At 43.5% G+C, this 72,089-nt stretch overlaps 1 protein-coding gene and 3 non-coding genes across 4 annotated transcripts; 2 read left to right on the top strand and 2 right to left on the bottom strand.

Annotated features, from left to right (window-relative positions):
- Nucleotides 1–37,182: 37,182 nt before the first annotated feature.
- Nucleotides 37,183–37,264, bottom strand: trnaf-aaa (transfer RNA phenylalanine (anticodon AAA)). The gene has a single exon. It is a non-coding gene; the product is annotated as a tRNA-Phe (tRNA).
- A 3,137-nt stretch (nucleotides 37,265–40,401) lies between these two features.
- On the top strand, nucleotides 40,402–40,473 carry trnae-cuc (transfer RNA glutamic acid (anticodon CUC)). The gene has a single exon. It is a non-coding gene; the product is annotated as a tRNA-Glu (tRNA).
- A 1,138-nt stretch (nucleotides 40,474–41,611) lies between these two features.
- Nucleotides 41,612–41,684, bottom strand: trnak-cuu (transfer RNA lysine (anticodon CUU)). The gene has a single exon. It is a non-coding gene; the product is annotated as a tRNA-Lys (tRNA).
- A 16,781-nt stretch (nucleotides 41,685–58,465) lies between these two features.
- Nucleotides 58,466–59,640, top strand: LOC144675047 (uncharacterized). The gene is made up of 2 exons (XM_078536109.1): nucleotides 58,466–58,820; nucleotides 58,905–59,640. The coding sequence occupies exons 1-2, from the start codon at nucleotides 58,466–58,468 to the stop codon at nucleotides 59,501–59,503; spliced, it is 954 nt and encodes a 317-aa protein (XP_078392235.1). The 3' UTR covers nucleotides 59,504–59,640.
- The last annotated feature ends 12,449 nt before the right edge of the window (nucleotides 59,641–72,089 follow it).

The following is a 72,089-nucleotide window of genomic DNA, read 5'->3' as shown; positions in this document are numbered from 1 at the left end:
GATTCTTAATCATTATGAATGTGAATCTGAACCTTCAAAATGTGAATCGAAATAATTCTAAATACGAATCCGAATCAATCTGAATCTGACTCTGAATCATTCTAAAAGTGTAACTGAATCATTCTGAATATGAATCTAAATCATTTTGAATGAGAATTCAAACTTGATTCAACCGGAATCCTAATATGAGCCTATTTCAATCTGAACCTGAATCATTCTGAAATTGAATCAGGATCATTCAGAATGTGAATATGAATCAAAATCTGCATCACTCCCTATGAGAACCTGAACCATCCTGAATGTGAATCTGAGTCATTGTGAATAGGAGTCTTAATCATTGTGAATTTGGGTCTGAATCTGAATATGAATCAACCTGAATATGAAATTGAATCATTTATATTGACAACCTGAATCAATCTGAATCCGAATCTGTATCATTCTGAAAGTGAACCTGTTTTTTTCTGAATGTGAATCTGCAATAATCTGAATGTGAAGCGGAGTCATTCTGAATATGAATCTAAATGTTTCTGATGAGAATCTAAATCGTTGTGCACCAGGACGTGAATCAAACCGAGTCTGAATATGAAACAATCTCAGTGTGAATCTATAACATTCCGAAGCTGAACCTGAATGAATCTGAACCCGAATCTTAATTCGTCTGAAGGTGAATTGGAATCATTCTGTAACTTCATCTCAATTAATCATAATCCGACTCTGAATCGTTCTGAATGTGAATCCGAACCATAAAAAATGTGAATCTGAGTTATTCTGAATCAGAATCTGGATCAAGATGAATCCTTCTGAATGTTATTCTGAATCATTATGAATATGAATCTAAGTCATTGTGGATGTGAATTCGAACCTGATTCAACCTGAATCATAATTTGAGTCAATCTCAGTCTGAGTCTGAATCATAATGTGAATCAGAATCATTCTGACTGTGAATCTGACGCGTTCTGTATGTTCACGTGAGTCACTCAAAATCCGTAACTCAATGGTGCAAATTTTAAGTCTGAATCATTATGAACGTGAATCTGAATGATTAGGAATGTGAATGAATCTGAATCCAAATCTGAATCAGTTCACATGGGTATCTGAATCATTCTGCATGTGCATCTGTATCGTTCTGAATGTGAAAGTGTGTCCTGCTGGATGTGAATCTTATATTCTGAATGTGAAAATGCATGTGAGTCTGGTTCATTCCGAATGTGAATCTGGTTTAATCCTAATCTGCATCTGAGCCACCCTGAACACTATACTAAGTCATTCTGATTGTGAACCGGAACCTGAATCAACCTGAGTCCTAATATGAATCTCGCATGTCCTGAATGTTCGCATGAATAAATCCCAATCCGTAACTCCATGGTGCTAATTGTAATTCTCTCGATGTGAATTTGAATCATTCAAAAAGTGAATTTGACCAAACCTGAATCAATCTCCATGGGATCCTGAATCTATCTTCATGTTAATCATTCTGAACGTGAATATTATTCATTCTGAATGTGAATATGCATAATTTTGAATGGGAACGTGTATAATTCTGAACGTGAATCTGAGTCAATATGAATGTGAATCTGAATCATTCTGAATGTGAGTCTCAATTAATCTGAATGTGAATATGAAACATTCTGAATATGAATCTAAATCTTTCTAAATGGGAATCTGAATCATTGTGCACCTGAATATATATCAATCTGTATCTGAATATGTAAGAATCTCAATGCAAATCTAAAACACGCCGAAGGTGATCCTGAATCATCCTGAATCATTCTGGATCTGGATCTGAATCGTAATTATTATGGGTATGAACCTCAATCATTCTGAATGTTAATTTGAATCATCCTGAACCCAAATATGGATCAATCTGCATTAACCACTCTGTAGGTTAATCTGAATCAATCAGAGTCCAATTCTGAACTGTTCTGAATGTGAATCTGTACCATTCAAAATGCGAATCAAAGTCATTCTGAACCCGAATCCGAATCAATCTGAATCTGACACTGAATCATTCTATAAGTGAATCTGAGTAATTCTGAATGTGAATCTGAATTATTATGAATATGAATCTAAAGCATTTTGAATGAGAACTCTAACCTGATTCAACCATAATCCTAAAATGAGTCTACCTCAATCTGAATTTGAGTCATTCAGGACTTGAATCAGAATCATTCAGAATGTGAATCTGAGTCAATCTGAATCAAAATCTGAATCAATCCCTAAGAGAACCTGAATTATCCTCCATGTGAATCCGAATTGTTACAATTATGAATCTGAATCATGGTGAATCCAGATCTGAATCTGAATATAAATCAATCTGAAAATGAAATTGAATCATTTAAAATGAGAACATGAATCAATCTGAATCCGAAACTGTATATTTCTGAATGTAAATCTGAATCATTTTGAATATAATTTTACATAATTGTGAATGTGAATCCAAACCTGCTTCAACCCAAATTCCTATATGAGTGAATCTCAAGGTGAATCTGAATAATTCAGAATTAGAATCTGAATCATTCTGGATGCGAAGCTGACACGTTCTGAATGTTCACATGATTCAATCGCAATCTGTAACTTAATTTTGCTCATTTTAAATCTGAATAATTCAGAATTTGAAACCTAATGATTCATAATGTGAATCTGAGTCAATCTGAAACCAAATCTGAATCAATCCCCATGAGATTCTGAATCAATCCCAATGTGAGTGTGTATGATTCTGAATGTGAATCTGAATAATTCTGAATGAGAGTCTGAGTCTATCTGAATCTGAATCATTCTGAATGTGAATCAGTATCATTTTAAATATGAATGTGACAGGTTCTGAATTTTCACATGACTCAACCACAATTTGTGTCTCAATGATGCTTATATTGAATCTGAATCAATCTCTATGGTAACCTGAATCATCCTGATTGTGAATCTGAATCAGCCTGAATTTGTATCAGAACCTTTATGAATATTTATCTAAATCATTATGAATGGGAATCTGAATTATTGTGTATCCGAATCTGTAACGATCCGAATTTGAATGTGAAACAATCTCAAAGTTAATCTGAAACATTCCAAACGTGAATTTGAATCAATCTGAAGCGTGATCTCAATCATTTTGGATGTAAATTGGAATCATTCCGAATGTGAATGTAAATCATTCTGAACACGAATCTGAATGAATCTGAATCCGCATATGAATGAACCTTGAAGTGAATCTCAATCAGAAACTGAATCAATCTGAATGTGAATCTGAATCAGCAGGAATGTGAACCTGGATCATTCAGAATTTGAAGCTGAATCTGTATCATTCTGAAATTGAATCTGAATAATTCTGAATTCGAATCCGAATCAATCTTAGATAATTTTAAATCATTCTGAAAGTGAATCTGAAACATTCTGAATGTGAATTTGAATGAATCTGAAGCCGATTCTGAATCGATCTTAATCCAACAATGAATCAATCTGAATGTGAATCGGTGACAGTTTGCATCTAAATTAGTCTGAATGTGAATCTGAATCAGTCCAAATGTGAATTTGTACGATTCTGAATATGAATATGAATCAGTCTCATTATGAAACTTAATCAACCTGAATATCAATCTGAATCTTTCGGAATGTGAATCTAAATGAAAATCTGACATATGCTGATTGTACGCATGATTGAATCACAACGAAAAGCTCAATAGCACTAGTTTTGAATCTGAATCACGCTGAATGTGAATCTGAATCAAGACGAATCCAAATCTGAATCATTCTCTTTGTCAGTCTGAATCTTTCGGACTCTGATTCTGATTCATTCTGAATGTTAATCTGAATTTTCCTGAATATGAATTGGAATCATTCTGAGTCTGAATCGTTCTGTGTGTGAGTCTGAAGACTTCTCAATGTGAATCTGAATTAATATGAATGTGAATTTTAGTCATTTAGAATGTGAATATGACCCAAACCTGAATCAATCTCCACGAGAAACCGAATCAATCTGCGTGTTAATCATTATCATTCTGAATGTGAATCTGGATCAATCTGAATGTGGATCTGAATCATTCTGAATGTGAACCTGAATTAACCTGAATCTGAACCTGACTTATTCTGAATATGAACCTAAATCTTTCTGAATGGGAAACTGAATCATTGTGTATCCAAACATGAATCTACCTGAATCTGAATATAGAACAATCTCAAAGTGAATTTGGAACATTCTGAAGGTGAATCTGAATCAATCTGAATCCAAATATGAATCCATCTGAATATGAATCAGTTATTTTGTACGTTAATCTCAATAAATCATGATCCAATTCTAAACACTCTGAATTTCCATATGAACCATTCAAAATGGGAATCGGAATCATTATGAATCCGAAGCTCAATTAATCAGAATCCGATTCTGAATCATTCTGAATTTGAATCTAAATTATTTTCAAAGTGAATAAGAATGGTTCTGAATCAGAATCTGAATGAATCCCACACCGAATATCACTCAATCAGAATATGAAACTGAATCGTTTTGAATGAGAATCTGAATCAATCTGACTGTGAACCTGAATTGTTGTGAATGTGAATTTGAATCATTGTGAATGTGAATCTGATTAATTCTGAATGTTAATTAGAACCTGATTCAACATGACTCCTAATATGGGTCAATCTCAATGTGAACTTGAACGATTCAGAATTTGAATCACAACCATTCCAAATGTGAACCAGAATCATTCAGAAAGCGAATTTGACACGTTCTGAACTTTCTCATGATTCATTCACAATCCGTAACTGAATGGTGCTAAGTTTGAATCTGGAGCATTCTGAATGTGAATCAGTATCATTCTGCATAAGAATCTGACATGTCCTGAAAATTCACATGATTTAATCACAATCTCTAACTCAATGTTGCTAATACTGAATCAGAATCAATCTCTATGATAATCTGAATCATTATGAATGAGAAACGAAATGAATCGGAATGTGAATCTGAGTCATTTGAAATGTGAATCTGAATCAATCTGAATGTAAATCAGAAACATTATGAATGCTAACCTAAATCATTCTGAATGGGAATCTGATTCATTGTATATCCGAATATGAAACCATCTAAATATGAAACAATCCCAAAGTCAATCTGAAACATTTCAAATGTGAATATGAAGCAATCTGAAGCATAACCTCAAGAATTTTAAATGTGAATTAGAATAATTTCGAATGTGAATCATTCTGAATATTAATCTGAATCATTCTGAGCTCGAATATGAATGAAACTCAATCCGAATATGTTTGAACCTGGAAGTGCATCTGAATCATTCAGAATTCGAATCTGAATCGATAGGAATGTGAATCTGAATCATCCAAAATGCGAATCTGCTCATTCTGAATCTGAATCTCAATCATTCTGAACTAGAATCTGAAACAATGTGTGACTGAATTTGAATCATTATGAAAGTGAATTTGAAGCATTCTGAATGTGAATGTGAATAGCTCTGAATCCCAGCCTGAATCAATCCGAATCTGAATATGAATCAACCTTAATTTGAATCAGCAACAATCTGAACCTAAATTATTCTGAATGTGAATATGAATCTTTCTGAATATGAATCTGTAGCATTCTGAATATGAATGTGAATCATTCTTAATGTGAAACGTAATCAACATGAATATCGACCTTAATCATTCTGAATGTGAATCAGAATCAATCTGAATGTGAATCTGACACGTTCTTAATGTTCACATCATTCAATCACAATCTGTAACACAATGGTTCTCATTTTGAATCTGAATCATTCTGATTGCGAATCTGAATCATTAAGAATGTGAATCTGAGTTATTCTAAAAGTAGATTTGATTCAATCTAAATCTGAATAGGAATCATTCAGAACGTAATTATAAACCATTATCTAAGGAAAGAAATATTAGCATTGGAGGCAGTCAAGAGAAGGTTCACTATCTTGACCCCGGGCATTGAGGGATTTTCTTATGAGGAGAGGTTGAGTAGGTTGAGGCTGTAGTCATTGGAGTTTAGATGCATAAGAGTTTTCCTGATTGAAATATGTAAGATTCTTAGAAGGTTTGGCAGGGTGGAAGCTGAGAGGTTGTTTCCCCTTGTGGGAGAGTCGAAGACTAGAAGGGATAATCTCAGAGTAAGGAGTTGCTCATTTATGCCAGAGATGAGGATTAATTTCTTCCCTCAGGGGGTAGTGAACCTATGGAATTCTTTCTCGCAAAGGGCTGTAGAGCCTGGATTGTTAAGTATATTTGAGGCTGAAATAGACAGACTTTTAAAGGGCTACGGGGAAAAGGCAGGAAAGTAGAATTGAGGCTTATCAGATCAGCCATGATCTCATTGAATGGCGGAGAAGGCTCGATAGGCTTATGGTCTTATGGAGAATCTGTCCACCTCTACCTTAAAAATATTCAAAGACTCTGCTTCCACCAGCTTTTCCGGAAGAGAGTTAAAAAGAACCACGACCCTCTGTGTGAAAAAAAAAATCTACTCATCTCTGTTTTAAATGGGTGACCTCTTATTTTCAACGGTGATTCTCACAAGAGGTAACATCGTCTTCACATCCACATCTCTCTCTCTCTTTCTCTCTGTCTCTCTCTCTCTCTCTCTCTTTTTCTCTCTCTCTCTCTCTGTCTCTCTGTCTCTCTCTCTGTCTGTCTGTCTCTCTCTCTCTCTGTTTCCCTGTCTTACATCCTAAGACTCTCTAGTCAAGAAATTAACTTGCTTGGTCTGGGAAATATGGCCCCAGTTTTTTTAAGTGTGATGACCTCCAAAGTAAACGGTAAATGTTTGAAATGCATTTACTTTGGGGCAGCTTTTACAAGCTTCTCAACCCGATCACCCCACTGTCTACAGTCAAATATTTCATTACTAAAAATAAAGATTATATTCTAAAACATATGAACTGTAGCATTAGGCATGCGTAACACAAGGTTATTGCTAGACCGAAGTGTCAGGTACATGGTCAATGTTATACTGGGATATCAGGTAGAAAGTCATTTTTGGACTCAAACATCAGTTACAAAGTGGCTGCTGGACCGGACTGTCAAGTACAAGGTCAATGGTAGCTCGGGTTATCAGTTACAGGGTCACTGTTGGACTGAAGTGTCGGGTACAAGACCAGTAGAACACCAGATGACAATCACATGGTCACTGTTTGACGATGGCATCCGTTGCCAGCTCATTGCTGAACCTATTTATCACTTTAAAAGATCACCCTGTTAGACAGGGTCCCAGTTCCATGGACAACAATATTCCATGGTTATCAATCACAGGGTGTTTGTTACCCCGGGGTATCACTTACAGTGTCAGCGTTAAATCTAAATAAACACTGTCAGTCCATGTTCTCAGTTATACGGTAGCTGTCAGAGCTGACAACAGTTTAAAATTACCAATCCCCTAGTTTCCGTTTTTTATCGTTAGATAATCAACGCCCTTTCGTGCTATCTGACTATTACTGATCCTGTCCATCCTTTCACACGCCTGCTAACTTCATTCCCTGAGAAATGAATTTAAATCCTCAATTTGCAGGTTCAATTTTATCTCAGAAATAATCAGAGAATTGAAATTGTCAATTTCTGATCAGTGCTGTAAGCCTGCAGGATTCCATCGGTCTGTTTATTTCGCAAAAGCGGTTGAAGTAACGTGCTTGCTTTTGGATGAATTATCTTGTCAGGAATGCCATGTTGATTTTATGGTATTGTTCCCATACAAGGTCATGGAATGGAAGCGTTAAGTCATCTTGTTTGTTCAGCGACTGTGACTAATGTAGCTCAGTGTATTGTTTATTTGAATCACTGGAGACGCTACTCCGCCTATATCTAGGCATTATTTTCACTGTGCATATCAATGTTTGCCAGATTGTTGCCTCCAGTGCAAACAGTGATCATTGGATCTCGCAGAAAATGAGATCATGTTCTGGTATATTCCCACTGAACTTCGGATTTTGTGGGTAATTTATGATTTACAAAGGATTTACTATCCGCTCCTTGCTGCTGTTTGTGTTCCTGGTGAGTCATTATTTTCGAAATTTATTTATAACACGCTTTTCACTGTGCTTGCTGTCCAAGTGCTTTCGGTGCGGTGATTAATTGTATTCTGTGTATATCTTATCTTCTGTGAATTGTAATGCTCTGTGTTTCTGTAATTTAACATTTCATCCGTTGCTGATTCCCCGTTCACGGTTGAATGTTTCTACATTTTATGAGTTGCTTCAACTCATTTCTTTGAAAAATAATTTGGGTGGTTGACTATTTTATACATTAAATATTATTGATAGATTATAGTTATTGAACATCTGCAATCTGCTTTCTGAGGTGAAGCCTAATATCTGATCAGAAATATGTTTTGTGGGTATCTGTGTTACGTTCTGATGGAGATTGTAAATGACGTTGTTCTGTAGAAACCGGAGCAGAATATAGATCACGAATAACTCTGAAATTAGTGACACCTCCAATAATGACTCATCTCTGGGCAACACTTTTCCCTTCCGCCATTTCCCGCTTTGTCTTAGAGTCACCAAATCCAGATTGTCAGGCAAGGATTGAAACTTTTACACTTGTTCAAGAAAAAAAATCTGTTGTATTTGGACGGCTTAATTGCATTTTTCCATTGTTCACTGACAGTTCCAGAGATTTCCATCATTCACATTAACTATCCAACAGCTCCTCTTAGTAGAAACAATTCGAGATGCTTAGAAATGTAGGACTGTGAAGACTGGAATCTTTAGATAATTCCAGGCTCATACTCGCTCTATCAGTTGTTCATCTGTTCAGTTCCCAGAAGCAGGAGAAAGGCTGCTCCAGAAGTGATCACACAGTTACTGTTGCCCCACTGTTCCGTCTTATATTTACTATTCAGATCATCACTCTGTTGAAAGTATGAGTCTGTTTGTTAAATCGGATTTTGCATTGTACGTACGAGGTTCTCCTTGAAACAGCTGGTCTGCAGTTTGCAGTGCATTGGTTGTAAAGGTTCAGGTGTCAACAAATAATTCAAACTATTTATGATAGTTTCAGAAATGTAATTAAATTCACCATTTTTGGCTTTGGCCACAACTTCCATACTCTTTTCACAAACTCTATTCACCTCCCTGACACCGGATTCTATTCCTTCCCTAGATAAATCAGCTCCCCCTCCCTACTTACAGACTCCATTTTCACCCCAGCCTTTTACTTCATTCCTGTTTCTGCCCACAGATATCAATTCCCTCCCTGCCTCTGCCTTAGTTTATTCATAATTGCAGCCCATAATTCCTCTTCCAATGAATTGTAATACTAAATGTGTCTTGAAGAAATGGTGATTGGTACAACATTCTATTTATTGTCTATCCAGAGGTGAGCTGAAAAGCTGGTGCTGGATCTTCTTGCTGAGATGCTGTAGCCCTTCTGCTTAAGATGCTCCCACCTGTTGTGATGGAATTCCAGAACTCTGACTGAACATTGATGAAGGGAGGGCTTATCTGTCCAAGTCGGGATTTTGCGTTAGAAATGGTGGATCTCACCATTTAGAACCATAGAACCATAGAACACTACAGCACAGAAAACAGGCCATTCGTCCCTTCTAGTCTGTGCCGAACTATTATTCCGCTAGTCCCATTGAACCTGCACCTAGTCCATAACCCTCCAGACCTCTCCCATCCACGTATCTATCTAATTTATTCTTAAAACTTAAGAGTGAGCCCGCATTTACCACGTCAGATGGTAGCTCGTTCCACACTCTCACCACTCTCTGAGTGAAGAAGTTCCCCCTAATGTTCCTCCTAAACCTTTCCCCTTTCAACCTAAAGCCATGTCCTCTCGTGTTTATTTCTCCTAATCTAAGTGGAAAGAACCTACTCGCATTTACTCTGTCTAAACCCCTCACCCCTTTGTGGTGGATGGTTGCGGTTGCTGGAGTTAACGGCATTGCAGCTCTTCACCTTATCGCTGTAAAGGTCACAGTGTGTGGAGGTATTGTCAAAGTAATCCCGAGGTTTTGGGAAGCTGTTTCTGTAGTCATGCTTCCTGCATCCACAGAGGAGGGGTGGTGAATATTGAGTCCAATATTGGACGGTCACTGATAAAGCATCTCTTCTGTACAGGAATGTGATTCTGCTTATTGTGTGATGTTGTGATACCCACCTAGGTGATTACTGAGCTTTGCAGCATATTTCAGATTTGAGACTTCCAGGTGTTTGATGGGTTTGCGGGTTGGGAGCTGGGTGGGGAGCGGGAGAATCAGCTCTTGAGTGTACTTTGACTCCCATTGAAATGATTTCTGCATTTGAACAATGATGTGTGTTTTCCATCGGGATGTTTCAGGTAGATCCCAAGCTGAGTATTGGTGATCAGGTTGTTGGTGAGTAGATGCGACTATATAGCACTACTTAAAGTTCCTCAATCAATTTACTGATAGCTTGTTGAGTTTTGCCGGTTGATAGGATGAGTTGAGGTAATCTCTCTCTCTGCCAGATAAATTGTCTGTTTCACCATCAGGGTAACTGGGGAGCGGGGGGAGGGGCTGCTCCCAGTTCTAAATTCCAAACCATCTGGATGTTAACCCTCCCCCTCACTGCTGCATTCCTGCAGCTCCCAATCCGTTCAGTCACCTTCTCAGCTCCATCTTTGGCACCCTTTGCGTTACATTTCTTTCTCATCCTTGGCAGTCTCCCTGGTACGACCATCACCTCAGGCTCTGTATTGTCCAATAACCGGCACTTGGAGCGGAATTTTCCAGCCCTTCACGTCAGCGGTATCTCCAGGTACCGCCGATGTGAATGGAGATGTCAACGGCTCGGCGGCCCCGCTGCGGGGAACACCACCGCGGGGGGTGAGATAGATGGGGGGCGGGGTTTCAAAATTCCGGCCCAAGTGTCAATGGAAAATGATTGGTTTAAACAGTCACCGCCGGATCCAGCTGGATCACAGAAAGCACTTTCGGTTCGGATTCACCTCAGGCAAAACTTTTCACTCTTCCACAGTCATTCTGAAATCCAAAATCAATCCCGACTTGTTCCAATGCTACAAATAATGTTTAAACATCTCCCTCAACCTTCACTCTAAAAGTAAGTGTGAGGGACTCTTGAAGAACTTTGCCACACAGGTTGAGGCTGTTTAGCTGCCGCTCCCACTGCCCCTTCTCTAAATGCATCAGGCAAAAGTCCCCTAAATTCGTCCCTGACTTTGTCCTGAATCCACATCTTCCTAGACTTTCTACCTCACATCCTCTCACCTTGTCCATAGGACCCTTCACCTGCTCGGTTCACCCTACTCCCCCCAAACTGCAGAACACCGAACTTCCTCACCATGTTCCTCAGTTGCTGATATAGTTAATAGTCCCATCCGCTTAGTCACTATTCTTCTGCTGTTCCAATCTGTAGACATCACCCCTCTTTCTTTGAAAAAAAAATCCTGACGCCTCAGTCCCTGTAAGCAGACACTCAGTCTCTAACTTCTCCTTCCTCTACAAAGACCTTGCAGCTGATGCCACCTCCAACATCTCTGCGCCACTTTACTTATGCAGTCATAGAGTAATAGAGGTCCACAGCACTGAAAAAGGCCCTTCGGCCCGTCGAGTCTGCACTGGTCAAACAAGTACCTAACTTTTCTAATCCCACTTTCCAGCACTAGGCCCATAGCCTTATATGCGATGACATCGCAAATGCACATCCAAATGCTTTTTAAATGTTGTGAGGGTTTCTGCCTCTACCACCCTTTCAGGAAGTGAGTACCAGATTCCCACCACCCTCTGGGTGAAAAAAATCCTACCTCGCACCCCCTCTAAGCCAGCTGCCCCTTACCTTTAATCCACGCCCCCTTGCTATTGATCGCTCCACCAAGGGGAAAAACTTCTTCCTGTCTACCCTGCCTATGCCCCTCATTACTTTATACACCTCAATCTCCTCTGCTCCCGAGAAAATAACTCCAGTCGATCCAATCTCTCCTTATAACTTAAACTCCCCAGCCCAGGCAACATCCTGGTAAATCTCCTCTACACTCTCTCTAGTGCAATCGCTTCCTTCCTATAATGCAGGTTCCAGAACTGCACGCAATACTCTAGCTGTGACCGAACCAGCGTTTCATACAGTTCCAGCATAACCTCCCTGTTCTTATATTCCATGCCTCAGCTAATAATGGCAAGTATCCCATATGCATTTTAAACACCTTATCTACCTGTGCCGCTAGATCAAGGGACCGGTAGACATATACACCAAGGTCCCTCTGATCTTCGGTACTTCCCAGGGTCATACCATTCATCGTGTATTTCCGTGCCTTGTTTGTCATGCCTAAGTGCATCACCTCACGCTTATCCAGATTAAATTCCATTTGCCCCTGATCAGCCGATCTGACCAGCCCGTCTATACCCTCCTGTAATCTAAGGCTATCCCCCTCATTATTTTCCACCCCACCAATTTTCGTGCTATCTGCGAACTTACTGATCAACCCTCCTATATTCAAGTCTAAATCGTTTATATATACGACAAACAGCAAGGGACCCAAAACCAATCCCTGTGGAACCCCAACGGACACAGGCATCCAGTCACTAACACACCCCTGGACGATCACCTTCTCCTTCCTGCCACTCAGCAAATTCCGGATCCAATTTGCCAATTTGCCTTGGGTCCCATGGGCTCTTACCTTCGTTATCACTCTCCCATGTGGAACCTTATCAAAGGTCTTTCTGAAGTCCATGTAGACAACTTCAAATGCATTGCCATCACCTACACACCTGGTCACCTCTTCGAAAAATTCAATCAAATTGGTCAGACAGGACCTCCCCTAAACAAAACCATGCTGACTGTCCTAGATTAATCCCTGCCCCTTCAGGTGTAGATTGACTCTGCCCCTCAGAATTGCTTCCAATAGTTTCCCCATCACAGAGGTTTGGCTTACTCGCCTGTAGTTCCCTGGTTTATCCTATCCTCCCTCCTTGAATAAAGGTACGACATTGGCTGTCCTCTAGTCCTGTGGCACCTCTCCTGTGGCCAGAGAGGTATTGGAAATTATTGTCAACGCCCCTGCTACCACCTTCCTTGCCTCACTCAATAGCCTGGGATACATGTCATCCGGGCTTGGAGATTTATCCACTTTTAAGCCTGCCAGACCACTTAGAGCCTCCTCCCTTTCTATGTTAATTTCTTTAATTATATCACAGTCCCTCCGCCTGATTTCCATATCAACGTCATCCCTCTCACTTGTGAACACCGACACAAAGTATTCAGTTAGAACCCTACCTACGTCTTCCGGCTCAACACACAAATTACCACTATGGTCCGTAATGGGCCCTAATGTTTCTCTAGTTATCCTCTTACTCTTAATGCACTTGTAAAATAACTTTGGATTTGCCTTTATTTTACCAGCCAATGTTCACTTATGCTCCTTTTTGCTCTCCTAATTTCCTTTTTAAGTCCCCCCTACACATTCTCTACTCCACTAGGGCTTCTTTTGTTTTGAGCCCTCGGTCTCTGCCATTAGACACCCTTTTTCGCTTTATCTAATCCCGTATATCCCTCAACATCCAGGGTACCCTGGATTTGTTCGTCCCAATCTTTGTCTTTACTGGAAGACGTTGGCCTGTTCTCTCTCTATTTCCTTCTTGAATGAGCCCCACTGCTCTGACGCAGACTTACCTAAAAGTAGCTGCTCCCAGTCCACTCTGGCCAAATCATACCTGACCTTATTAAAATCGGCCTTCCCCCAATTTAGAACTCTGCTTTCTGGCCTATCCTTGTCCTTTTCCATAACAACGTTGAATCTAACGGAGTTATGATTACAATCTGCAAAACGCTTCCTCACTGACACCTCTACCACTTGTCCAGCTTCATTCCCTAAAACTAAGTCCAGGACGGCTCCCTCTCTTACTGAGCTTTCTATGTACTGGCTTAAGAAGCTCTTCTGGATGCGTTTTCAGAATTGCGCTCCCTCTCATCCTATCACACTATCAGTAACCCAATTAATGGTGGTGAAGTTGAAATAACCCACTATTACCATCCTATTATTTTTACACTTCTCTGAAATATGCCAACATATCTGCTCTTCTATTTCTTTCTAGCCGATTGGCTGCCTAAAGTACACTCCCAGCAGTGTGATTGCTCCTTTTTTGTTTTTCAGTTCTACCCATATGGCTTCATTTGAGGAGCCTTCTAAGATGCCATCCTTCCTTACTGCTGTAATTGATTCCCTGATCAATTTTACGATGCCCCATCCACATTTGCTCCCTTCCCTGTCTCGCCTGAAGACCCTATATTCTGGAATATTGAACTGCCAATCCCGCCCCTCTTTCAACCATGTCTCTGTGACAGCAATGACACCACACTTCCATGTGTTAATTTTTGCCCTCAACTCATCTTCCTTATTTGTCAGGCTCCTTACACTAAAATAAAAACCATTCAACTTTGCCAAACTCCCTTATGCCTTAACTGGCCTATAAATTCTATGTCTTTCAGACTCACTTGCTCTCTATTCTAATTTTGGGTGTACATCTCCCCCCGCTGAACCACCTCTCAGGATCCCGTCCCCCTGCCAAGTTAATTTAAACCCGCCCAAACTGCACTAGCAAACATGCCCGCAAGGAAGTTGATCACATTCCGGTTCAGGTGCAACACGTCCGCCTTGTACAGATTCCACTGCCCCCAGAAACGGTCCCAATGTCCCAAAAATCTAATGCCTTCCCTCCTGCACCATCTCTCCAGCCACGCATTCATCTGGGCTAGCCTCCTATTTCTATATTCACTAGCGTGTGACACCGGAAGTAATCCAGAGATTACTACCTTTGAGGTGCTATTTTTTAATCTGCTTCCTAGCTCCCTAAATTCTGCTTGCAGGACCTCATCCCTCTTTCTACCTGTCGTTGGTGCCAATATGCACCACCATCTCTTCCTGTTTGCCCTCCCCCTTTAGAATGCCCTGCAGCCATTCAGTGACAACATTGACTTTGACACCAGGGAGGCAACATACCTTCCCGGAGAGACGTCTCCGGCCACAGAAACGCCAATCTGTTTCCCTTATTATCGACTCTCTTACCCCTATTGCTCTTCCACTCTTTTTCCTCCCCCGCCCCCCCACCCCTCTCCCCCACCCCTCCCTCCCGTGAAGCTGAGCCACTCACAGCGCCATGAGCGTGGCTGCACTCCCCAGAGGACCGTCACTCTTACCGTTTTCCAACACAGGGAAACGGCTCTCGAGCGAGATGCACCCTGGAGATTTCCTGACTACCTGCCTGACACCTTTCTTCTGACTGATGGTCACCCATTCTCTCTGTGTCTGCACTTCCATAAGCTGTGCTGTGACCACGTCTAAAAACGTGCGATCTACGAAATTCTCAGCCTCACGGATGTACCTCAGTGCCTCCAGCTGTCGCACAAGCTCCAAAACTCGGAGCTGAAGTAGCTGCAGCTGGTGGCACTTCCTGCACACCTGGCCGATCAGAGCGCAAGAAGCGTCGAGGACTTTCCACATTTTGCAGGCGATACATATCACGCGACTGAGCTGCCCTCCCATTCCTCTAGTTGAAAAAAACCCTTACTTTAAGTTAAATGCAGCAAAAAAAGTTAAATTATTTATGTATTTTAAATGAAAACTAGAACACTTACTTTTCGTTAGCTTAATCAATTTTAACCTGGAGAAGAAAAAAAACAGGAGAAAAACACTTACCCACTACTCACCAATCAACTCTCACCTTTGTGCTGACATCACTTTTTGAAATGACTGCTTCACCGCAATGCTGACTGCAGAACACTTTTCCAGCACTTTCCAGGGGAACTATGCTTCCATCTTTCTAAACATTTTTCCTGCTTGTTCCAATACATACTCCTTCTTTAACAAATGCACATATTCCATATTGAACACCGCTTTGAGTAAGTATTGAGGGTGGCAATGGTGCAGAATGTATTCTGGGTGAGGGACGTAAATGTCCAACACCAAGGGGGGCTCGGTATCACCACTGTTGACCGATCTGGCCAAGTCCTAAAGGACATAGCTGCTAGACTGCGTCTGCAGCAGTTGGTGAGGGAACCAACAAGAGGGAAAAACATACTTGTCCTCATCCTCACCAACCTTCCAGTTGCAGGTGCATCTGTCCATGACAGTATTATTAGGAGTAACCACTGCACAGTCGTTGTTGAGACGAAGTCCTGGCTTCACATTGAAGATACCCTCCATCGTGTTTGGGGACACTACCACCGTGCTAAATTGGACAACTTTCGAACAGATCGAGCAACTAAAGACTGGGCATCCATGAGGCGCTGTGGACCAACAGAAAAAGCAGAATTGCACTCGAACATAATCTGTAACGTCATGGCCCGCCATAGCGCCCATTCTACTATGAACATCCAGCTAGCAGATCAACCCTGGTTCTATAAAGAGTGCAGGAGGGCATGCCAGGAGCAACTGCAGGCACAACTAAAAATCACGTGTCAAGCTGGTGAAGCTATACCTCAGGATTAGTTGCGTGCCAAACAGCATAAGCAGCAAGTGATGGGCAAATCTATGCGATCCCACAACCAATGGATCAGATCTATGCTTCACAGTCCTGCCACATCCAGTTGTGAATGGTGGCGGGCTATTAAACAACTCACTGGATGAGGAGGGTCCACAAATATCCCCTCCTCTATGATGGGGGAGCCCAGTGCATCAGTGCAAAAGATAAGGCTGAAGCATTTGCTAGCTTCTTCAGCCGGAAGTGAGGATTGGATGGTCCAACTCGGCCTCCACCGATGTTCTCCAACATCACAGATGTGAGTCTTCAACCAATTCGATTCACTCCGCGTGATATAAAGAAACAGATGAAGGCAATGCGATACTGCAAAAGCTATGGGCGCCGACAATATTCCAGCTGCAGTGCTGAAGACTTGTGCTCAAGAACTTGCCGTGCACCTAACCAAGTTGCTCCAGTACAGCGACAACACTGGCATCTACCCGGCTATGTGGAAAATTGCCCAGGTGTGTCCTGTACACAAAAATCAGGACAAATAAAATCTGACCAATTACTTCCCGATCAAGTACTCTCGGTCGTCAGTAAAGGAAGGGGTCATATACAGTGTTATTAAGCGGTGCTTGCTTAGCAACAACGGCGCACTGGCGCCCAATTTGTGTTCTGCCAGGGCCACTCAACTCCTGACCTCATTCCGGCCTTGGGTCATACATGGACAAAAAGAGCTGAACTCCCGAGGTGAGGTGAGAGTGACTGCCCTTAACATCAAGGCAGCATTCGAAAGAGTGTGGAATCAAGGACCACTTGCAAAACCGGAATCAAAGGGAATCAGGGGGGAAACTCGCCGCTGGTTGGAGTCACACCTGAGACAATGGAAAACGGTTGTGGTTGTTGGAGGCCAGTCAGCTCAGCTCCAGGACATCACTGCACGAGATCCTCAGGGTAGTGTCCTTGGCCCCACCATCTTCAGCTGCTTCATCAATAACCTTCCTCCCATCATAAGGTCAGAAGTGGGGATGTTGGCTGATGATTGCACAATGTTCAGCACCATTCACAACTCCTCAGATACTGAAGAAGTCTATGTCCAAATGCAGCAACGCCTGGGAAATACCCAGGCTTGGGCTGACAAGTGGAAAGTAACATTCGAACCACACATGTGTCAGGCAATGGCCATCTCCGTCAAGAGAGAACCTAACCATCGCCCCTTGATATTCAATATCATTACCATCAATGAATCCACCACTATCAATGTGCTGGGGATTACCATTGACCAGAAACTGGACTGGACCAGCCATATAAATACTGTGGTTACAAGAGCCAATCAGAGGCTGGGAATACTGCAACGAGAAATCCATCTTCTGGCTCCCCAAAGCCTGTCCACCATCTGCAAGGCACAAGTCATGAATGTGATGGAATACTCCCCACTTGCCTGGATGAGTGCAGCCTCCACAAAATTCAAGAAGCTTGACACCATCCAGGACAAAGCAGCCCACTTGATTTACACCACATCCACAAACATTCACTTCTCCACCAATGACGCACAGTAGCAGCAGCGTGTACCACCTACAAAATGCACTGCCGGAATTCATCAATTCGCCTGAGACAGCAGCTTCCAAACGCATGACGACTACCATTTCGGGGGACAAGCGCAGATGTTAGATAGGAACACAAACATCCAGAAGTTCCCCTCCAAGTCCCTCACCATTCATATTTGGAAATATATCGCTGTTCCTTCACTGTCGCTGGGTCAAAATCCTGGAACCCCCTTCCTAACAGCACTGCGGGTGCACTTACAACACATGGACTGCAACGGTTCAAGAAGGCAACGAGTAATGGCCAAAAAATGCAGGCCCAGGCAGCGAAGTCTTAATCCCATGAATGATTAATATTTTTTTAAAAATCAGTTGTGACTGTGCTAATGTCAAACTGTCTCTCTTTCCTCCTCTCAACATGTCTGCAGCCTTTGACATGGCGACCACAATGAAATCTTAAGATTTTCATGCCCTGAATCTCCTCCTAAACATGTCGCCCTCGCCATAACCTTCTCTTCCTTTAAGAAATTTCTTAAAATGCATTTTTTCTGTTGTTCCACCTATTCCAGCATTCTTTGACCGGGTTTCCATTCCCTTCTTGCATGATTTATCTTTCTGTTGAAGCTGGTGCCTGAAGCCAGTTGCTGTGAAATTGATACTGACTGTCATTAACCCGGATCTCTCGGTGCCAACAATAATGATTATTGAAATGTCCGCCGCTGTTTGCATCGGAACCAATCAGAAGTCATGACACAGGCGCTGGCGTGGTAATTAACCGAGATGTTGAAACTCCTGATGGGCGGATTTATGCTTCCCGGGCTCTCTGACAATGACTCCGACACTGACCTCAGTTTTAGACTCTTGGTCCTGTTGTGTGCCACTTACCCAAACACTTAGCCCAGTATTTACCTGCTGTTAATTTCGAACATGCGCCAGTGAATAACAGTCGAACACAGCCCATGGGCGCCCAACCCCACACACAGGCCTCCCACATTCAATCCACAACCAAGCACCCACAGTGCTCCCATCTACTCACCCCCAAATACCTGCTGTCCGACTGCCATCCTTTCGACCCACCTGAACACCCCTCTCCAGCCATCGCCCATCCACTCACTCCCCGACCCGACTGAAACCCATACTGTCTTCCCACCCAACCCCAACCCAACTATTCACCACCCCACCATCTACACACCTCACGCCCATCTCACCTCCCCCATCCACCTTCGCGCCTCACACGCATTAAAACGCATAAGCTCTTTGAATACTTACCTGTGGCATCTCTGCTGCTCCTCTTCACCCTTGTTCTTACTGAATGGCTGCACCCAGGAATCAATACTACAGCTGGGACAAGAGGAACCGGGTGTAAGGATGGGGAAAAGGCAGGGATGTAATTATCTTCACAATCAGCGCTGATCACCCCAGTGTCACCACTGATTGGGAGACCGGGGACATTATGTGTATGAATTACCTCAAGGATTACTTTACACACATTCCACTGTCCTGTGTTAATGTTGTAACCGTATTTTCAGTTTCCCTGAGAGGGTAACACAGACGTATTTCACTCTATCCTGATCCAACATTCCACGAAGTGAGAAACTGGTAAATATTGTAAATTTTCATAATTTGGATGCTTGGGTACACACACCAGAGGAAACTAACATGCAAGTCAACAGGATAATATATGGTACTGTTCCCTCTATTCGAGTAAGGAACTATTGATAGAATTATACAGGTGATTGGTGATAAAACATCTGGATTAATGTGTATAGTTTCGGTCTACTTGCCTAAGGAACATTATTTGACAAAATAATTAATCAATCAAATTAGACAAGCACCTTCTTAAATTTAGAGGGTGGGGTGGAGGCCTCATCAAATCGGATGAAATTATTAAAGGGCTTCACAAGGTAGATGCTGGGAGAATGTTTCCCCGAGACGCGGAGCCCAGAACTAGCGTCCACAACCTGAGAATAAAGGGTGGGCCATTTAGGATTGAGATGAGGAGAATCTTCTTCACTCAGACAGTGGTGAAACTTTATTATTATCAACTCTAGCGGGCTTTTGTACGAAATATATTCAAGAAAGCGATCAATTTATTTTTGGGGTCTAAGACAGTCAAGGAAAATAGGGATAGTGTTGGAAAGTAGAGGTCGAAGAATGGCTATGGTCTTATTGAACAGTAGAGTAGGCCAGAGGGAATATATGGCTTTCTCTTGCTCGTAGTTCTTGCATTTTTATTACATTTATTACATTTTAACACATTCAAGTCCTGTAAACTGGCTTATTCACTTCCTGATCCAAAACACACGACCCATCCATTGGTAAATTCCCTCCTGCTCTCTCAGCCTGATTTTTAGGGTGCCACTCACTCTGCTCTGTTCCTTTCCGTCGTCAGTATCCAGCTCCGATTGAGTCTCCATTTTATTTTCTTCAATTCAGCGGACCATTTCCTAACCTGTTCTTTTGACATGATAGAATGTCTGGTTGTCCCCGCCATAAAGTCTAAAAGGTTTTGTGCTTTTGGCAACAACCACCATTATCAGGAAAGCGCTTCAGGATATTTTGATCTGAAAGGCAATTTATGAATACATATCTGTACTTGTTTGTTTCCACAACCTTCAAATCCCACTCAAATGACTTGTCAGAAAAATGAACGATTTCCCTTCGGTCCAAATCACAGCCCATCCTGAATATGGATTTCCAAGGCCCATCTGTGCAATTTGCAGCATGTTCATGGGGTGAATGATTTTCACTCCGAATTCAATGAATAATGTCAGGGAATGGCGCTGGGACCTGCTGCTGGTTTTGGTTTCCTGCTACAACAGCATGATGTTTAACTCGAAACCCTCCCTCCAGCGGTAAGTCCAGACACTGGTAATGTAATTAGATTCTGACCCTGGGTAACGCTGTACAAATTTTACCCTATCAGTCTGCAACTGTTGCTCTCAGTTAAACAATAAATTCCCGTCTTTCTCTTCCTTAAAGCAAATTACTGACGATTGTGACCCTGTCTCGGGGAAGGTGCGGTCTCTCAAAATGTGTTACCCGTTACCTGGTATCCATGGCAACCGCGGATCTATTGGTCGTTATCATTGACCTCATATTTAGGCAGATTCCTATTCGTTATTGGGATCAGTTTCAGTTCATGTGGAGGATTAAAGTCTGTAATATACATGCAGTCCTGCTTTATGCAGCCACAGATTGTTCTGTCTGGTTCACAGTCTCTTTCACTTTTGATCGATTCCTGGCCATTTGTTTCCAGAAGTTGAAAACAAAATATTGCACGGACCGTGCGGCGGCTGTGGTTCTCGGAACAGTGGGTCTGCTGTTCTGTGTGAAGAACACTTTCTGGTATTTTATGTATGAAGGTAGATATTGGATTTCCAATAATCCTTGGCTTTGCACATTAGTGCAGGATGCTGAACTTTCATCGATGTGGGCAGCAATCGAATTCTTTCATTATCTTTTAACCTCCTTTGTTCCAATTGTTTTTATTTTGGTGTTGAATGCTTTAATTGTCAGATATATTTTAGTGTCGAGCAGAGCCCGCAGGAGACTCCGGGCTCACTGCAGTGGGGAGAATCCCAGTGACCCAGAGATGGAGAAACGTAGGAAATCCATCATTTTACTGTTTGGTATATCAGGGAATTTTATCCTGTTGTGGGCGATCTTTCTGATATATTCTATTTGTAACAGGCTGTATCTATTAGGATTTTTTCCTCTATATCTTCCTACATTTGTACAGGAACTGGGATTTATGTTTCAGCTCCTGAGTTGTTGCACCAACACGGCTATTTATGCAGTGACCCAGACTAAATTCAGAGAAGAGCTGAAGAATGTGGTGAAATATCCCTTTTCTGTAATTGTTAAATTTATTAAACAGTGAGAAGAATTTCTATCATCAATACATGTTAATCTGGTGTTTTTCTCAACGCTTTCAGTTCGGTGATGTGCACAGGATGAGTCCGGTTCCCATCCTTCACCGCTAGGTTTTAGTGACTAACTGAACCGGTGAGGTTGGGAAGTAAGTGTACCTCAGTCCTGTTTGCTGCTGCAAGTTTTCGGGCCATTCTAGCTCTCTGGTGCGCCTTGGCTCTAGGATATGAAGCTCCCACCCACCAGGCTCGAGTCTCATGTCATTACAGAAAGGGAGCGCGGAGGAAAAGCTCATCCTGGCAGGTTACAGCCCAAGAGCGGAGGGGCTTCCGTCTCCACCATTAAGGGAGATCTTGTCTAAAAATCTCAGATGCAGATGTGAGGGGAGCTTTGAAAGGTACAACGGCCAGAGATTTCTGCCTTTCAAAATCTCTTCATGCATTTCTTGGAATGGTTTCAAATCCAACCTGGGGAGCGATGGGGAGTTGGGGAGGGTGTGAGGGAGGCGGGCTGGTGATGATGCCATTTTTACAATTTAAGGATTCTCCTGTCAGACGGATAATGGACCAGCGAAATTCATCTCATGAAATCTCTCTCTGAGATCAGCCGTAAAAAATAACTTCAGGGGATGTGTGGGAGCGGAGCCAGTGTTCTTGGAACAGAAATGAAACAAAAATTCCTGGAATATTCAGCAGGCTCGGCAACATTTGTGAAGCGAGAGACAGAGTTAAGTTTGAAGAGCTTTCATCAGTGTCCTGGCACCTTCAGATGATCCAAAGGCCTTCAGCCGCTTTCAGCAGGATCTGAAGCTTGTCATTCCACAGTTTTTAGGTGTGGGGTGAGAGGGGCTGGCGGGAAAGGAAAGGAATTTCAGATTGAAATATAAAACTTTAAAAATGGCGTGATCGGTTTGGATCTTTTAAAAAATTCTTTCATGGGATGTGGGTATCGCTGGCTCGGCGGGCACTTGTTCCCCATCCCTGATTATCCTTGAGAAGTTGGTTGGTGAGGCATCTTTTTGAACAGCTGCAGTCCACCTGCAGGGGTTTGGTCCAACTCTCTGAGTGGCTTGAGAAGCCATTTCCAAGGGCAATTAAAAAACACCCGCATTGCTGGCACAGATTTCATACATCTGAACAAGATGCTTTTACAGAAAACCAACAGTCTACAACTCAAAATGCATTAACCAAGATAATTTATCTCCAACCAGTTGCTGTGGTGAGATTTGAAGCTGTGTTGCCAGATTATGAGTGTTGGTCTTAATGGAGCAACGCAGGCACTTTGCCAGGGTTTCCCATTCACCTGCCAGCGGGAACAGCTTTGCGGGACTGGGCAGAGAAACTTGCCAGGGATACCAGGAATCCACAAGGACACATATCAGGGAAGGATTGACAGGGCGCGTCGCTTATTTTCCTTGAACAAGAAGGTTCAAGGGGACCAAATAAAGATCCTTAAAGTGATGGAAGTTTCTCATCGAGTGAATGCAGAAATATTGTTTTGTAATGTGGGGCAGGGTGTGATTCTAGATCAGAAATATAAGACAGTCAGCAAGAAACCCAATCGGAAATTCAGATAAACATCTTCTTCACCCAGAGAGTGGTGGGAATGTGAGACCCGATTTCACAGGGAGTGGTTGAAGTGAATAGTACAGATACATTTAAGTAGAAACTAGGTAAGCATTTGAGGTGGAAGGGAATAGATAGTTACAATTGTAGATATAAATGAAGAAAGATTGGAGGAGGTTCAAGTGGAACATAAGCCGCGGAGCGGACTGGTTGGACCAAATTCCCATTTCTGTTTCCTCCATCCTGTGAGAATAATACCAGATTCTGCCCCTATCCCCGTGATTGAAACAGCTTACCCCTGACACTGTTCATGTGAATACTGCCTGTATCCTCTCCAAAGACTTGACATCTTTCCCAAAGTGTGAGGACAATATTTCAGCCCAGGTTCAATAAATGGTTTACAAAGATTCAGCATAATCAGTTTGCTTTTGAACTCCAAGCCTCCATTACTGAAGCCAAGGACCACATGAGCAAAAAGATCAGCCATGATCATATTGAATGGCGGAGCAGCCACGAGGGGTCAAATGATCTACTCCAGTTCCTTTTTCTTGAGTTCATATGTAATTACAGACCCGTATGACGGGCTCTGAATGATATTGAGGAATGGGTGGAGTTAATGCCTAAACTCTGTCTCTGACCAATCCCTGTCCCACCCCCAACGCCGCTCCCATTCCAGATACCCCGCTTCCCTAATCTGCATTGACCTTTAATCACCGCTGTTGTGCTTCCCGGTTTCTCTGTCCTTTCCCCAGGCTCTGAGAGGCGCACGGACCCTTTGAGATGGTAAGGACTCACTCCCTCGGGGTCACAGCCCTGAGATAGGAGTCGCAGGCGGCACAAGCTTCACCACTGAGCGGAGGCTGGAGGCGGCTCCTAACAGTCACCCATTCCCCAATGCGCGTAACAACCAATCGTGCTGCAGTGACGTGAAAGCATTCTGCTGTCATCCAATGCAGCGCCAATAGGCGACTCCATGTTAGTGTGGCGTCATATGCTGCTCATACCTGCCTTTTATCGTAAAGAGAAGTTCGACTGAAAAGAACTTCATTTCTCATGGAAACGTCCATTCAATGTCAACACTAGTTGGGCCATGAATCCGACAGTTCACTATCTCAGTCTCCCTTCCAAAACACACTCAAATTATGGAAAGGCCTTCGTCCCAAATACACCATAGTGTGCGTTACAGCGTTGTGACGCTTTGGCAAGTAGAAGAATAAAACAGAGTATTACTTAAATGGAGAACGGCTGCATAATTCAGCAGTGCAGAAGATTCTTGGTGTTCTAGTACATGAGTTAGAAAAAGTTAGGCTGCAGGTACAGCAAGCAATTAAGAAGGCTAATGGAGTGCTATCCTTTATTACGAGAGGGGTTGAACATAAAAGTAAAGAGTTATGCTTCAGTTGTACAGAGCATTTGTGAGTCCGTGTCTCGAATACTGTGCTCAGTTTTGGTCTCCTTATTTAAGGAAGGATGTAAATGCATTGGCGGCGGTTCAAATGAGGCTTAGCAGATTGATACCTGGAATGAGTGGGTTGTCTAATGAGGAAAGGTTGGACAGACTGGGCTTGTTTCCACTGCAGTTTAGAAGAGTGAGGGGTGATTTGGTTGAAATATAAAAGATCCTGAACACCCTTCACAAGTGTCAAAGTTTCCAGGAAAAAGGGCGAATTTCCGGCTTTTGAAACTTTGATCAGAGATGAAGTGCCCGAGGGCCATCTAGTGGAATCTTATCTGCGAAGCATCGACTGTAAATTAAATTATTTCCAAATATTGCGGCGTGATTTTTTTGGAGTGTTATTACAGCAGACTGATAGAATTAGTATTACTTTATTTGTTCTATTGATGTAGCTTTTGTGCTGAACAAACTTTGCTCTTGTGTTTTGCTTCTGTGATTATTTGTCTCAATTTTCTACAACAATACTAGTTGCATAAACTAGCCGGGTTTCAATTTAATAATTCGGTACTTTTGTAAGAATGAACCTTCTTGCAACAACTCTAATCACAAAGGGGAGCTTCAACAAAATTTAATCAGTCCATTAGGGCTAGATACACATGCAATCAACACGCCTCTAAATCGATCAAATTGGATACAACGCAGGGAAGATTTAAAACAAAGCTCCCTCTGCACTTCCCAGATTTCATGCTGCACTGTCCCATAATCCCTGCGAGGGCAGATACATTTTGAAGCAGCGAAAAAGGAAAGTTCACTTGAAATTGTACTTTCAAGGTTTTCTACGTTAGGTGCCGAATAGGATAAGATACAGATACGATTTGGATATATCTAGGAAACAGTGCGTAAAAGTGTGAATATGCGTGTATATTGACTTACCTATCTTAACCACACTCATGTACCTAGGTATGTGAGAGGCAGAACTCTTCACCTTCCTAAAACGTATCCTGCATGTTCTGCATCTAAACATAGGAAATCCTAATTTATGATCCTGATTTTCCGGCCCAAATACACTATTTGAAGGCCACAATAGCACCACAACTTCCCGAGGGCCAACTTACAGTGGAAGGCGGAACTTGCATTTTACCAGAAATGGCTCCTTGTGAGCCCGCGCTGATGGTTCCGTTGGGGCCCGGCAGCGTGCCGACCTGGGTTACTTGCCGGATACTACACTCACTTTTTCACTGACTTATTTAAGGTTGTTCCTAGCAGGTGTACAGCCTGTTCCAGGAGCGCATCCCTTTAACTCAGTATCAGTGTCACAAACATAGGGCAGGACCTCCGGCACCTCAGCCCCCTTACATATGGCTCTGTTGACAATACCCATCCTTCCGGCATCCACGCACCTGGGCGGCTGCGGCACCGTGGTATTATCACTGCATTCGGTAATGCCCTGGAGACAAAGGTTCGCCATTGCAGATGGTGAAATTGGAATACAATATAAATATGTAATTTAAAAACCTGATGATGACCATGAAACCATTGTCGATTGTTGTAAAAACCCATCTGGTTCACTGACGTTCTTTCGGGAAGGAAATCTTCCGTCCTTACCTGGTTTGGCCTGCATGTGCCTCCAGACCAACGGCAATGTGTTTAACTCTTAAATTTCCCCTGAAAAAGGGCAAAAGGGGAAGGGAAATTAATGCTAGCCTAGCCAGCGACGCCGACATCCCATGAACGAATAAAAAAAAACATCCACGGATCCTCAGTCTGACTGATTTCACTGGGAATGAGGTGGGGCGGGGTGAGCAAAGACTGGGTAGAGAGGGAGCAGAGACAAACATTCAGGGGTCGAGGGCTGAATAGAATCCGGGTTGTGAGTGAGTGTGTGAGGGGTGGGTGAGGGTGGCCTGCAATTAAAAATTTGAATAAAGAAAACGTTCAAATAACGTCAACACATTTACTAGCGCGTGTAATCTCTTGCTAACACCTGTAAACATTGAAAACCCCTTTAAATGCACTAATGCAAACATTTGGATAAACTAGATACATTACAGCTCAGAGGAACATTTCTGAACACTGGCAAGCTCTTAAAATCATCTGCGTGCACCCGGGAGCACCTGAAACCACATTGAATATAACGACACTGGCCCGGACAAGTCGGCACTGAATGTAATCATGAAGAACCGGGTCTGTGCACAGTACCATCCCTGCTATGGCCTATGTAAATAACCCCAATATTACGATTCCAATACTGTCGAACGCTGAGGAGTTCGCCACTATTAATTAGTCGCAGCTGCCAACGTACCAACATGCACAGACTTAATGTGCAACAGGAATTTTCGGACGACAGGAATGTTCTCCTCCGAAGGTGGCCCTGCTGGGTCGCCTCAAAAGCGGCTGGAAATGTCATTAAACAATTCAAATTGATGGCTCAGCAGGTGCTAAATTTGAAGGACTGAGAGCTGAGATCAGCTAAAAGCCTGCTCCGGGGGGCAGCCACGAATAGGAAGCAGCCTTAGTAACCCCCACATTGATGGCTTCGACCGTCGTGTTGGAACTGCATTTTTAAAATCAACTTAACTATACATTTTCAGTGCAAATTTGAAACAAAAATGCAACTCTTTAAAATATTGAGGATTTCAGCTGAAAACGTGTTGCAAACTCCGTTTTAAAATCCACTTCTTACTTTTGTATTTACATCATTGGAAAAAATGTATAAGCACATTTGGAAATCAATTGTTATCCAGATTCGTGTTCCAGCAAAGTGGCGCACTAGCCACTTCTCCCATCGATGCAGAGAAGCCTTCATTCGGGGAGCCGTTACAAACTGAAGACACTCTTTCAGAGAATTCTTATGCATTAAAACAAATCACCCGGAGAGTCACACTGGTGCGGAAGGAAGGTTAAAACAAAAAATCTCATCAAAGATCGCGGTGCAGAGCTGATTCACCCTATTGTAAACACAAGGCTATGAAAAGAAAAATCTGAAGCCGCGTGGCCTTTTTTGTGTGAAAATTGCGGTAAGGTAATGCAATTTTTTATTCGTTCACGGGATGTGGGCTTCGCTGGCTGGGCCAGCATTTATTTCCCATCCCTAATTGCACTTGAGAAGGTGGTTAATGCAATAGTCATTGAGAAGGTGGTTCATGCAATAGTCATTGAGAAGGTGGTTCATGCTATAGTCATTGAGAAGATGGTCAATGCAATAGTCATTGAGAAGGTGGTCAATGCAATAGTCATTGAGAAGGTGGTTAATGCAATAGTCATTGAGAAGGTGGTTAATGCAGTTCATACAGTGACTGCACAATGATCTTTAGGCTGCTGTAAATACTCGCATTACAATTTTTAACGTTAACCAAGCATATTAACATCGAATGTCACGTGATAATCCAGCAGCCTCCATAATCATTTCCTGTCCTGTTTGAAAATTCCTGCCTCGGGTCGTGTTCTACTTCTGCATCATTGACATTTAAAAGCATTTAAACGCTTTTATAAATATTTTTCAAATATTTGAAAAGTGTTTTCAAGTATTTAAAAATGTTTAAAAATCTTGGAAAGTTTTAAGGCGCTGAGAAGTATGTAAACTCGTATGAAAACCCACACCTGCCTTTCAGCTGAAAACGGAGCCCATGGGGCGAGCGTTCGTCTCGTGACATCATGAGGGCCGCGGCTTCACCGGAAACTCACGCCTCTGCTGCGTTTCACAGATCCTTTTGTCCCTGGGCCTGGCGGCAGCCAATGAACTAGTCAAATTCACATTTCTCAGAGCAGTCTGTGTCAAGTTCCTGTGATTCACCCCTGACCAAAAAATCCATGACTGTGTCTTTCTTTATGGAAATCAACTTGTATCATGCTACAATCTCCTGTCAGTCCTGTCAGGCCCCTTGAAAAAAACATTATATTCCACAAACATGAACAGCAGTCCTGACGCAGCTGGTTTAATCTGTTTTTTTGCAACTAATGTAAAGGATCAAACCACCTAATTATTTCCCAGGAGCTTGATATCGGTTATAAATGTGAGGATCTTTCAGTGCATTGCAGAACGCGCTCTGAGCTCTCGCTGGAAATGCACGGATCACCGAAAGGCCTGGTGTTTGGCATTTATTACCCCGTCCTCGCAGCTATCGGGGTTCCAGGTAAAGTGTTGTAGTTAAATATTGGATACGGGAATCATTGCATCACTTCTATCATTTAAAAGTGCAGCATTTCCACGATGCACATATCCTTTCTCCCATTTAATGGAATGTTGTCCCCCTTCACCTGTGTAATTCAACCCATTAACGGGTCAATTTCCCTCTTTTAACTGGCATAACTTCTTCCCTTTTGCAGCATTTTTTTCGACTTTAACGGTTTAAAGCCCACATTTTATCTGCAGAATATGTTCTCTTCACTGGCAAATTTTCTACTTGTTAGTGGTATAATATTACAACGTTAAGTGTGTAATTTCTCTCTGTTGCTGGTATAATATTACCCTGTTAAGGGTCTAATTCCTCGCTGTTAGTTGTATAATGTTACCCTGTTGAAAGTGTAATTTCTCTTTATTAGTGGTATAACATTACCCTATTAAGTGTGCAATTTCTCGTGCCTGGCGATATAATATGACCATGCAATTTTAATTTTACCATCACAGTTTCTTCACAGCAACTATATAACTTCTTCCATTTAACTGTATACTGTCATCATATAGTCCAATACCATTTTGTCCCTTTAATATTATAATTTCTTCCAGTTACCGCTAGCATATCATGGCATAGATGCAGTTCAATTGCGTTGTTGATATGATTACTGTGGGTCAATTGTCAAACTATTATCGCGGTGTAAATGTAGTTCTGTTGATTTATTGACACCGTTACCATGAGTGAGTTACCATACTGTTATCACAGTGCAAATGCATTCCTATTGTGTTCTCGGCATCGTTACCAGGGGCAAATCACGGTGTAAATGCAATCATTTTGTTACTGACGGCCTAACAGTGTTTGAGTTATCACACTGTCATCATGATGTAAATCTATTGCGTTCTTCATAAAGATAGCGCAGAATAATTTCCACAAATAGTTCATTAATCAAGAGAATTGAACAATTGATCAATTCCCGACTTTATTTACTGAAGGCATTTGTTGAAAGGACACCACGAGGCACTGGGTTTTGACAGATATATAAACACTGTAACAGAGGCCTTTTGAAGAATGCTTGGTATTTGCACCAAACTCACAGAGCAGTGTTTCTGCTCTCAGCCTGTTTCTCCTCTTCTACATGACCTACAGCTGACGTTCTACTTTGACCACTATTGACTCTGGAATTTCCGTCTGCACATTGCACCTAGCAATGGCCCAGACTGTTCCCGTCTTCACTATTTTCTCCACATTGAGTGAGGCTGCCTAATTCATGGAAACTCTCGCATCTGAGTCACAAAGATCTAATTAAAAATATCCACTAAAGGACAAAATTGGTCATTCTTTCATGCCAGCTCCATGACTCAGATCGACGCCCATCTTCCAGTGAGTAGTCAGTGAGGATCTGGGAGTTATCTTTATGTGTTCACCAACATTCCACCTGCAAATTCCGGAAACGCTCATTGTGTCTCCACTCCTCGCTGTTTGATGATATTTCTGAGCAAGTTGATGCTCAAAATTTCCAACAGTGAACGATATACAGTAATTAATTGGAAGAGAACGTTTTTGATCCTCAGCGTGATATAAGCTGTGTTCTTGTTAGTTTCCTCATTTCTTATTGGATGTATTGTTATAATGCAATCTAAATGTTTTCTGTAATGTTTCGCTGATGTGTTTCCCTTGTCTATTCAGCGCTGCTCTGTTTATTTCTCTGTTGTTTTGGTGCCTTTTTGTTCTCTGTTAGTTTGCATGATATTATTTTACATTCTCATATAATTGACCTGCCTTATTAATCTAGATGACCATTTTTAACACAAAAACAATTAACGTTAGAAATTGTCCAACTCGGAGCAACACCTGAAAAGCAAACATTTCATGCAGAATCCTGTAAAACTGCTAATTTTGTTTTGAGTTGGAGCTTTAAATTTCTTGCTCTTGTATCATCACAAATTCACGCACAGCCTCAGTCTCTATCCTGTCTCTCTCTCTGTTGCAGCTAACATGGTGGTGATTGTGATGCTGTCCCGAGAAAGATGTGGTCTCTCCAAATGTATAACTCATTACTTGGTATCGATGGCAGTGACAGATCTGTCGGTTATTATCACCGCTGTGTTATTGAACCGGATTTCCAGTATTTATTTCCCATTCAGTTTCCTCTCCATCACACCAGCATGTAGTGCCCGCATTGCACTAATATATTCAGCGATAGACAGTTCTGCCTGGTTAACTGTGGCCTACACTTTTGATCGATTTATAGCCATTTGTTGCCAGAAAGTCAAATTAAAATATTGTTCCAAAAAAACGGCGACGCGGGTGATTGGTACTATCTGCACAATTAGCTGTCTTAAAAACACTTTCTTGTATTTTATATATGAACCTTTGTACATAATTAACAATGTACCCTGGTTCTGCGACATAAAGTTAATATTTTATACCTCACCTGCATGGATTGCATATGACTGGATTCATCACATTTTAACTCCTTGTCTCCCATTCGTTCTGATTTTACTGCTCAATGTCCTGACCGTCAGACACATTCTAGCCGCCAATAAAGCCCGCAGGAGACTACGGGCCCAGAACAATGGAGAGAATCAGCGTGACCCAGAGATGGAGAAGCGGAGAAAGTCCATTGTTTTACTCTTCTGTGTATCGGGAAGTTTTATTCTGCTATATTTATTACTTCTTGTGACTTTCCTCTATGTTCAAATTACGAACGTTACTTACTTCTCAGGTTCCGATATTGTTGAATCAACCTTTATTCTGGAGGAAAATGGATACATGCTTCAACTTTTGAGTTCCTGCATCAACCCGTTTATTTATGCAGTGACCCAGAGTAAATTCAGAGAAGAGTTAAAGAATGGGGCTAAATATCCATTGCATCTCATTGTTAAATTTGTTAAATTATAAAGGCATTAATATCCAGAATGAATTGTACCCCAGATTTTTCCTTTCCTCTTCTTGTCCATGTCATTCATGACCTTCCATCCTAGGTACACAGTTAAACAGTTTGAGGGCCATTTCCACTGTGTGAATTTAAGAATGTTTAAGGTGCAACATATCAGCTCACAATAAAGTATAGAAAGCTGTTCTCAGCTAGTGTCCAGTCCAGAACTACTGAAATGAAGGCAGGATAACTAATGTGCACCAGACAACATGTTCATACGTTATCCAGAAAACAGAAGTTTCACTGCTGCATAATGAACCCTGCCCCAGTGCCTCTTAACGGCCTTGCCAGCTTAATACCAGGCAATGTAATGTTGAGAAGCTCTGCTGTTGTAGACCATATGGAGGTACTTTGGCTTGTGTGTTTGGTGGTGGGGGCGGGGGGCGGTTGGCCTTATGATGAGTTTCTGAATTTCTCACAATGTCTTGCATCATCCTGCAGCTCCCTCCCTAACAGCACCCTGGGTGTAGATACACCACGTGGACTGCAGTTGTTCAAGAAGGCAGCTGACTACTATCTTCTCAAGGGCAATTAGAGATGGGCAATAAGTGCTGACATAGCCAGCGACGCCCACACCGAATGAATATTTTTTTCTAAATCCTCAGAGGAAGAGAATTGGACCAGGTGACATGTCCAAGGGAAAAATTGCAACAGGGCCAGTGGTTGCAATGCTTCTAGTCTGCACCACTACAGCTGAAGCAGGGAAACCTGCATAATGCATTCTGTGAAATTGGAGCCAGACTCCTTGACGGTGGCAGGAGTTGATTTTACTTTGCAGGGGTCAATATCAATTGTTTCCTTGTGTCTCTCCGAAATCTGCCCAAAAAATCGATCACTCAATGAATTATTGGCCAGGGTTTTGTGGTCTGAATGTTGCTGATTGCTGACAAGTTTAGGTGGGTCTCAATGGATTCCGGAGAATAGCAACATGACGGTGCTGCAATGTCGCTTTGTGATGCAGCAGAAACAATTTGGGAGAATTGGCCAGAAGTTGCGTTCGTGTCCATTTACACCTGTTACAAGCGGACTCAGATCCTGCTCAGGAGCTCGTTCGTCCTCATAACAAATTTGAAGAATTTATTTTTCGGGTTGCATCTTTTTATTTACATCAATTTAAGTATACATATTCATTTGAAAAGAAGATCACTTTTTTTTAGATTCTGCATTTCAAACTGGATTAAAGAATAATACATACAACAGGAAGCAATATTCATTTCCAAAGCAGTAATAAAAATATCTTTAAACTATGCAACATTTTTCACCTAAAAACATTTGATGTTAATTAAACACATTGACATTGGAAATCTCGCTACAATCCAGTAGCCTCCATACAAATTCACTTCAGAGACATTTCCTGTGCTGTATGAAAATCATTGCTGCATTTTATCCAGTCAGCCTCACAACGGCGCCAGGTGAACGTCTAGTGAGCAAAATCAGGGCCAAATTTCATGGTGAATTGGAAATACATGGGCTCATGCATGACAGCCAACACAGGTTTATAAAAGACAAAACAGACAAATTTGATTAAGCACTACGAGGAAGTAGTAGAGAGGGTGGTAATAGCGGTTTACGGTTGTTTTTCTTAGTGGAATGAAGTGTACAGTGGTATTCCTCGAGTATTGGCATTAAGACCATTGCCAGTTGTGATATCTGTTTATTAATTGGACTCAGGAACACAGGTTAAGATTATGACTCACGTTTCATAAAACACTACTACCGAATTTCGGGGCCTTGGGCCGCTCGGCCACATACCTACGGGGCAAACCGAAGCACCGTAACCATCGCCTAGAGTGGTGTCAGCGCTGAATTAGATCATAACAAATAGGAGTAGGAATTGTGCCATTTTGCCCCTGGAGCCCCTCATAATGTCACAGAATGAGAGCTAATGTTACACCACAGATAGAGGCCATTCGGCCGGGGTCATTGGAATATAGGATTTAGCAGCAGGAGGAGGCCATTCGGCCCTTTTCGACTGCTCCACCATTCAATAAGCTCATGGCTGATCAGGTTGTTGGCTCAACTCCACTTTCCTGTCTGCGCCCAACCCCCATAACCCCTTCTCGATCAAAAATCTGTCTAATTCTGCCTTGAATAATTCAATGACCCAGCCTCCACTGCTTTCTGGGGAAAATAATTCCACAGATTAACCACCCTCGGCGGGAGAAAAAATCTCCTCATCTCCGTCTGAAAAGGGAGGCCTCTTACTCTTCTGGAATCTAACTCAATTGGTCCCACTCCCCCGCCTTTTCCCCGGAGACCTGCATTTTCTGTCCAATTCTCCTTTGAAATCCGCGATTGAATCTGCCTCTCGCACACTCTCAGGTAGTGAATTCCTGATTCTAACCACTTGCTGTGTAACAGAGAATTGTAGAATTGTACACTTTGTTTGATGTTGCCTCTCTTCATTTTTTCAAACAACATGAATCGCTCAATGCTTCCTGACGTTAAATTCCAGGTTCGTTTTCACAGTTCACTAGAGGAATTCCTGTGCATTCTGACAGTTCATACAGCGGTAAGAAATAAGGTTTCCCCTGACTGGGAATTGAACCTGGGCTGCGGTGGTGAAAGCACGAAACCCTCTGCACAGAACTCTCCGACTTCCAGTGAAGCCGAGGGCAGTGTTCGCTCAGAAACCAGCGGCTGTGACATTAACAAAGTGGGATGGAAAGAGACTCAGTTTGAGCGGTGACACTGCCGGAGGAATGGAGAACTGGGGATCACCCATGAAAACAGAAAAGCTTTAAAAACAGGCAGCGCCCGAAGCCACCACCCTGAGATGTAGAGTCTCATGTGCTATGGACTGAGATAGCCGGGTATACGTACTAATGGCTCCCTATGCAAATATTCAGGGAGATAAATGTTGTTTTCCACCTGGAGCCTCAGCTTGCTCTGAATTTCAAAGTGTAGATGGTGATCGACCTACAAAAGCCCCAAAGTTGTCATGCATTCCTCTCAATCATCAATAACATCATTCACATCTTCCTCTTCTTAGCTGCACCTCCTTCCAAAAATTGCGAACTCCACTTGCATCATTCATACTGATATTTTTCTCTTTGACATTTTAATATGAAGCTGCACATCTAATGTGAGTTAAGTTTGTGATGGTGAATATGTGTTGGCCCGTCGGGGAAATGAACCACATTGGCACACACAGAGATATACACTGAGACTGACAGAGGCCAGAGGGGAGTCAAACACCCAGAAAGCAAAGATGTCACCAACTTGGCCAATTATTGTTCCATTTCAGGGGCCAAATGTAGTGAATGTTTGCAGATGAACAGAAGTAAGAAACACCGGGGTATTTCGGTGATTTTCTTTTTCATTTGACTGATAATTTATTCTGCAGACAGTTTGTGTTAATCAAGATTGAGAAGAAGGTGAGTTGGCAGGATTCGAACCACGTGGAAAAACGCCTGAACCACTCGGCCAGGACAACTGGGTAAAGGCTGCACGTTGTTTGTTTAAAATAATAGAATGAATACAAGGAGTTCCAGTGAAAGAAGGATTTCCAGTCCGTGCCATTGCCCCACCTTTTCCCAGTCTCCCTGGGATTTACACTGTCTCTCCTCATTCTTCCAACTGAAATACAACACCGCACAGCTTAGCTGCTCCTTCACCACACGGAGAATCTTTTGGAAGCGCCTGAAATAACAAACCACCAGAAAGTTTGGCAGCGGCGGGAGTAAAGCCCAAATCACCAGAGAGATCGAAACCTGAACCAGCGGCTGATCCCGCTCGGCCTCACTACCACATTCAGATTAGACACAAACATTGTCTTCACCAACATTGACACTGAATTAGAATATAAAAAATTATGGTCAGGAATTGGCCATTCGGTCCCTCGAGCATTCCCAGCTACTTAATAAGATCATCTGAAAACTTCAATCATCCTCCACTTTGTAACATCCAGAAGTTTAGTTACTGAACAGTCTCCACTCAAAATAAAGAGAGAAATGTCCTGTTAACTGTTTTTTTTTTGCTGATATGAAGTCAGAGAACTAACAAGGATTATGATTGGGTGGTGAAAATGGGAAACTAAACCACATTGACACACACAGAAAATCACAAATATGCACTTTGTTAAGATTTGAAATTGTGCTTATTTTCACATTGTCTTTCAATGTGCAGAAAGTGGAGCTGTGATCAGCTTATAGCTCAGAAGATGTACAGCAAGAATGTACATAACAGGCTGATGCTCACGGTGCCAGTTTGGACTAGGTGAGCTGTATCTAATGATTGAGACCATTTAATTGTCGTTCAATGAGTCTGGTTCCAAATCCTGTGCTAGAAATGATAGGAAAACTCGATAAATTTGCCTATTGTCTTGAATTCAAAGCATCACATGGAAGATAAGAAAGTTCATCTTAACCGTGGTGTTAGGAAACATAAAATGACAGAAAGTTACAGCAACGAAAGAGGCCATTCGGCCATGTGTGCTGCTTCCAAAGAGCAGTGTGATTGGTTGATCTGAATATTCAAAGGTATTCGTCATTTAGGAAGAATGGGCAAAAATGGAAACGAGGCGGGGTCGCACTGTTAATAAGGAACGAGACCGGTACATTAGTGAGAGAGGATCTTAGATTGAAGGATCAAGATGCAGAATCAGTTTGGGTGGAGCTAAGAAACAGCAAGAGGCAGCAAACATTGGCGGGAGTTGTTGATAGGCCGCCAAACTGTAGTGGAGTTTACTTTTACAAACTTCACCAAAGACAAGTGGTCTTTTTGACCAAATGGTCTATGTCGTCTGAAAACGAGTGTCCTCTTCAGCCAATGAGAAGAACCATTGCTGTTCGCTGGAACATGAAATCGATATTTTCCTCCTTTGTGACAGTTCTTAAAGCCTCTCCCTTTGACCGAGCTTTTAGTCATCTGACCGAATATGTGGCTCAGTGTCACACTTTGTGATAAAATGCTCCTGGGGAACGCCTTGTGACGTTTCATTAGGAAAAATGAGCTTTATAAATATAAGTTGCTGTTGTAGTCCATACATAGAAAGAGACAAACTATTCTTGTCTCTTTCATCCTGATATTTTTCACTGTAACATTATAATGTGAACTTGCACCACTAATGTGAATACAGTTTGTGCTCGTAAAAATGTGTTCACCTCCTCAGGGAACTGAACCACATTGACCCACACAGAGGAACACAGACAGGTATACACCGAGACTGACAGAGGCCTAAGGAGAGACAAATGCCAGAGTGAAATCATGTCACCAAATTGGCTCCGTTTTGTTTTCCATTTCCGACTGGAGATTTGCAGAAGGCTGACAAATGAACGGAAACAAGAGAACACGGGTGTGTTTGGATCGCTTTCCCTCGATTCAAACGATAATTCGCTCTGTCTGTGCGACGATTAAACCCAAAATAATTAAAAACGTAGTTGGCAGGATTCGAACCTGCGCGGGGTAACCCCAATGAATTTTTAATCCATCGCCTCAACCACTTGGCCACTACTACAGAAGCCTGTTTCCTCCTACTATTATTTGTATGAAATCATGCAATGGTTACAGCGGAGAAAGCGGTCTTTCTGCCCGTCCTGTCACTGCCATTACCTGATCTTTTCCCTGGAACCCTGAAATTTACACTGTCTCTCCTCGTTCCCCCGATCAAACTGGGAAAGAAAGAGTGAGGATGATCCAACCCGGCCAATTACCGCTCCATCAGTCTCCTCTCCATCATCAGTAAAGTAATGGAAGGGGTCATCAATAGTGCTATCAAGTGGCACTGACTTAGCAATAACCTGTTCACTGATGCGCAGTCTGAGTTCCGTAAGGACCACTCAGCTCCTGACCTCATTGCAGCCTTGGTTCATATACAAACAAAAGAGCTGAACTCCCGAGATGAGGTGACATCAAGTCAGCATTTGATCGAGTGTGGTATCAAGGTGCCCGAACATAACTGGTGTCAATGGGAATCAGGGGGAAACTCTCCGCTTGTTGGTGTCATACCTAGCACAAAGGAAGATGGTTGTGGTTGCTGGAGGTCAGTCATCTTAGCTCCAGGACATCACTGCAGGAGTTCCTTAGGATAGTGTCCTCGGCCCGACCATCTTCAGCAATGAACTTCCATCCATCATAAGGTCAGAAGTGGCGAAGTTAGCTGATGATTGCACAATGTTCAGCACCATACCCGACTCCTCAGATACTGAAGCAGTCCATGTCCAAATGCAGCAAGATCTGGGCAATATCAAGGCTTGGGCTGACAAGTGGCAAGTAACAATTGCACCCCACAAGTGACAGGCAATGACCATCTCCAACACGAGAGAATCCAACCATCGCCTCTTGATGTTCAATGGCATCACCATCACTGAATCCCTCACTATCAACATCCTGGGGGTTCCCATTGATCAGGAACTGAACTGGACTATCCATATAAATACGGTGGCTACAAGAGCAGGTCAGAGGTTAGGAATCGTGCAACGTGTAACTCACCTCCTGACTCCCAAAATCCTGTCTCCCATCTACAAGGCACAAGTTAGGAGTGTAATAGAATACTCCTCACTTGCTTGGATGAGTGCAGCCCCCGCAACACTGAAGAAGCTGGACACCGTCCAGGGCAAAGCAGTCCACTTGGCTGGCACCACATCCACATTCACTCCCTTCACCACCGATGCACAGAAGCAGCAGTGTGCACCGTCTACAAGATGCACTGCAGCAATTCACCAAGGCTACTAAGACATTAGCGTCCAAACCCACTCCCATTCCGAGTTAGAAGGACAAGGGCAGCAGATAGATAGGAACACCATCACCTTCAATTCACTCACCATCCTGACTTGAAAATATATCGCCGTTCCTTCACTGTCACTGGGTCAAAATCCTGGACCTCCCTTCCTAACAGCACAGTGGAAGTACCTACACAACATGGACTGCAGCGGTTCAAGAAGGCAGACCACCTTCCCAAGGGCAATTAGGGATGGACAATAAATGCTGGCCCGGACAGCGAAGCCCACATCATGTGAATGAATAAAAAAACAAGATACAGGTTAGCCTACAAATTATATTGCCTTGAACTTCTGACCAAAGTAAAGCACTGCAAACGTCAGTCCCTGGAGCAAGGATGACGTATTTGCTCAGGTGAGGAACCAGCTGAAGCTTTTAATATTGGTTTTCTTAACATCGATTTCCAAATGGGAATTGTTCAATGGCTTGAAAGCGAAAAAAACAGGGCTAAGGAGAAAGAGAAGGAAATTGTCATTAATTATTAAGCTCTTTGTACAAAACTGACATAGACACGATGGGTGTAAGGGCCTCTTACTGAGCTGTGCCATTTGATGAGGACATTGTTGATCAGTCTGTCTCCAGCATTCCTAATGAGAACAGCCGAATTCCATTTCTTCAAAACAAAGACCCAAAGTGCTCCTGCATGACGTCACCGCTTAACATTCCAGACAGCTCCATTGGGATCTTTACAGCGCAGGGTTTATAGAGGCGAGTGGGATCATATTCGCATCACATATGATGAAGCTGCGGTTTGAAACCTGGCAAGAGCATTATCCTGGCTTGTTTATTCGAGTAAGTGAAAGTTCGATAATTTACGTTTGTTGTAAATATGAAAACGACGGTTGGCATCCTGCTGACTAAAGTTTTCACCATTTGTGATTTTAACCAAGTTAATTATCAATTAATTAGAAGGAAACCGATTCAAATATGTCCGTATTTTCTGATTTCCATTCATTTGTCAGCATTCAGGAAATTTGCTTTCGGAAATGGAACAAACACTGAGCCAAGTTGGTGACAGCCTTGCTTTCTGGGTGTGTGTCTCTCCTTAGGCCTCTGTCACTCTCGGTGTATATCTCTCTGTGTCTGTTCCTCTGCGATTGTCAATGTGGTTCAGTTCCCTGAGGGGGTTAAAACTTATTTTAACGTCGTAAACTTGATTCACATTAGCTCAAGTTAAAATGTCGATGAGAAAACTATCAGCGTCAAAGATAAAGCAGGAGACTGGCCCTTTCTACGTATATCCTATAACAGCAGCAATTTGTATGTATAAAGCGCCTTTAACCTGTTGAAACGTCACAATGCGTTCCCCAGGATCATTATATAACAAAGTGTGACACCGAGCCACATATTCGTTCAGGTGACTAAAAGCTCGGTCAAAGGGGGAGGCTTTAAGAACTGTTTTAAAGGAGGAAAGTATCGATTTCATGTTCCAGCTAACAGCATTGGTTCTAATCATTGGTGAAGAAATCACTTGTGTTCAACCTAAACAGACCATTTGGTCAGAGAAAGTTGTCTCTGGTGAAGGAGATCGGGAATGAAAAAAAAAGGTCAAAAGTTGCCTCCATAATCCAAATGTCAAGCCTTAATGGCAGTTTCCCTGATGTCCAGTGACTCTGGATTGGGGCTTCCATTGGACGAACAGCGAATAGGGTGGAGGGTTTTGGAAATTGAAAGTTTCACATGGACAGCTTGTGGCACTATTTCACCTCACTGTCAATTTCATGTTCCAGCTCACAGCAACTGTTGTTTTCATTGGCTGAAGAAGTCGTTTATCTTGAACCTGAACAGGCAGTTTTGTGGTGAAAGAGATCGGAACTGAAAAATAATAGGCAAAAGCAGCGTAGATAAGCCGAATCGAAACAAACTAGTGCAACTTCCCTGGTGGTCTAGTGGTCAGGATTCGGCGCTCTCACCGCCGTGGCCCGGATTCGATTCCCTGTCAGGGAATGTAGATTTATTGAATTTGTTGAAACGAGTGTTGATTACTCGTTGATTAGAAACGTTTACAAACTCCACCAGAATCAAAGGAGTGAGAGTTTAAGTTTCGCCTCAGATCTGGAAAACATCACATTCTTGAGTGGCAGTGAAGGAAGAGGAGAGGAGAAGGGCTGGTTGCAAAGCACTGACTATAGAAATGTTGGTGTGAGGCAAAATATGGCTGGGAGAAGTAGAAATCTTGCTGCCTCCTGTTTGCACTGGCACAAATATCACTCCTGATGGATCAACCAATCACAACTGCTCTTTGAAAGCAGCACGCCCGGCCCAATGGCCACTTTCTGTGCTGTAACTTTCTATAATTTTATGTTTCCCAACAGCCATTTTCTAACCCACTCGAGCGAGATGCACTTTCTTACCTTGTATTCAGCTCTTTTGAAACCAAAACACGGAGCAAATTCAGTGAGCTTTCTTGTCATTTCCAGCACGAGATTTGTCACGAAACTGATTGAGCGACACATTAATGGTGCCAATCCTTCCCTGGAGCTCACCGCATCCAAAGAGCACTGTTATCATCAGCCTGTTATGCACCTTCTTGCAGTATATCTGCTGAACAATATAAGCTTATCACAGCACTGCTTTCTTCACATTGAAATCCAGTGTGAAAATCAATTAAAAAGCTGAACAACTGGGAGGAGAGTGACTGTGGATAATAGGCACTGTGCACCTTCCTGTAATCAGCATCTGGGAGAATCAGGAAGATGAGATCCAGGTGTCTCTTTACCCACGAGTTTTACCCATTCCCACGAACTGGCTGTGTCTTCATCGAGCAGCTAATTGACCTGGGAGCTGGACGGACAGAGGGAGCTGGCGGCGATACAGGGACAGAAGCAGGAAGAGATGCGACAATAAAGTGCTTTGAATTTGACATGTGTCAGTTGCTTTCCGTGATGAAAGTTTCACAGGAGCCGCAGTGATTGGTTGGTGTTTTTTTTAAAGCAACAAGATTTAGAAGTAAAAAGATAAAACAAATTACTGCAAATCTGAATCAAACACAGGAAATGCTGGAAAAACTCAGCAGCTGGAGGGAGAAACGGGGTCAATGTTTCCAGACCGTACGACTCTTAAACAGATTTTTAAAATATTACATCGCCCAACGTGGGGCTCGAACCCACGACCCTGAGATTAAGAGTCTCGTGCTCTACCAACTGAGCTAGCCAGGAATGTGAAAGACTGCTTCGTATCCCAACATACATGGATAAACCTGTTGCTTTCCACCTGATACCTCAGCTTGGTCTGAATTTTAAAGTGTGGGATGTAATCGGCCTACAAAAGCCCCAAGGTTGCACTGCATTCCTCTCAATCATCAATAACATCATTCACATCTTCCACTTCTTAGCTGCACCTCCTTCCAAATACTGTGATCCATTTTCCTCAGGATTTTCTCCTGCATTTAATATTTACCTGCTTTCCACCCTCATTTTGAAATCAGGTTCATTTCATTATCCAACACAAACTGAATTGCAAACCTGACGGACAAACAATGGTAAACAAGTCACTCGTAACACAAATCCCACGGTGCTCATTTTCAGATTCACAACAGTCAGCTTTTCCATAAAATAAAGGAATTTTACAGTGAAAAGAATTAGAAAGTTTGTGTGACTTTTATTTGTGCCTCACGCACTCGGGTAATCTGTAAATGCTGCTCAGAGGTTTAGTGACCGGGATATATTGTACCTGCATTTTCCTGAGCCTGTGCTCGGTGTATTGGTAGGTGTGGCCCGGGTTGGAGTATCTCTCGTCCCAGGGATGGCCAGTAACCTGTTGACTGAAGCTGCAGTCGCTGCTTTCTGCTGGCAGCGGGTGATTGGACAGTGCGGGGCCGGAATATTTCTGCTTTTCCATGTCTCACTCACTGTGAAGCTGAAGAAGAGAGAATAATCGATGGGTTTGTTTGATTCCAACAATTTCATGAATTTCTGATGGGTTAAATGAAGGTACATAGTGGGTCCAAATCTTTTCTCATTGTATTTGACAGAAAACGTAATTTTAAAAAAGAAGCTGTTTTTGTGGGAGCTCACTGGACAACAAAAGACCTGCCACCGTTTTGGGGATGATATCCTGCAGCCCAAGTACCCAATGACAATCCGGAACTGTGTGACAATGATTGGTGAAGAGGGGGAAAAACAATAAAAATCTTCACCCCCTGGGTGGTCTTGAAAGACCAACCTTTCAGTTAACAGGCTAAACACGCTGACCCATTGCACCACAGACAATTACACAAACCCAACTGACATGGAATCCTAACCAGGGTGTCAGTGAGTCCAATCTTCAGATTGCCGCTACCCAGATAGCTATTGCGCTCTATCAGTTTTACTCTTCCAAAATAAAGGGTGGGACATTCATTCCAGATACATGGAAACAGTCTGATCCCACCCACTGCAGACACATCCATGTCACCGGGAACCAGCTCTCCTACAACCGGTGCCAATTCCCTTCGATCCTTTCATTGTCTTGTCTGATACCAAGCATTCTGATTGTCCCGAAGCCGATATTAGGTTTGAATTCCTGATGTGCAGTAACGAGAATCCTTTCAATGTCTCAAATCAGTTAATTTCACTGATAACATTAGACTCACTGTTCCAGCGTCTTAAAGAAGGGAAAGGTGCCTTGACTTTCTCTGGTCAGTCGGGCAGTTCACCCTTCATTCGCATTGGATTCCATTCCTCAAAAGGGATTTTCACTTCCTTCTTGAGTTCCCTTACTATATCTGGCAGCATCTTTGGTTTGAGAGGCATGATTAACATTTCAGATGCAGTACAATCTGATGAAAGGTTACAGACCTGAAATGAAAACTATGCCTCTCTCCACAGTCACTACCAGATCTGCTGAGAATTCCAGCATTTTCTGTTTTTATTTCAGATAACCAGCATCTGCAGTATTTTTGCTTTACTTTACCTGATCAGCGAAACATATAAGATCCTCGCGGTACTTGACAGGGCGGATTTGGAGAGGATGTTACCTCTTGGGAGCTAATCTAGAACTCAGAATCGCTGTTTAAAAACAAGGGGTCACCCATTTAAAATGGAGATGAGGCGATTTTTTTTCTTTCAGAGGGTCGTGAAACTTTGGAACGCTGTTCCTGAAAAGGCTGTAGAAGCAAAGTTTTTGAATATTTTTAAGGCAGAGGTCGATATATCCTTGGGAAGCAAGGGGGTGATAGGTTATCAGTGATAGGTGGGATACAGATTTCAGGTGACTATCAGGTCAGCCATGATCTTATTAAACGGCGGAGCGGGCTTGAGGGGCCGAATGGCCTACTCCTCCTCCTTTTTCCTATGTAGTGCTAAGAATATGGAACCCATTACCAGTCGATTTCGAGATCCATTACTGAGCTGAAAATGTGTAGGTAAACTCACACTGTAAACAGATTGTTCACCAGTTAAAATTGGAAAGGGATTCACTCTCATCCTATTTACTGACACAGCAACACAGTCTTGCTGGTGGGAGACCATTCAGATACTTCACATGTGCAAAGGGCTTTATTCAGTTTGCCCACATGTTAACACTCCAACTTTAAAAGTTCAAAAAATTTGATCCACAATCAGAGTAGAGATGCTGGAAAGACACGGTTTAAATGTTCCACGTATCGGGGGAAATGTTACTAGCTCACCCCATCTGCTGAGACTACACTGAGTTCAGGTCTAACTGTCGGGGTTTGTTCTGCATCCAGGCGAGAATTGCGGTGGACCCCGGAGCAATTTGGCCACTGCATCATTGATTCAACAATTTTATGTCTTTCCTCTATGGCACTCATCGTATTCTGATTACAGGACAGAGGTTTCTGTTCTACAACGGGATCTTTCAATGGCGGAGTGGCCACCCAGCATTCCCTGCGGGGCAGAATATGCCCTATCTTCACAACAGCCTGCGCAGAGCTGAGTGGTGGGGCATGCGCATTGCGGTCGGATCCATCAGCAAGCGCAGTGCTGGTCTGTGACTGAAGCTGCTCAGAGCGGGTGAGAGAATGTCGAGTGGAGCAAACTAACAGAGTTAGTGGGTGTGTGAGGAGGAATGGAGCCAGCGGAGTGGGAAGAGAGGCTTCATAAAGACAAGGTGCAGGCCGCAGACCCCAAATAACAAGGTACCGGTCTTGTGTTTGCAGAGAACGGGCCGAAAAATTCTGGATTTCTCCCTTCGCCAGGCCCGGGGTAACGTCCGCCATCTTTATAGGGGGCCATGTGCAGCAGGGCGCATGCGCGGTCATCCTGGTCCAGGTAGCAGGAGGAGAGAATATTGTGCATTTCTACCCTGGACTGACAGGGATGGATTTTGGAAACTCCTTTTGCAGGGCGTTAGAAGGGGATGATTTACACACAGCAAACTCAAACCAAGAGAAACGTTTGTTCTTTCTGAATTTCAATCCTGGATTGACCGTGATCGATTTTTTGAATTCCATTTACAGGATGTTAGAAGAGGAGGAACTCAAGGGATACTTGAGGGAGATGAGAAACTGAAACCAAACATCACGACAAAATCTGAAAGTCACTTGATTCACCAGGACCTGAATAGCACCAGCCTTTGAATGTAAGCATTGAGGTCATTTTCAGTTACTGGGTAAAAAATCTCTTCCTCATATTGTGGATCTTACCTAAAATCTTAAATCTCTGTCCCTTAATCCTTTCATAATCAGCTAATGGGAACAGCTTTAATTTAACTACCTTTCATAATCCTGTACACCTCTATCAAATCTCCCCTCAAGCTCCATTACTCCAAGGAGAACAACCTTAGTTTCTTGAATTTAATCTTACAATTAAAATCCCTCGACCCATTCTGATAAATCTCCTCTGCCCCCTCTCAAGGACCCTCACATCCTTCATAATGTGTGGTGATCACTGGTTTGCACAGACCCAGATGTTCTGTGTCTGTGACATCATCACACATCGACAATTACACTGTGACATCATCACACATCAACAATTACACGGTGACATCACCCCGCTCCCCGGGTATTTCCTCAACTGGGAGATTCTGTTGAAGGGTCCTGAGGACTCGAAACGTCAACTGTGCTCTACTCCACCGGTGCTGCCAGACCTGCTGTTCTTAGTCTTTCAGGCAATCTTATCAGAGGGTCAAACTGGGTCTTTGTCAAAATATCTTTACTTTACCCCCACTGCATTGGTCTGCAGTAGTGGCCAGAATATCAAATACATCCACAAAACAGTTCATAAACAACGATACAAATATCTCCAGAAGCTATCAAGTTAAGAGCCTCCACTACACTTTCGATTCCCGAGAACAGACAGTGATACCAGCTTGATATATTCCATTCAACTACACCAAAGGTGAAGGAAAATAGGAAGTGTGGGAAATTGTGAAGAGGACTGTGAGTGATTCAGTGTGAACACACAGGTTAGTAAATGGGGCAGGTAGATGTCAGATTGAATTCAACACAGCCAAATGAACATTTTGTAAGTTACAGTAAAATAAAATATACACCATACAATGAGTACAGCAGCAGGACTGGGACATCCTGTCTCCAAACACATCCCACCCTGTTCACACTGAGAATTCCAGGGTGGAGAACTGGGACATCCTGTCTCCAAACACATCCCACCCTGTTGACACTGAGAATCCAAGGGTGGAGATCTGGGACATCCTGTCTCCAAACACATCCCACCCTATTCACACTGAGAATGCCAGGGTGGAGATCTGGGACATCCTGTCTCCAAACACATCCCACCCTATTCACACTGAGAATCCCAGGGTGGAGAACTGGGACATCCTGTCTCCAAACACATCCCACCCTGTTCACACTGAGAATCCCAGGGTGGAGAATTGGGACATCCTGTCTCCAAACACATCCCACCCTGTTGACACTGAGAATCCAAGGGTGGAGATCTGGGACATCCTGTCTCCAAACACATCCCACCCTATTCACACTGAGAATCCCAGGGTGGAGATCTGGGACATCCTGTCTCCAAACACATCCCACCCTGTTCACACTGAGAATCGCAGTATTTGGGAGGTGACAGCATGTTGAAACAGTGTGGCGAGGAGAGGGAAGTTGGAGGTGGGGCAGTAATTTGCAAGGATGGTGGGGTCAAAGGTTTGTTTTTTGGCAGGGTGGGGTGGTGAGAATGACAGATTTTAAGTAGAGAGGGACAGTACCTGAGAGAAAGAACTGTTAACAATCTCAGTGAACATGGGGAAGTTGGGTGATCAGCAGTTTAGTGGGAATAGGGTCAATGGAGCAGGAGGTGGTTCTCATGGACAAGATGAACACTGAGAGAGCAGGAGGGGAGATGGGAGAGAAACTAAAGGAAGATGTGGGTTCAGGGCTCAGACAGTTTAGAGACTTGAGAGGAACTTTAGAGACAGTTTGTCCCGGTGGGTTAGTGGAAGGGAGGGAAGCAGCAGAGGCAGCAGATCGGATTGTCTCAATGTCAGTGACAAAGAAGCTCCATAAGCCCCTTACACTTGCTGTTGGAGATGAGGATGGAGGAGAGCGGGGAGTGGGGGAGAACTTCAAAAGGAACTAACTTGTTTTGGAGATAATACAAAGATTCGACAAACTGTGTGTTGAGCACAAAGCTGATTCATTTGACTTTTGTCCAAAATATGAACCCCTATAACTGGACTGGAGTTTATTAACATCAGCAGAAACAGACCCCAATGAACATGGCTCAGTCCTGGATGTGATTAACAACAAAATCCAATCACTGTAATTACTTGCGAACTCGCTGGTGTCTCAGCAGGGCAGATGACTGAGTGAATCCCTTGCCACACTTGGAGCAGGTGAATGGTCTCTCCGCAGTGTGAATACGCTCATGCCTCAGCAGATTGGATGATTGAGTAAATCTCTTTCCACACTCAGAGCAGGTGAACGGCCTCTCCCCAGTGTGAGTGCGCCGGTGTACAGTGAGTTCAGATGATGTTTTGAACCCAGTACCACAGTGAGAGCACCAGTACGGTCTCTCGTCAGTGTGAATATGTGGATGACGAATCAGGTTCCCAGAACTTTTAAAGCCCTTCCCGCAGTCTGGGCATTTATAAGGTCTCGCAACAGTGTGAACTCGCTGGTGTATCAGCAGCTGGGTTGAATCAGTAAATCCCTTCCCACACTCGGAGCAGGTGAACGGCCTCTCCCAAGTGTTACTGTGCTGATGAGCTTCCAGCTCACACGGGTAACGGAATCCCTTCCCACACTCTCCACATTTCCACGGTTTCTCCCCAGTGTGACTCTGCTTGTGTCTTGAAAGGCTAGATGGTTGACTGAAGCCTCGTCCACACACGGAACACGCGTATGGTTTCTCCCCAGTGTGACCGGTGCTTTTTCCTTTCATGTTCAAAATCCAGTGATACTCAGGTTACAATAAATTGGGTGACTCCATCAGATCCTGATGTAATGTTTGGTTTCGGTTTCCCGGCTGCAAATCCTCCCCTTCTAATGCCCTGTGAAATTGATTTAAAACAGAAAAAATTGAGTGAGAGAGAACCCACAAAAACACAAAGGCAGGTTGTGAAATTGAGCTGAATGAATCTGGGAATTTGTGGGGCTGGCACTAGGAATAAGTGACCATGAAAACTGCTGGATTGTCATAAAAACCCAACTGGTTCACTCGTGTCCTTCAGGGAAGGGCTTGAGGGAATAATGGTCAAATAATATGGAATTAATACAGGAATCTTTTGTTGAAGGTTACTCTGGGTAAATTCACAGTGAAACATAATTTAACAGAGGTCAAAACTAGTTCGTAAAAGTAGCGAGGTTAAATCCCCTCACAACAAAGGTGAGTTTACTGATGAGAAATACACACACCTAAAAAAATGGGATTTCATGGTTCTTGCTATGACACTGACACAAGCTAAAATACTGGCTCTGATAATTAAAACCCCAAAACAGAGAAATGAAATACTCAGCCCCAATTTTCATTATCTCAATACCTTGACTCAGCAACATTGACCAACAAGACTTTTACGGGAAGTCCAGTTTTCAGGAATTATTTCAAAATAACATTTCCTAGAAATTGAATGGGCACCCTCATTATAATAGGTGGTCCTTTCACCAAATATAGAATACTAATTAGAGGTGGTCTGTTAGTGATCAAATGGGCATCTTATACCATTAACTATACAACCCCAAAATTCATTATAAATATCTCAACCCAAACTTGAATCTTTAGATTTGTCAGGGGGATTCATCAGGTTCTCGTCGATTGACTTCAGAACTGTTCTGAACGGAGTGAATCTCACATTCTGGAGGTTAAGGAAATATTACTTTCATATTTGATGGATATCCTTACTGACTGTAGAATTCTTATATCCGTAACAAGGAAAGTTTAAACTTTGGATTCTCATATAGAGATCAGAACGAGTTATCTTTTCGGGATTTATTTAGCTTTGCAAATTATACTCTTTATATACTCACAAGATCGCATGTTTTCTTATAATAACAGCCGTTTCATCAATGACCTTCCTTCCATCATAAGGTCAGAAGTGGGGATGTTCGCTGATGATTGCACAATGTTCAGCACCATTCGTAACTCCTCAGATACTGAAGCAGCCCATGTCCAAATGCAACAAGACCTGGGCAATATCCAGGCTTGGGCTGACAAGTGGCAAGTTACATTTGCACCACACAAGTGTCAGGCAATGACCATCTCCAACTCGAGAGAATCCAACCATCGCTTGACATTCAACGGCATTACCATCACTGAATCCCCGACTATCAACATCCTGGGGGTTACCATTGACCAGAAACTGAACTGGACTAGCCATATAAATACTGTGGCTACAAGAGCAGATCAGAGGCTAGGAATCACGCGATGAGCAACTCACCTCCTGACTCCCCAAAGCCTGTCCACCATCCTCAAGGTACAAGTCAGGAGTGTGTTGGAATATTCTCCACTTGCCTGAATGAGTGCAGTTCCCATAACACTCAAGAAGCTTGACACCATTCCAGACAAAGCAGCCTGCTTGATTGGCACCACATCCACAAACATTCACTCCCTCTACCACCTTCGCACAGTAGCAGAAGTGTGTACCATCTGCTAGATGCACTGCAGGAATTCAACGAAGCTCCTTAGACAGCAACTTTCACACCCACGACCACTACCATCTAGAAGGACAAGAGCAGCAGATAGATGGGAACACCACCGCCTGGAAATTCCCCTCCAATTCATTCACCACCCTGACTTGGAGACATATCACCATTCCTTTACTGTTGCTGGGCCAAAATCCTGGAACTCCCTTCCTAAGTGCACTGTGGGTGTACCTACACCACATGGACTGCAGTGGTTCAAGAAGGCAGCTCACCAACAGCTTCTCAAGTGCAACTGGGGATGGGCAAGAAATGCTGGCCCAGCCAGTGAAGCCCACATCCATCCCACTGCAGGATCCATCATTCCCTCCTAAACGAATAAAAAAAAAGAGAGATACAGAGAGAGAGAGAGAGAAAGATGGAAGGGGAAACATTTCAAACATCTGCAACACAACCAGAGCATTGACAGAATCTCCCAAACCTTCAACCTCTACCCCTGAGAAGGACCAGGGTAGCAGGTGTATGTGAACACCATCACCTCCAAGTTGCTCTCCAAGTCACATACCGTCCTGACTTGTCTGACATCCAGTACTGGATGAACAGTAATTTCCTGCAGTTAAATGTTGGGAAGACTGAAGCCATTGTCTTCAGTCCCCACTACAAACTCCACTCCCGATCCACTGACTCCATCCCTCTCCCTGACAACTGTCTGAGACTGAACCAGACTGTTCACAACCATGGTGAAATATTTCACCCCAAGATGAGCTTCCAGCTACATATCCACATCATCACCAAGACCACCTATTTCCACCTCAGTAACATCTGCTGACTCCACCCCAGTATCAGCTCATCTGCTGCTGAAACTCTCATCCATTTCTTTGTTACCTCTAGACTTTACTATCCTAATGCACTCCTGGCCGGCTGGCCTCCTACATTCAATCTCCCTGTAATCTTCAAGTCATCCAAAACTCTGCTGCCCATGTGCTTACTTGCACCAAGTCTTGTTCACCAATCACCTCTGTGCTCACTGACCTACAAAGATCCCTGTTTTAGAAGCACCTTTTCGAATTCTCATCCTTGTTTTCCTCCATGGCTGTAATCATCTCTATCTCTGTAACCCCCTCCAGCCACACACTCCTCCGAGATATCGACACTTATCTAATTCCAGCCTCTTGAACATACCTGATTTTAATCGCTCCACCATTGGTGACCGTTCTTTTATTTGTCTAGGCCTCAAGCTCTGGAATTTCTTCTTTAAACTTCTCCACCTCACTTTCTCCCCTTTAAGATACTCCTTAAAACCTACCTCTCTGACCAAGCCTTTGGTCACCTGCCCTAATATCTCCTTATGTGGCTCAGTGTCAACATTTCTGTGAAATGCCTTGTGAAGTTTTATTATGTTACAGGCACATTGTAAATTATTGTTACTGACTTGGACATATACCGTTGTTCCGCCTCAACAATAAGACATTGTAACTCAAAGCGTGAAGCAGTTTGATGGACAAGTTGTTCCCATTGTGTCATCGTTGAAAAGATTCCAAAAACATTGCCCCCTACAAAGATGGCGGCCGCGCATGCGCCCTGATGTACATTGCCTCCAACAAAGATGGCGACTACCTGCCCCGCGTCGGTAACTGTGAAAAAGCTGCGGCCTCGCTCGCTACAAACAGGTGACGGTCTCCCTGTCATCATTCTCGGGGTTTGCTGCTTATACAACATATTTGCGAAGCCTCTCCGCCCACCTGGCGGACCCATCGCTCCCTCCGCCCCGCTATTCACCCACTCACAGCTTGTGGTTCACAGAAAGATCCATCTCTCAATCGCCATTACTCATACTGCGCATGCTTCACTCCCAGCCCGGCCCCGCCCCTCATTCACTCCGATTGGTTGGAGGACCAGCCGCTCCCGTTTGGTCCTCCGGCTCTTTCTATTGGTCCGGAGCTTCCTTCAATCAGCCGGGCATTGTGACGGTTTCAAATGGTGAGAGCGGCCGCAGACTCAGCCTGACTTGCTGATTCTTGGCAGCATTTTCTGTTTGGGAATTAGAGCTAGAGATGGATGGTCAGTTCCCCTCTGTCCGGGGGGGATTCACACTCATTTCCCTAGTGCACTGATTATCACCTTTACTTTACATGAGAAAGTCCCCGGTTCAATCCCAGCTGGAAGCTTTGTGTTTACAATTGTTACGGAGGAGGAATTAACAGTGAGTTTAGTTTCATGTCGAACAGGGGGACAGTTATTGTCTCATTCTTCAAAAGCTCCTTCTTCACCTCTAAACAGGGAACGATAATTCAGAAAACTGATCCACTGTGATCCAAAAAGAAGATACTGCAGATACTGGAAATCCGACCTCAAAACAGAAAACATTGGAAACACTCAGCAGGGCAACAGCTTCTATGGAGATAGAAACAGAGTGAATGTTTCAGGCTGGTGACATTTTAACCAAACTGGAAGAATTTAGAGATTCTATAGTTTACAAACAAATACAGAGTCAGTAAAAAGAGAGAGCGAGAGGGGGAAAGAACAAACGGTCTTGTGATAGGATGGAAGGCTGGAGCGATTAAATGACAAACGGGAGGATAATGCAAGGCAACATCAGAGACAAGGAAATCGACTAATGGGACAAGAGGAGAAACAAAAAATAGGCCCAGAGGAAGTACAAATGGTGACAGCAGAATCATCACCAGCACCTACTGTATGAAAAAAATGGGAGTGGTAGTTATGATCTGAAATTGTTGAAATGAATGTTGAGCCTGGAAGGTTGTAAAGTCTCTAATCAAAGATGAGCTGCTGTTCCTCCAGCTTCCATTAAGATTCATTGGAATAATGCAGGAGGCTGAGGACAGAGAGGTCAGATAGGGAGTGGGTGGAGAATGTAACTGGTAAATGGCTTGAAGCTCAGGATCCATAGAGCAGTCACCCAATCGGTATTTGGTCTCCACAGTGTAGAGTAGGTCACATCGTGAGCAGTGAGTACGTATCACTAGATACCAAGAAGTACAAGAAAATCACTTTGCCACCTGGAAAGTGTGTTTGGGGACATGGAATGTTGGTAGGGAGGAGGTGAAAGGGTGGGTGCTGAATCGGCCGTGCTTGATTGGAAATGATTCACAGTGTTGATCAAAAGAACACCAGAAATAAGAGCAGGGGTAGACAGTCCGTCCCCTTGAGCCTGCTCCAACATTGAATGATCTTCCACCTCTACTCTACTTCCCCTCCCCCACCCCCCTCCCGTTCCATATCCATTGATTCGCTGAAAGTCCAAATATTAATGGATTTCCATCTTGAATACGCTTATGATGGAGAACAATAAATTCAACTGAATTTTAATCTGGAAAATGTACAAACAAGGTGCTCTTGAATTGCAAATTCACTTCCTCACTCCTTGGCAATCATGTTAACTGTACTTTCCACTGGCCCCGTGCAGAAATCTAGTCATTCTCTGACTTTTTAAAAATAAGAGGTCGCCTATTTAAACAGAGGTGAGGCTGAGTTATTTTCTCTCAAAGGATGGTGAGTCTTTGGAACTCTCTTCCTGAAAAGGTGGTGAAAGCAGAGTCTTTGAATACTTTTAAGGCAGAGGTGGATGGATTCATCATAAGCAAAGAGGTGATAGGTTATTAGATGCAGATCTGCGTTTACTATCAGATCAGCCATGGTCTTATTAAATGATGGATCAGGCTCGAGGGGCCGAATTGCTTACTCCTGCTCCTTGTTCGGATGTTACTGACAAGACAGAGTTTAAATGTTCTGTGTATGGAAAGAAAAATCATTTGTTCACATCGCCTGCTGAAACTCCAGTGAGTTCACCTCTAACTATAGGGAGTCATTCTGCAGTTATTTACACCCAGGACAGAACTATGGCAGAGGGCGTGTGCACTTTGTTTGTCACATCAATTGACTTCATGATGTTATATCTTGGCTCTGGGCTTCAATCGTCATCGGGTCACAAAACACAATTTTCAGTTCATAAAACTGGCTTTTCAGTGGCGGCGCAACTACCCAGCATTCAAATGGGAGCAGAATGTGCCCTATCCACACTTTAGCAGCTCCCTGTACATGCGCATCAGAGTGTGAGCGCAATGCGCATGCGCCTTCCGTCCAGATACATGAGCATGCGTAGTGCTGGTCTGTGGCCGAAGGTGCTCAGAGCGAGTGAGACAATTTCGAGTGGAGGAAACGAACAGAGTTAGTGAGTGTGTGAGGAGGAATGGAGCCAGCGGAGTGGGCAGGGAGGCTTCATAAAAACACAGTGCAGGCCGCAGACCCCAAATAACAAGGTTCCGGTCTTGTGTTTGCAGAAAACGGGCCGCAGAATTCTGGATTTCTCCCTTCGCGTGGCCCGGGGTAACGGCCGCCATCTTTATAGGGGACAATGTGCAGCAGGGCGCATGCGCGGCTATCCTGGTCCAAGTAGCAGGAGGAGAGAATGTGGATTTCCAAGATAAAAGCAAAATACTGCGGATGCTGGAAATCTAGAACAAAAACAAAAATACCTGGAAAAACTCAGCAGGTCTGACAGCATCTGCAGAGAGGAATACAGTTAACGTTTTGAGTCTGAATGAGTCTTCATCAGAACTAAGGAAAAATAGTCAAGAGGTGAAATATCAGCTGGTTTAAGGGGGGTGCGTGGGACAGCTAGAGCTGGATACAGGGCCAGTGATAGGTGGAGATTGCCAAAAAATGTCATAGACAAATGGACAAAGGTGTTGAGGGTGGTGATATTAGCTAAGAAATGTGATCATGGGGACATTAAGGGTAGAAAGCAGGACGAGCAAGGGACAGATAGCCCTAGTGGGGGTGGGGTGTGGTGGGGGGAAGGGATCGAAATAGGCTAAAAGGTAGAGATAAAACAATACCTGCCCCTTTACTTCCCCCTCCTCACCGTCCAAAGGCCCAAACACTCCTTTCAAGTGAAGCAGCATTTCACTTGCACTTCCCTCAATTTAGTTTACTGCATTCGCTGCTCCCAATGCGGTTTCCTCTACATTGGAGAAACCAAACACAGACTGGGTGTACGCTTTGCCAAACACCTTCGGTCTGTCCGCAAGCATGACCCAGACCTCCCTGTTGCTTGCCATTTCAACACACCACCCTGCTCATGCCCACATGTCTGTCCTTGGCCTGCTGCATTGTTCCAGTGAAGCTCAATGCAAACTGGAGGAACAACACCTCATCTTCCGACTAGGCACTTTACAGCCTTCTGGACGGAATATTGAGTTCAACAATTTTAGATCATGAACTCTCTCCTCCATTCCCACCCCCTTTCCGATCCCCCTTTTTTTCCAATAATTTATATAGATTTTTCTTTTCCCAACTATTTCCATTATTTTTAAATGTATTTCCATTCATTGTTTTATCTCTACCTTTTAGCCTATTTCGATCCCTTCCCTTCACCCCAACCTACCCCCACTAGGGCTATCTGTACCATGCTTGTCCTGCTTTCTACCCTTAATTAGCACATTCCTTAGATAATATCACAACCTTCAACACCTCTTTGACTTTTGTCTATGACATTTTGCGGCAATCTCCACCTATCACTGGCCCACTATCCAGCTCTACCTGTCCCCCCGCCGCCCCCCCCCCCCCGCCTTTAACCAGCTTATATTTCACCTCTTTTCTATTTTTACTTAGTTCTGTTGAAGAGTCATACGGACTCAAAACGTTAACTGTGTTCCTCTCCGCAGATGCTGCCAGACCTGCTGAGTTTTTCCAGGTATTTTTATTTTTGTTTTGGATTTCCAGCATCCACAGTTTTTTGCTTTTATCTGTAATAATGGCGGCTGATCCTACCCAGGATGTTCCGCGGGTTCGAATACGGTCTATCTCCATCAGCAGGGACAGAACCCGCATTAGCTCCACTGTTTTGAATCTAATTTTCAATTTATCCGTGAAGTCTGCAAATCTGTTGTCTTCCTGTTTATGCCTGCAGTTCTTCACCTCCTTAACTCTCTCTGCGCCATTGTTGCCACCTGCACATTGCGACAACTGATCTTCAATAAGAAAATTAACAACTTTTCGATAGAGCGTTTTCTGGGGCGCATGGCATTGTGGGAGAGCTGGCCGCCATTACTCATCTGCTGTCGCTGAGAGTTTTCATGCAATCCGAAGGCCAATCTTAATCTGTTTCTTAATCGGGTAATGCCGCCTGACCTGCTAGGTATTTAAAGTATTTTATCTCTTAATTTCAGACCCAGCCTTGAAGAGTTTTGCTTTCATTTTATTGATTTTTTAGAACCGAGCCAAAAACGCAGACAGACCAATTCGGAGCCGGTTTGAATTTGGTGGGTGTTGGATGGGGGTCTTTATTTGTTGCATCAGTTTGGGCTGGAATGTATTTCACCCCGAGGATTTTGGAACACAGTCAATTTCCAACGTGAGACTGTCAAGGGAGGTAGATTCTGGGGGAGATTCGGTTGCTAAACAGACACTATCAATTCATTTAAGAACATTCTCTTAGTAACAAATATTTCTACGGTGCCTTTTGATCCGAGATTTTTTTGTTAACTCCATTCTTGGTATTTGGGTAACAAGACGAGCAAATGTTGTCAATTCCCAGTTGTCTGTTGGTCAGATGTTGGTGGGCCATCTTCCTGAACAGCTGCAGCCACTGTGGTTAAGGTGCTGTTTGGTAAGAGTTACATAATTTTCACTCAGTGATGATATATGTCCAAACCAACAACAACAAGTTGTATTTATATAGCACGCTGGATATTATAAAATATTCCAAAGTATTTCACAGGAATATTACATTCCAATAATTGACACTGAGGCACATAAGGAGACGTCAGGGCAGATGATCAGAAGTTTGGTCAAAGGGATGGTTTTATGGAGAGTCTTAAAGGATGAGAGAGAGGCAGAGAGGTCTAAGGAGTGAATTCCAGAGCTTCTGGCCTGGGCAGCTGAAGGCACGGTCACCAATGGTGGGTCAATTAAAATCAGGGATGCTCAATAGGCCAGAATCGGATGACCACAGATATCTTGGAGCGATGTAGGATATTATTGAAATAGTGAGGGGCGAGGTCCTTGATGGATTTGAAAACAAGAATGAGAATTTAAACATTTCAGGTTCTGCTTAACCAGGAGCCTATGTAGCTCAGTGAGCACAGGGGTGTTGGATGAACGAGAATTAGTGTGAGTAAGGCCACGGGAAGCAAAGTTTTAAATCACTCCATCTTTATGTGGGCAGCTAGGAATAGTCCGGTTTAGAGGGAACAAAGGAATGGATGAGTTTCAGCAGTAGATGAGCCAAGGTAGGCAATGTTCCTTCACTCACACCTTTACCTTTACAGATGTATACAGATTTTTAAGGATAACTCAAGTCACAAAAGCTATCTTATACTTTAATGTACACAGTAAATACCTAGTCCATATAAACCTATAGCACCGTGTAGTCAGACACACCACACTCTGACCTCAAATGACAGATGTCACCTCAACCAGATGCTATGGATCTCTCCTCAACTTCCCCCAGACGCTTGTCTCACCGTGAGGCAACCAGTTTCACTGAATTCCGTCCTTCACACGAGAGTTTCCACTCTCCACTTTCCAAAACCTTGCCTTGGAATCTTCTCCCAAACTGACCTTTTCTCTCAGACACCTTCCACAAGGGTTCACCTCCAGGGTTTCGAACTCTCCTTCTGATGTTCTTCTTCCCTGGGTAACCATATTCATTCGAGTTGTCTTCCATGCACTCTCTCTCACCAACTCAGCCATCAACAGTACACCACTGCTTCACATGCCCATAGCAAAGATACAGACCTTCAGTTGGCTCTTTAAACCTTCTTGCTTCTTGCAAACTTTTCTCACTTAAAAACTGAAGCTTGGAGACTTTCTCTCTGCCCCTCACTCTTAACTTCACTTAACAGGATGTTTTCCCAGGTTCCTGTCCTTCCTTTGTCCAGAAGATCTTCTTTGGACTTCCCCCTCTTCCATTCTCCTGGATTTTTAGGGGTTTTCTTCAGTTTGGAACTTCTATCTGTCCACTTTGCTCCAGTCTCGCTGGCAGAAAGTTCAAAACCAGCTGAACTCCAACAGGTTCCAAATAAAACTGCTGCCTTTCTTCTTCTGTGTGTGTATCTGAGGGAGGAACCTGCGTATCTGTACACCCCCGCCTCCCTCCCCCCACCCCAGGTGCTAGGCAACAGCAATGTTGTTTCTCCTCTTGCGTATTAACTTTTACTTTATATAGATTGTAAACGTCTCATTAGAAATGCAACAGCCTTTTAAGATGAAACTAAAACATTTGATCTTTCTTAACACACAGATACAGAAAAACAAAACAAACCTAAACTTTAAAGCTAAGACTCATTCCTAATGCCTACAAAAATAAAGATAACATAATTAAACTAACTCTATATCCTAACAGGACTGAAGACAATGACTTAAGTCTTCCCAATATTTAAATGGAGGAAATTTGTGTTCATCCAGGACCAGATGTCAGACAGTCATGTCTATGTGTGACTTGGAGGGAACTTGGAGGTGATGGTGTTCACATACACCTGCTACCCTGGTCCTTCTAGCTAGTGGAGTTTGAGGGATTGGGAGATTCTGTCAAAGTTCTGGTCGAGTTGTAGACATACAAAATCCTTCTCCTTCACCCTTTGCCTCTCTCATCTCCCTCTCTCTTTCATCTCATAGATGCTGGACTTTTGTATTGGTTCTGGCCAGTTGGCAGGTTCCCTGTCCTGATGTGCATTAGTGAACGAGCTGGGTCCAGCAGCTTTGATGGTCAATTTTCCCAGTGCCGGCCCCACAGGTTACCAGATTCATTCAGCTCAATTTCACAACCTGCCTTTGTGTTTTTGTGGGTTCTCTCTCACTCCCTTTTTTTCTGTTTTGAATCAATTTCACAGGGGGTAAGAAGGAGAGGATTTACAGTCGGGAAACTGAAACCAAACATCACACCAAGATCTCACAGAGTCACCCAATTTATCGTAATCTGAATAAAATCGGATTTTGAACATGGAAGGAAAAAGCACCGTTCACAGTGGGGAGAAACCGCACATCTGTTCTGTGTCTGGACGCGGCTTCAGCCGATTATCTGGTCTGTCGAGACACAAGCGCAGTCACAATGGGGAGATATCGTGTAAATGTGGGGATTGTGGGAACGAATGCAATTTCCTGTCTAAGCTGGAAACTCATCAGCGCAGCCACACTGGAGAGAAACCATTCACCTGCTCTGAGTGTGGAAAGGGATTCACTCTGTCATCTGATCTGCTGAGACACTGGCGGGTTCACACTGGGGAGAGACCATTCACCTGCTCCGTGTGTGGGAAGGGATTCACTAGGTCATCCAACTTACAAAGACACCACAGAAGTCACACTGGGGAATGGCCATTCACCTGCTCTGAGTGTGGAAAGGGATTCACTCAGTCATCGAACCTGCGGACACATCAGCGAGTTCACTCTGACGAGAGACCTTTTAAATGTCCAGACTGTGGGAAGTGCTATAAAAGTTCCGGGGAGCTGATTCGTCATCAACGGGTTCACACTGATGAGAGGCCATTCAGGTGCTCTAAGTGTGGGGCTGGGTTCAGGAGGCCAGTGCACCTCACTGAACACCAGCGCACTCACACTGGGGAGAGGCCATTCACCTGCTCAAAGTGTGGGAAACGATTCATTACCTCATCCCATTGGCTGAGACACCAGCGAGTTCACACAGGTGAGAGGCCGTTCACCTGCACAAACTGTGGGAAAGGATTCGCTACCTCAACCCACCTGCAGTCACACCAGCGAGTTCACACTGACAAGAGACCTTTTAAATGCCCAGACTGCAGGAAGTGCTATAAATGTTCTGGGGACCTGATGTCCCATCAACGTGTTCACACTGACGAGAGACCGTTCAGGTGTTCTCACTGTGGGACTGGGTTCAGGTGGCCATCTCAACTCATTGTACACCAGCGAGTTCACACCGGGGAGAGGCCGTTCACCTGCTCCAAGTGTGGGAAGGGATTCATTAACTCATCTAACCTGCTGAGACACCAGCGAGTTCACAAGTGACTACAGTGATTGGATTTTGCTGTTAATCACATCCAGGACTGAAGCTCATTGGGGTCTGTTTGTGCTGATGTTAATAAACCCCAGCCCAGTTATAAGTATTCTGGATGAAAGTCAAATAAATCAGGTTGTGTTAAACAGATCGAGTTGAGTCTTTTAATATCTCTAACACAAGCCAGTTCCTCTCCATTACCCACATCTTCAGCCGCATTGGCACCAGTTTTGTGTTCAGCAGTTTCTTAACCTGATGCCCCCATTTATTTACATTTGAAACTTTAATTCCTGAAACTAAAAGTTATATTCCAAAACATATGAATTATATTCACTACAATTATTAAAATCACTTAAATCAGCTTTGTGTTATACACATTGTGGCAAGTCTTTTTTTTATCTCAAAGACAAGTTCATTTCTTTTGAAGGGCTCTCCCTCTCCCTTGTTTCCTCCATCCTCACCCCCAACAACAAGTGTGAGAAACTCATGGAGCTTCTTTTTCACTAAGATTGAGACAATCCGATCAGCTGCCTCTGCTGCTTCCCTCCCTTCCACTAGCCCACAGGGTCAAACTTCCCCTTTGTCTGAGTCCTAACTCACAGCTTTGTCCATGCAGCCGCCACACACGCGCACAAACACACATATGACTTAGTTCATACTGAAGAGAGAAAGGGTTCAAATGCTTAGATTGTACCAAGAACTTTAAAAGCCCGCATTCACTGATGGTTCACCAGTGCATTCTCTCCGGTTCCACTCCATTTATCTGCTCTCACTGCAGGATGAGGTTCAGGTGATTGTCCATCCTGCTGCAACACCAGAGAGTTCACACTGAGAAGAGGTCATTCACATGCTCTATGTGTGGGGAGGGATTCACTGATTCATCTAACCTGTTGGCACATCAGTGATTTCACACCAATGGAAGATATTTTAAATGCCTGGATCGCAGGAAGTGTTATAAAAGATCCGTGGAGCTGATGTTCCATCAACAGTGACAAGAGACCGCTCGTGATTTCTCGCTGTGAGACTGGGTTCAGGCGATCATGTGAACTCAGGGTCCACCAGTGCACTGACACCAGGGAGAGACCATACACCTGCTCCGTGTATGTGAGAAGAGTTATCCCACCTCAATACACGTCAACTTCTTCACACTAATAAGGAATCTTTTCAAACTTCTGGCCATTTCTCAGAGCTTTCAAAGCAAAATGTATCTGCTGACACACAAACACATTCACACTGGGGAGAGGCTGTTCACCTGCTCTGTGTGTGGGAAGAGATTCACTCAGTCGTCTCAGCTGCTGGCACATGAGTGACTGCTGAGGTTGGATTCTACTGTTGTTGCTGCTGTTACATCCAGGACTGAATTCTGCTGATGTTATTAACCCCTGTGACTGGCCTGGAGTTTGATATTCTGGAAATATGTCAAACAAATCAGTTTTCGTTTAACACATTGTTGTAGATTTCTGTCTTTCCCACCTGGGTGTTTAACATCACCTGGTTGGAGCTCAGAAAGGACAATCTGGGTCATGGATCATACAGTAGGAACAGAACTTCAACCTGGACACAGTCCTTCAGGGTCACACTGAGAGGGACAAACGGCACTTTGGTCTTTCTCATCTCTCTTCACCGACAGCAAAGTCCCGTGTGGGTTAATCCTGAGGTGTGTAAGAAATGTGTCCCAGTCTCTCTCTTCCATGATTCAGAGCTCCTAGACACGGATCAGAAGGCTCCTTTCCAACTGTGTTTAGGGTCAGGAAGAACAACGGTGAATGCTGGAAATGAGCTGTCAAGTCAGAAATTTGTGTAAAACTGTGATCTGTTCCTGACTGAAAGTGAAAAGGCAGTTTTAAGTTGAAAAGATAAATTGGTAACCAAGGTTTACCACAGACTCACTTGACAGGTCAACTCAGGTTCAGCCCTCATGCCCTGAGATTTGTTACAGAACTCGCTGCTCTCTTGGTCCTCTGACCTCTGATCTCACTTCCTTTTGGTTTCCGGAACCATCAACAATCACTCACCAACATTACATTGTGAGATAGAGTTCAGGAGATGGGAGGAAGAAACAAATTGAGGCCATGAATCTGTGTTCGGAAGTAAAATTAGATAAACATGATTACATGTTCACAGAATCACAGTGCAGAAGAGGCCCTTTGGCCCATCGAGTCTGCACCAACACGTGAGAAACACCTGAACTACCTACCTAATCCCATTCATCAGCACTTGGCCCATAGCCTTGAATGTTATGACATGCCAAGTGCTCATCCAGGTACTTTTTAAAGGATGTGAGGCAACCCGCCTCCACCACGCTCCCAGGCAGTGCATTCCAGACTGTCACCACCCTCTGGGTAAAAAATCTTTTCCTCACGCCCCCCCTAAACCACCTGCCCCTCACCTTGAAATTATGTCCCCTTGTGAATGACCTTTCAAGTAAGGGGAACAGTTGCTCCCTATCCACCCTATCCATGCCCCTCATAATCTTGTACACCATGATCAGGTTGCCCCTCAGTCTTCTCCGCTCCAAAGAAAACAACACAAATCTATCCAACCTCTCTTCATAATAGAAATGTTTCTTCCCAGGCAACATCCTGGCGAATCTCCTCTGCACACCCTCCAGTGCAATCACATCCTTCCTGTAATGTGGCGACCAGAACTGCACATAGTACTCCAGCTGTGGTCTCGCTAAGGTTCTATACAACTCCAACATGACCTCCCTACCTTTAGAATCTATGCCTCAATTGATAAAGGCAAGTGTCCCATATGTTTTTCTCACCACCCCACTAACATGCCCCTCTGCCTTCAGAGATCTATGGACACATACACCAAGGTCCCCTTGTTCCTCAGAACTACCTAGTTTCATGCCGTTCATTGAATACTTCTTTGTCAAATTACTCCTTCCAAAGTGTATCACCTCACGCTTTTCAGGGTTAAATTCCATCTGCTACTTATCTGCCCATTCCATCTATATCTTCATGTAGCCCAAGACACTCAACCTCACTGTTAACCACCCGGCCAATCTTTATGACATCCGCAAATTTACTAATCCTAACCCCCATATAGTCATCTATGTCATTTATATAAATGACAAATAATAGGGGACTAAGCACAGATCCCTGTGGTACGCCACTGGACACTGGCTTCCAGTCACTGAAGCATCCTTCTGTCATCACACTCTAAGTCCTACAGCTAAGCCAATTTTGAATCCACATTATCAAATTACCCTGTATCCCATGTGCATTTGCCTTCTTTATCAGTCTCCCATGTGGGACCTTGTCAAAGGCTTTGCTGAAATCCATATAAACTACATCAACTTTCACTACCCTCATCTACACACCTGGTCACCTCCTCAAAAAATTCAATCAAATTTGTTAGGCATGACCTCCCTCTGACGAAGCCATGCTGACTATCCCTGATCAAACCTTGCCGCTCCAAGAGGAGATAGATTCTCTCCTTCAGAATTTTCTCCAATAGTTTCCCTACCACTCATGTGAGACTCACTGGCCTGAAGTTCTCTGGCTTATCTCTACAACCCTTCTTAAATAGCGGAATCACATTAGCTGTTCTCCAGTCCTCTGGCACCTTCCCCCTGGCCAAAGAGGAATTAAAAATTTGTGTCAGAGCCCCTGCGATCTCCTCCCTTGCCTCCCTCAGCAGTCTGGGACACAAATCATCTGGACCTGGAAATTTGTCCACTTTTAAGCCTGCCAACACCTCCAATACCTTGTCACTCCCTAGATCAATTTGCTCAAGAACCTTACAGTGTCTCTCCCCGAGTTCGATACCTTCATCCTCATTCTCTTGGGTGAAGACGGATGTGAAGTATTCATTCAACACTCTACCAATGTTCTCTGGCACCACCCATAGGTTGCCCACTTGGTCCCTAATGGGCCCTACTCTTTCCCTGGTTATCTTCTTCCCATTGATATACTTATAGAATATCTTGGGATTTTCCCTACTTTTACCAGCCAGAGCTTTCTCATATCCCCTCTTTGCTCTCCTAATTGCTTTATTAAGCTCCACCCTGTACTTTCTGTCCACTAATGCCTCCACTGATTTGCTTCTCTTGTACCTGCTAAAAGCCTCTCTTTTCCTTCTCATCGTATCCTGAATATCTCTGTTCATCCATGGTTCTCTGGGCTTGTTACTCCTTCCTATCACCCTAGAAGGAACATGTTGAGCCTGTATCCTCCCTATTTCCTTTTTGAATGGCCCCCACTGCTCTTCTGCTGATTTCCCAACAAGTAGCTGCTCCCAGTCAACCTTGGCCAGATCCTGCCTTATTTTACTAAAATCCACTCTCCCCCAATCTAAAACATTTTTTTTGCAACTTGTCTATTTATTTGTCCATAACAAGCTTAAACTGTACCATGTTGTGGTCGCTATCACTAAAATGCTCCCCCACCACCACCTCAGCCATCTGTCTGGCTTCATTCCCCAGAATTAGGTCCAGCAATGCACCGTCCCTTGTTGGACCCTCTACATATTGACCTCAAAAGTTCTTCTGTACACATTTCAAGAAATCCACTCCATCTAAGCCATTAACACTATGTCTATCCCAATTAATATTGGGAAAGTTGAAATCACCTAATATAATTCCCCTGTTGTTATTGTTTTTAACACACCTCCGCAAATTGTGCACCTATTTGCTCCTCAATTTCCCGCTGACTATCTGGGGGTCTATAATAAACACCTAACAATGCGGCTGCCCCTTTTTTATTCCTAAACCCGACCCACAAAGCTCCATTCGATGCCCCCTCCCAGATATCCCAGGTAAAAACCCCGGAGCTGCAGACGCGCGAGCTCCAGGTTTCCATTGGGGGTTTGCGGCCTCCACCGAATATAAATGAACTTTCTCCCCCCGCCGCCGCCGCCTCTGACCGGCTGCCGAGCGACAAACAAGCGTCTCCCTATCGTCAGCACTCACTCTGCGCATGCTCGGAGCACAACGCATGCGTACAGCCCCCCTGTTGTGAAGATAGGGGACATTCTCGACCGCGGGGAATTCTGGGTACAATCCCGGCCATTGGAAGAAATCCCCAGACGTTGATAAATATTTATTCACCGTTACTGAGGCTGCGTCCGTCCCTGCCCAACTTTCTGCAGCCCCACCGCGCATGCTCCGCGCTCGGAGGATGGCAATGGGGGCGGAGCCTTCCGGTGCATGTGCTGTTCTGCCCTTCTAATGTATCTCCATCAACCGCGCTGCACTTTCTGAGTAGAAGGAATCGCCATTTATGCAATCAAGAGAGGAAAGATCACTTGTCACAATAATTGATAAATAAAAGGGCACAAAGTAGTGAATATTATTTATTCCCACTCCTTACTATCATGCGCAAAATGAATATATTAATTGCAGTAATTACTTTTATTATTTTAAAATGGTAATTTTATTTCCCAACTCAGATTCATGCCCTCATTTTTTTTCCTTTCTCCCAGCCCCTGAACTCCATCTGACAGTGTAATGTTGAAGAGTGGTGATTGATTGTTGTGGAAACCAACAGAAAGGTAACTTCGAGGCTGAAGGACCAAGACAGCAGCGAGTTTCTGAAACAAATCGTGCAGCTGGATGGCTGGATCCTGCGTTGAGTCATTGTGAAACCCTGGTTACCAACTTATCTATTCAAATTAAACCTGCAGTTTCATTTTCAACCAGAGACAGATGACAGTTTTACACCAATCTCTGGTTCGACAGCACGTTTTCAGCATTCACTGCTGTTCTTCTGGACTCCAAGCACATTTGTATAGGATGCTTCTGTTCCATGTCTCAGATCTCTGAACCATGGAAAAGAGTGGCTGGGACACATTTCTTACCCATTTCTTACACACGTCAGATTTAACCCTCATGGGGACTTTGCTGTCAGTTAAAAAAGATGAGAAAGAACAAAGTGTTGCTTGTCCCTTACAGTGTGACCATGAAAGACTGTGTCCAAGCTGAATTTCTGTCCCTGCTGTATGATCCTACCCCCAGATTGTCCTTTCTGAGCACCAGCCAAGTGATGTTCAACACCCAAGTGGGAAAGATAAAAATCTGCAACAATGTGCTTGAAATGTAAGCGATTTCTTTCACATTTATCCGGAATATTAAACACCAGCCCAGTTACAGTGATTATTAACATCAGCAGAAGCATACCTCACCTGTCAGAATGAACATGGTTCAGTCCTGGATGTGATTGACAGCAGCAATAACAGCAGAATCCAACCCAGGAGTCACTTGTGAACTCGCTCATGTCTCAGTAAATGAGATGACTGAGTGAATCTCTTCCCACACACACAGCAGGTGAACAGCCTCTCCCCAGCATGAATGTTTTGTGTTTCAGCAGATCCAATTCGCTTTCAAATCTCTGCTCATAGTGAGAACTTTAGAAAGGTTTCTTATCAGTGTAAACAAGTCGATTTGTAGTGAAGTGGGATGACTAAGTGAATCTCTTCGCACACAAGGAACCGGTCTCTCCCCCGTGTGAATGAGCTAGTGGACACTGAGTTCACATGATCACCTGAACCCAGTCCCACAGTGAGAGCATCTGAATTGTCTGTCGTCGATTTGAATACACTGATGGCACATCAACTCCACAGAACATTTATAACACTTCTTGCAATTCGGACATTCAAAAGATCTTCCGTCAGTGTGAACTTACTTGTGTGTCAACAAGTTGGATGAATTAGTGAATCCCTCCCCACACATGGAAAAGGTGAATTACTTGTCCCCAGTGTGAACTCACTGGTGTTGCAGCAGGATGGACAATCACCTGAACCTCTTCCCGCAGTGAGGGCAGATGAATGGAGTGGACCTCGAGAGAATGCACTGGTGTACCAGCAGTGAATGTGGGTTTTTAAAGCACTTGTCACAGCCTAAGCATTTAAACCCTCTCTGTCCAGTCTGAACTCAATGGTGTGTGGGGAGGCTGGATGGAGAAAGATGGGAATTCAGAGATTGGTTGATGTGGAGGTGAATAATTACCTACCCCCATGTACAGGAACACTGTCTCCCTTGCTTAATGGTACAGCAGAGCTTAGACTGATTTCATGGGAACAAGAAGCAGAGATTGAGGAGCTTCTATTGCAGAACGGGTTAACTGAGAGTAGCCAGGCGATGTCCTCAGAGGTCCCGGGTGTTGTAGGCAGAGCAGTGGACCTCTTCTTTGGTATCACTGATGAATGTCAAATCTGTTCAGGTGAGAAAAAGAAGCTTAGTAATAGCATTAGTTTGGAAATTTATTTCATTCCTCTTGTCAGTATACAAACGTGCAAAATAGGAGCAGAGGTAGGCCATTCAGCCCCTCAAGCCTGCTCTGCCATTGAATATGATCATGGCTAACCTGCTTGTGTTTCGAATTCTACATTCCCTTCTACCTCCAATAACTTTTGATTCCTTTGCTGAAGAAGAATCTATCTACCTCTGCCTTAAAATATTCAATGACTCCAATTCCACTGCCTTTAGAGACAGAGAGTCCAAAGTCACACAACCCTCTGAGAGAACAAAATTCTCTTTATCTGTCTAAAAAGGGCCACCTTAATTTTAAAACAGTGCCCCCTAGTTCTGGACTCACCCACAAGAGGAAACATCATTTCTGCATCCACCGAGTCAAGGCTGTTCAGGATCTTACCTACTTCAGTCAAGTCACCCTCACTCTTCTAAACTCCAGTGGAAACAACCCCAGTCTGTCCAACCTTTCTTCATAAAACAACCCGCTAATTCCAGGAATCAATCTAATAAGCCCCCTCTGAACCGCCTCCAGTGCATTTACATCCTTCCTTAAATAAGGAGACGAAAACTACACACAGTATTCGAGATGTGGTCTCACCAATGTCCTCTATAAGTGAACAATAATATCCTTACTTTTATGTTCAACTCTTCTCGTAATGAAGGATAGCATTCCATTTGCCTTCTTAATTACTTGCTGTCCCTGAATACTAACTTTTTGTGACTCATGCAGGACAGCTAGCTCCCTCTGCACCTCGGAATTCTGCAGACATTGTCCAGTTAAGTGATATTCTGCTTTTTATTTCTCTTCCTGTCAAAGTGAACAACTTCACATTTCCCACATTATACTCCATCTGTTGGATTTTTGCCCACTCACTCAACCCATGTACATCTGTCTGCAACCTCATTATATCCTCTTCACAACATATTTTCCTATCTTTCCCACATATTTCTTCACCATTTGTGACCATTCTTTCATTAGCCTAGGACTTAAGCTCTGGAATTTCCCCCTCAAACCTCTCCACCTCTCTTTCCTGCTTTAAGAAACTCCTTAAAACCTACCTCTTTGGCCGAGCTTTTGGTCACCTGCCCTAAGATATCTTTATTGGCTCAGTGTCAAATATTAGTTTGTAATATTTCTGTGAAATGCCTTGGAAAGTTTTATTATGTTAAAGGCACAATATAAATACAAATTATTGTCACTGACTTTGATATGTATCGTTGTTCTGCCTCATCAATAAGACATTGCAACTCAAAGCGTGAAACAGTTTGATGGACAAGTTGTTCCCATTCTGGCACTAATGAAAATTTTTTAGAAATATTGTGCCCTACAAAAATGGCAGCCGCGCACGTGCACATTGCCCCCCAGTAAAGATGGTGGCCGATAACCCGGTCTGTAACTGGGAGAAAACTGCGGCCTTGCTCGGTGCAATCAGAGTCAAGCTGCCTGGTTTAAAATTTCAAACAATGCCTGGTAGTTAACTGCCAATCACCATTAACTGGTGCATTCTCCATGACAATGCCTGTACCAATCAGAGTCCACCTGCCAACCAATCAGCACTCTTCGCATACAGTATAAAACTGTTGCTTCCCCTGACATTGATATTCTTGTGATTGTCCTGTAGAGTGCAAGGCGAAAAGCTTTGACAAAATGTCTATTTTCAGCAATATACTTAACGGAAGTGTTGAAAAAAGTGTGGAAGGAAAGGGGGTCCTGGGGGTTAATGCGCACAGATGTTTGTAGGTGGCAGGACATATTGAGAGAGCAGTTAGCAAAATATATGGGTTCTTAAGCTTCATAAACAGAATCAATGTGTATAAAAGTGGGGAAAATAAGATGAACATTTATCGAGCTCTTGTTAGGTCACAACAAGAATATTGCATCCAGTTCTGGTCTCCACACTTGAGGAAAAATGTGAGGGTCCTTGAGAGGATTCAGAGCAGATTTACCAGAATGGTTCGAGGCAAGAGGGAATTCAGTTACAATGTTAAGTGGAGAAGCTGGAGTTGTTCCCTTTAAAGCAAAGGAATTGATGGGAGATTTGATAGGGGTGTACAAGATTTTGACAGGTTTAGATAAGGTGAATAAAGAAAAATTTGTTCCATTTGATGATGGTACGAGGTTTAACGGGACACAGGTTTATGGTTATGGACAATACATACAGGGAATAGCTTTTTACACATCAAGTGGTAATAACTAGAACTCTCTGCCTGCGAGGGGGCTGGAAGCGGACATGATCAATAATTTAAAAAAGGAAATTGGATTGGCACTGAAGGGAAATAAACTTGCAGGGCTTTAGGGAAAGAGCCGGAGAATGAAACCGACTGGATTGCTCTGCAAAGAGCTGGCATGGACTCGAAGGGCTGAATGGCCTCTTTCTGCACTGTAATTAGTGGGTCAGGTGTTGTTTAACTGGGATTTTGAATATCTCGGTGCTTTTCCAGTCACTCTGATACATGGAATCTTTTCCCACAAACAGAACAAACAAACCGTTTTCCTTCCAAAGTCGAAGTCTAATGATATTCAGGTCCTGATGAATCGAGTGACTCTGTCAGATCTTGATGTGATGTTTGGTTTGAGTTGCCCTGTCAGCAAACACTTCCCATTAAATATCCTGCAAAAAGATTATTAAAAAATCCATCCCTGTCAGTCCAGGATAGAAATTGAGAAGAGACAAACATTTCTCTTGATAAAAACAAAAAGCTAAAAGCTACTGCGGATGCTGGAAATCCAAAACAAAAACAGAATTACCTGGAAAAACTCAGCAGGTCTGGCAGCATCGGTGGAGAAGAAAACAGTTGACGTTTCGAGTCCTCATGACCCTTCGGCAGAACTGAAGTATAGTTAGGAGAGGGGTGAAATATAAGCTGGTCTAAGGTGGGGGGGGGGGGGTGCGGGTGGAGAGAGAAGTTGAGGGTGGGGTGGTTGTAGGGAGAAGCAAGCAGTGATAGGAGCAGATAATCAAAAGATGTCACAGACAAAAGGATCAAAGAGGTGTTGAAGGTGGTGATATTATCTAAGAAAAGTGCTAATTAAGAATGGATGGCAGGATACTCAAATCCCCCTCCCTCCATCCCCACCCCGTTTCTTCCCCCTCCCCTTTTTTTTCAATAATTTATATAGATTCTTCTTTTCCCACCTATTTCCATGATTTTTAAATCTACAACTAATACTTTGTTAGTCTTTCCACCCCACCCCCACTAGAGCTGTACCTTGAGTATCCTGCCATCCATTCTTATTTAGCACTTTTCTTAGATAATATCACCACCTTCAACACCTCTTTGATCCTTTTGTCTGTGACATCTTTTGATTATCTGCTCCTATCACTGCTTGCTTGTCCCTACAACCACCCCACCCTCAACTTCTCTCTCACCCCGCCCCCCACCTTAGACCAGCTTATATTTCACCCCTCTCCTAACTATACTACAGTTCTGCCGAAGTGTCATGAGGACTCGAAACGTCAACTGTTTTCTTCTCCGCCGATGCTGCCAGACCTGCTGAGTTTTTCCAGGTAATTCTGTTTTTGTGTTAAACATTTCTCTGGGTTGGAGTTTGCTGTGTGTAAATCCTCCCCTTCTAACCCCCTGTAAAAGGAGTTTCCAAACACTGGGTGTAAACTGGGCTCCGGGAGTTTGTAATCCAGGTTTGGAGTCCTACACCGGGTGTTTGTGAACCCTCCCAGTCCACCCTCCGGCTCCATTCCTCTCCTGCACTCGGCCCTTTCTCACCCGCTGGACTTTTAGCTCGACCGCTTTAACTCGCACCCCAGGCCCGGCCACCTCCCCTCATTCACTCCAATTGGCTGGAGGACCAACCGCATCCGCTGGGTCCTCCAACCCCGCCCCCTCCTGCTATTGGTCCGCAGCTGCAGTCAATCATTAAGATGGAGCATGCGCAGTCCATGTAGACAAACGGAAAGAGAGCTCGAGCGAGCTGATTTAAATTGCAGGTTTTACAAAGACCGAGTGCGGATTCAGAGCCGAAAATAAACTCGTGAACATGGATAGGGCCGGCGGGTGGGTTTGGAAGGCCTCATAAACTGTGTCCGTCCCAAACCCTCAGGAAGGAACCCTCGGTCCCGCGTTTCACAAAGAGGGTCGTCGGCTGAGGCCCTTTTCCGGAAGTAGGCCCGGGTTAATGGCCGCCATCTTTATAGGGGGAAATGAGGACCAAAGCGCATGTGCGATCGTCATCTTTGTCCGTGGCAATGTCCAACAGGGAGCATGCGTGGCCGCCATCTTTACAGAGGCTGCCGGCCCGGATGAATTACACGCAGGAGGGACAATAAATCAGAGATAGAGTTTGGTGTGAAATCAATGGGTTGTTGTAAAACAGGAGATCAGGGGAACAGTCACAAACAACAACAACTTCTTTTAACATCATACATCATCCCAGTTAGCTTCACAGGAAAATTATAAAACAAAGTGTGACACACAAGGAAATATTGGCGCAGTTGACCAAAAGCTTGGGCCAATAGTTTTCAGGAGAGTTTTAAAGAGTCACTTGGTTGTACAGAACTTGAGCATTACTGAGAAAAGAGACAAGCTGTCAAATCTTTTTGACTTGCACTCATCAGGGTAGACACAAGAATCCCAAATTTCAAAGGGAACAACAAGTTATACAGAGGAAAGTTTTGGACACAAGATTAACATCTACTATTCTTTATGGTGGGTTAGCGGATTTCAGATTAATTTTTCGTCACGGGTAATGACTGAAGTGAATGATCAAACATATTGTTTTCTCCAGTTGTACAAATTTGTTAAAAAGATACAGAAAGAATTGTCCGAAACTCTGGATTTCAGCACAGGGAGGAGGGAGAATGTGTGTAATGGGGATTTGGGGGAACAAGAGAGGTAAAAATGTCTCATAGGAACTTACATTGTCTGCTCTGAATTTCTATCCTGTTCTTACAGTGATGACTTTTGTTAACTCCTTTTACAGAGAATTAGAAGGGAAGGATTTACAGATAGGAAACTTAAACCAAACATCACATCATCATGATCTGAATATCATTGTCTTTGAATGTGGAAGGAGAAATGTTTGTGGGAAAAGATTTCAGACATCAGTGTGACTGGAAAAGCACTGAGACACACACACACCTGAGTGAGAATGTTCCAGTGAACTGACTGTGGAAAGAGCTTTAGCCAGTTATGCAGCCTGAAAAATATCGCACGTTTCACAGCGGGGAGTAACTGTACACATCTTCTCTGTGTGGACGAGGCTTCAACGGATCATCAAACCTGGAGAGACACAGGGACACCCACACCATGGAAATGTGAGGACTGTGGGAAAGGATTCAATTACCCATCCCTGCTGGAAATCCATCGACGCAGTCACACCAAGGAGCGGCCGTTCACCTGCTGTGAGTGTGGGAAGGGATTCACTCAGTTATCCAGCCTGC

The sequence above is a fragment of the Cetorhinus maximus genome, unplaced genomic scaffold, assembly GCF_964194155.1.
Source record: "Cetorhinus maximus unplaced genomic scaffold, sCetMax3.hap1.1 HAP1_SCAFFOLD_901, whole genome shotgun sequence".
Classification (NCBI taxonomy): domain Eukaryota; kingdom Metazoa; phylum Chordata; class Chondrichthyes; order Lamniformes; family Cetorhinidae; genus Cetorhinus; species Cetorhinus maximus.
The sequence above is the reverse complement of the archived record's forward strand: the minus strand, read 5'-3'. Positions and strand labels throughout refer to the sequence as shown.

What these genes read in the sequence shown, in the direction of transcription:
- LOC144675047 (XM_078536109.1), top strand. Translation starts at nt 58,466, where the DNA reads ATGGAAGGAAAAAGCACCGTTCACAGTGGGGAGAAACCGCACATCTGT. An exon ending in CTTACAAAGACACCACAGAA is followed by an intron (nt 58,821 to 58,904) that starts GTCACACTGGGG and finishes CACATCAGCGAG; the next exon opens with TTCACTCTGACGAGAGACCT.